A 72,089-nucleotide genomic window follows, 5' to 3' on the forward strand; every position below is an offset into this window, starting at 1 on the left:
GCCCTGAAGGAGGAATGCTGTGCATACGCTGATCATACTGGAGTTATTACAGACACCATGGCAGAATTAAGGAGAAGATTAGAGCAGAAAAAGAGGGAAAGAGAGGCACAGCAAAGTTGGTATGAATCATGGTTCACTCAATCTCCTTGGTTAACTACCTTGTTATCCACCCTTGCAGGACCTCTGATACTGATAATATTGGGACTGACCTTTGGGCCATGCATCTTCAATAAGGCAATAAAAATAGTGAAGGGACGCTTAGAGGCAGCACATTTAATGCTCATTAGGGCAAAATATGAACCCATACACGATGTAGATGAGACCCTAATACTAAGTCACCAAGAGTTACAAAGATTCAGTGAACAAAATAAAGATGAACAAGAAAAGGGGGGAATAGAGATAAGTGGAAGATCATTTTGTTCACTGTGATATGCTCGATTACCTTAGTTTGCATAAGAATGTACTGGTGTGTCTTTGAAATGCTTATTTGCTTACAAGGTGATAAGGAGGTTGAGATTAGAGTCCTGGGTATGTGTATCTGGTCTGCTTGCTGCATCTCAAAAGAAGAGACTTAGAAGCTATCACAATGACCAGACTCAAACTACATCTGGAGAGTCACGCCTGCAAGGAGAAGGGGGGGGATAAAAGGAAGGTTGGGACAGAACATTTTTGCGCGCCGTTGGTAGAGCAAGAGACTCCCCGGCCGCCCAGCGCTGTGCTTTGACTGCCTTACTCGCTTGCTATTTTCAATAAAATTGCTTTATTAGATTAAGACACTTCAAATTGCCGTGTCACAATTTATAACAGTAACCACAACTCCGGCCGTTGAGGGAAACTCTCTCTAGAAGAAGCACCTTCTGAGCGGGAGCAAAATTATGAGGAGGGGAGAAAGGTTATAGTGTGAGCAAAGATACTGTAAAAGAAACAGGAGAAAAAGGAAAGAGTTCACAGCTCCTGTCATTAAAAATGTGGTAATTGAGGGAGAAACTAGATTTTGGATGGGGGATGTCTTATTGGTCCCAGGGGCAGGTAGCAACTTATTGGGACGAGATTCACAAGTGAAATTAGGAATAGGGGTTATCCCAGAAGATGGGAAGATGACAGCTGGAGTTTTAAAATTAGGCCAAGAGGATGAAGAAAAAAAAATTAACAAGGAAGTTTGGGCTGGGGAAGGAAATAGGGGAGGATTAAATATTGACCCCATAAGTGAAATGAACAGGGTCTATGCCTTTATTAATGTTCAGCTCTTTGTTAAAAAGTGAGCTCGGCAGGGGGCTGTTATAGCTTTTCCGGTAGCCGAAGCGTGAGAAGGCGTGCAGAGTCTGTCCCTGGAGTCTCCATGGCATGCTGGTAGCTGAAGGTGAAGAGGTGTCCAGTCTGTATCTGAAGTCCCAATCAGCAGACCGTCCTCTCTCCTTTCCTCCTGGCACACTGGTAGCCGAAGGGTAGGGGGATGTGCAGAGCCTGCTGCCGAAGCCCAGCAGCAGCTATCCCTCTCCTTCCCTCCTGGTAACACCAGGAAGAGTGTCTGATTCCTTGTGCCTGCTTCCCACAGCCCAGTCCAGTCTGGTCCTCTGCAGGTTATGGTGACAGATCAAACACAGACTAAGGATGGGGTTCCCTTTTCCCCAACCAGCACACCCATCCAGCCCCCTCCACTGTGCCCATATTTTTCATTTTGGGGTGTTTTTCATCCCCAAAACCCCCTCCCATGATTCCACTGGCTTATTTTGCATCCCAGTCCTAGTTTGGGTGGGGGTGTAGGTGATTCCCAGGAGCGATTATCTAATTAACATTTCAATGTCAGTATTTAGTTCGAGCCCTGTCCCAGCCAGGCTGTTTTGTTCATAATAAATCCCTTCTCTATTTCTTTGATTGGGCTTAAGCCCACATCAACTTACAGTCTCTGGCTTTTGAAGGTTAGCTTCTTTGGGTAATTCTCTTAATTCTGTATATCTGCTTCTAGCAAGTCTTTTTTAAAGTTAATTTTAAGTCTTTTGGTTCTTTAATTATTGTCCATGCACAAGAGGAGGTGGGTGACCTTGTTGGGTCTGGTCTGGCATCTGGGGGTGGCACTGGTCCTTTTCCTCTGGGGATATGGATCCAGCCTTTTTTTTGGGTTCACACCACAGTGTGTGTGGTGAGTAACACCTGGAAAGGTCTTTCAAATTTGGGGGTTAGTGGAGTGGTGGTGTTCCAGGATGTTGTGGGCATTGGTATTCTGAGGGGAGGTCTGGGGAAGATACCCCTTCTTTCTGAGGCCTTCTAGAGATTTTCCTATGATTTTAAAATATTTTTGAGTTTCTGCCTCCCCTTCTAAATAATTTGCAGTACTGAAAGGGGTGATTAGAAAAGGGAATCCAAACATCATTTCATAAGGAGAAACCCCTATGTTGGACCGAGGTCTTGTTCTGATGTGCAAGAGAGCGAGAGGTAGACACTTGAGCCAATTCATTTTTGTCTCTTCAATTAATTTGGTTATTACATTTTTAAGAGTTTTATTCATCCTTTCTACCCTTCCCGAGCTTTGAGGATGCCATGGGGTGTGCTATCTCCACCTTATCCCCAGGGCTTTTGTTACTTGATGTAAAGTTCGAGCAACAAAATTTGGACCTCAGTCTGAGTCAGTGTTATTGACTAGCCCCTATCGAGGTATGATATTTTCTAAGATTATTCTTGCAATTTCTTGCACAGTTTCCTTTTTGGTTGGGAAAGCCTCCACCCAGTGAGTGAGATGATTTACGATCACTAGTAAATGCTTGTACCTTTGCATAGAAGGCATTTCAGTGAAATGTAGCAGATAGGGACAGGCGAACAGAAGATCTCGGGATGTGACGGAAAGAAAGACCCCCTTCCCCCTCTCCTCCTGCAGCACGTTATCCATTACCCCAAAGAATGTAACCACACCTAACCCAGTAGTTTTCCACTCCTGACTAACCCTAGAGACCCTACCAAACCGCCCTGACGTAGCAAAGTCACCCAAGTCTATTTAAACCCATGAGAAAAGATAATAAACGCTTTCGATTGTCCACCACACTGGTGTCAGCGTCTGTTGTTGGCCCAAGTAGCCCAGGCGAAACCGGGCTGCCGTGCTGTTCCTTGCAACCAGGTCGCCTTGCCTTCCCTGAAGGCAACAATGAAATCTACTTGTATGTTCTGGAAAGGTCTTAAAGCAAGTTTTCCTCCCCCATGTGCTGTTTTTCTCATTATATTTTGGTCAGTTTTCAGACAAATTGCACACCCTCTTGTGACTGCTTTTGCCAGATCATATACTCTAATACATAAATTTTCCCATAAAAAGTGGTCATACAAACCTTGGATTCCCCAGTGGGTCAATTCATGACTTGAACTACTATCTTTTTATCTCGTGGGATGATAGTTATCCTTTATTGGACTTGCAAGTCTCTTCTTAAGAGATTACTTTTTTAATTTGCCAGATAAAGTCTGCCAAAAACTGTCTAGAATTCTCCTTGATTTTTATATTTTTGGCTATAGATGCTTTAAATGGCCTTCCCTTCACTTCTAAAACCTCTGAGACCTTCTTTCCAATGGTGACTATTACTGGTAACTTGTGCTGGACTTATATGCCCCTGTGTTAAATAAGAACTCAAAATCTTTATAGTGGGGACTTACTTTAAAGTTTACCAAGGGCTCTTCTTGATGGTTGATTGGATATCTTCGCTTATAGAACCCCTGAAACCTCTAGTCATCCCCCCTTGAAATATTTTCTAAGACTTCTTGTTCTTTATGCATTGCTTTATCAAATTGAAATATAAGACACATCCCACTACAGTAATAGCACCTCCTATTGCTTTGTGAAGCTTCAGGTTTCCTAAACTCATTGAAGTTCTTATTTGTCTCATATGATGGTGCTGGTTGGTCTCTTTTTTTTTTTTTTTTTTTTTTTTTTTTTTTTGATAGCCCTGGTCTATTCCAACTTGACTTAGACATCAGTACTGGCGATTTCTCTACTTTTACACTTTCTTGAGCAACTGCAACCATAATTCTGGCTTTGGTTTTGGCCTTTTCTTCCTCCCTCCTTAAATATATTCTTAGGGTTTCTAGGTGTTGGTTTAGCTGATTATACATCTACTGATATTGGGTTCCATACCATGGCTACTCTCCCTGAAATTTTAACTCTGGCCATACTTCTGTACTCTTGTCTATACCCTTTGTGGTCTTCCAAGAATCCCATTGGTCTAACTATTGCCCTAATGTCCTGTTAGGGGGAATTCTCTTTGCTTTCTCTTTTGAAGGATCAGCTCCTTTGCTATGACCTGTTCCCATTTCCAGGCCTCAAAAAGAAAAGAAAAAAATACCTTAAATGGTGCCCCCATCTCAAATGGAATATACAGATATGCAACTATAGTTCATTGGCTCCTTCCCACAACTTAGTATTTTAAATCTCTTGACTGAACTTAATCTCTTTGAGCTAACCTCCCACTCTTCGCATTTATATCTGTCCCTTGCCTAGGATAACCACTAATCACACTCACATATATTGTTTTCTGCTTTCCTGTTCTTTTGGACTTCTTGATGGAATTTCTAGGCTTGGACCCCAGGTAGGACTCACCCTAAATCTTACTTGGCCTTTTGCCCAACCTCCTTACTAGGCCTAGGAAGCTTGGTCCCCCTGCCAAGGTAATGTTAAACGTCCTGAAAAGCCTTACACTTGAACTCCGGCTAAGTCCCTTTGCCTGACTCTCCTACTAGGCTTAGGAAGATTGGTCTCCTTGCCACAGTAAGGTCGAACATCCTGCCAAGCCATACACTGGAGCTCCGACCAAGCCCCTTCGCCTGACTCTCATACTAGGCTTAAAAAGACTGGTCTCCCTGCTGGGATAAGATCGAACGTCCTGCCAAGCATTACACTCGAACTCCGGCCAAGTGTCTTTGCCTGACTCCTATCAGGCTTAAGAACCCTGGTCTCCCTGCCAAGGTAAAGTTGAACGTCCTGCCAAGCCTTACACTCGAATTCCGGCCAAGTTCCTTCGCCTGGCACTCCTACTACTCTTAGGCAGATTGGTCTCCCTGCCAAGGTGAGGTCGAACATCCTGCCAACCCTTACACTCGAACTCCAGCCAAGTCCCATCACCTGACTCACCAATTAGGCTTAGATAGCTGGGGGTCCCTACCTAGGTAAGGTCGAACGCCCTGCCGAGCCTTACAGTTGAACTCCAGACAAGTCCTCTCGCTTGAGCCCTACAAGTCTTAGGAAGCTTGGTCTCCCTGCCGAGACGAGGTCGAACGTCCTGCCGAGCCTTACACTCGAACTCCGACCAACTCCTGTCGCCTGACTCCTACTAGGCTTAGGAAGCTTGGTCTCCCTGCCAAGGTAAGGTCGAACGTCCCGCTGAGCCTTTCACTCGAACTCTGGCCAAGTCCCTCTACTGACTCTTAGTAGGATTAGGAAGCTCGGTCTCCGTGCCGAGGTAAGGTTGAACGTCCTGCCGATCCTTGCACTCGAACTCCAGCCAAGTGTCTTTCCCTGACTGTTACTAGGCTTAGGAAGCTTTGTCTCCCTACCGAGGTGAGGTCGAACGTCCTGCCAAGCCTTACACTCGAAGTCTGGCCTAGTGTCTTTGCCTGACTCCTATGAGGCTTAGGAAGCTTGGTATCCTTGCCGAGGTAAGGTCGAAAGCCCTGCCGAGCCTTACACTTGAACTCCAGCCAAGCCCTGTCGTCTGACTCCTACTAGGCTTAGGAAGCTTGGTCTCTCTGCTGAGTTCAGGTGAAACGTCCTGCCGAGACTTAGACTCTAATTCTGGCCAGGTCTTCTCGCCTGATTCCTTTTAGGATTAGGAAGCTTGGTTTTCTGGCCGAGGTGAGGTCGAAAGTCATGCCGAGCTTTACACTCGAACTATGACAAAGTCCCTTCGCCTGGCTCCAACTAGGATTAGGAAGCTTGGTTTTCTGGCCGAGGTGAGGTCGAACGCCCTGCCGAGCCTTACACTTGAACTCCAGCCAAGTCCTTTTGCATGACTCCTACTAGGCTTAGGACGCTTGGTCTCCCCGCCGAGGTAAGGTCGAACGTCCTGCCGAGCCTTACACTCTAACTCCAGCCAAGTCCTGTCACCTAACTCCTACTATGCTTAGGAAGCTTGGTCTCCCTGCTGAGGTAAGGTCGAACGTCCTGCCGAACCTTACACTCAAACTTCAACAAAGTCCTTTTGAATGACTCCTACTAGGCTTAGGACGCTTGGTCGCCCCGCCGAGGTAAGGTCGAACGTCCTGCCGAGCCTTACACTCTAACTCCAGCCAAGTCCTGTCGCCTGACTCCTACTATGCTTAGGAAGCTTGGTCTCCCTGCCGAGGAGAGGTCGAAAGTCCTGCCGAGCTTTACACTCGAACTACGGCCAAGTCTCTTCGCCTGACTTTTAATGGGCTTCCGAAGCATGGTCTTCCTGCCGAGGTAAGGTCGAATGTTCTGCTGAGACTTACACGCAAAGTCTGGCCTAGTGTCTTCACCGGACTTTTTTACTAGGCTTAGGAAGTTTGGTCTCCCTGCCAAGGTAAGGTCGAATGTCCTGCCGAGCCTTACACTCTAACTGTGGCCACGTACCTCCACCTGACTCCTTCTAGTCTTAGGAAGCTTGGTCTCCCTGCCGAGTTAAAGTCGAACTTCCTGCCGAGCCTTACACTCAAACTCTTGTCAAGTCCCTTCGGCAGATTCATTCTAAGCGTAGGAAACCTGGTCTCCTTGCTGTGGTAAGGTCGAACTTCCTGCCGAGCCTTACACTCAAACTCCGGAAAAGTCCCTCTGTCAGACTCTCCCACTAGGCTTAGGAAGCTTGGTCTCCCTGCCGAGGTAAGGTCAAATATCTTGCCAAGCCTTACACTCGAACTCCGGCCAAGTCCCTTCTCCTGACTTCTACTAGGCTTAGGAAGCTTTGTCTCCCTGCCGAGGTAAGGTCGAACGTCCTGCCGAGCCTTACACTTGAACTCCAGACAAGTCCTGTCGCCTGACTCCTACTATGCTTAGGAAGCTTGGTCTCCCTGTCGAGGTGAGGTCGAACGACCTGCCGAGACTTACACTTGAACTCCAGCCAAGTCCTGTCGCCTTACTCCTACTATGCTTAGAAAGCTTGGTCTCCCTCTCGAGGTGAGGTCGAACGTCCTGCCGAGCCTTACACTCTAACTCGGCCCAAGTCTTCTCGCCTTACTCCTTTTAGGATTAGGAAGCTTGGTTTTCCTGCCGAGGAGAGGTCGAAAGTCCTGCCGAGCTTTACACTCGAACTACGGCCAAGTCTCTTTGCCTGACTTTTACTGGGCTTCCGAAGCATGGTGTTCATACTGAGGTAAGGTCGAATGTTCTGCTGAGACTTACACGCAAAGTCTGGCCTAGTGTCTTCACCTGACTCTCCTACTAGGCTTAGGAAGCTTGGTTTCCCTGCCAAGGTAAGGTCGAACTTCCGGCCGAGCCTTTCATTCGAATTCAAGCCTAGTCCCTTCGCCTGACTCCAAATAGGATTAGGAAGCTTGGTTTTCCTGCCGAGGTAAGGTCAAATATCCTGCCAAGCCTTACACTCGAACTCCGGCCAAGTCCCTTCTCCTGACTTCTACTAGGTTTAGGAATCTTTGTCTCCCTCCTGAGGTTAGGTCGAACGTCCTGCTGAGCCTTACACTCGAACTTCAACAAAGTCCCTTCGCATGACTCCTACTAGGCTTAGGACGCTTGGTCTCCCCGCCGAGGTTAGGTCAAATGTCTTGCCGAGCCTTACACTCGAACTCCGGCCAAGTCCCTTCTTCTGACTTCTACTAGGCTTAGGAAGCTTGGTCCCCCAGTCAAGGTGAGGTTGAACGTCCTGCCTAGCCTTACACTTGAACTCCAGCCAAGCCCTGCCACCTGACTCCTACTAGGCTTAGGAAGCTTGGTCTCCCTCCTGAGTTAAGGTCGAACGTCCTGCCGAACCTTACACTCGAACTTCAACAAAATCCCTTTGAATGACTCCTACTAGGCTTAGGACGTTTGGTCTCCCCGCCGAGGTAAGGTCGAATGTCTTGCCGAGCCTTACACTCAAATTCCCGCCCAGTCCCTTCGCATGACTCTTACTAGGCTTAGGAAGCTTTGTCTCCCTGCCGAGGAGAGGTCAAAAGTCCTGCCGAGCTTTACACTCGAACTACGGCCAAGTCTCTTTGCCTGACTTTTACTGGGCTTCCGAAGCATGGTCTTCCTGCATAGGTAAGGTCGAATGTTCTGCTGAGACTTACACGCAAAGTCTGGCCTAGTTTCTTCACCTGACTCTTTTACTAGGCTTAGGAAGTTTTGTCTCCCTGCCAAGGTAAGGTCGAACTTGCTGTCGAACCTTTCATTTGAATTAAAGCCAAGTCCCTTCCCCTGACTCCAACTAGGATTAGGAAGCTTGGTTTTCCTGCCGAGGTAAGGTTGAATGTCCTGCTGAGCCTTACAATTGCAATCCAGCCAAGTCCTGTAGCCTGACTTCTACGAGGCTTAGGAAGCTTGGTGTCCCCGCCGAGGTAAGGTCAAATGTCTTGACGAGCCTTACACTCCAACTCCGGCCGTGTCCCTTTGCCTGACTGTTACTAGGCTTAGGAAGCTTGGTCTCCCCGCCGAGGTAAGGTCAAACACCCTGCCTGTGGGAACTCAAAATGTCTCTCAGACATTTTTAGAGGTTCCAGGCCGTGGTCAGACGCAGTCTGGACCCCAGCAGGCAGCTGGATTTAGCTGTGATTTTGAGTTTGAACCATGGAATGAATTACCAACTTTGAAGGTGGAACAAGCGGTCACAAAATGCTTGATAGTATAGTAAATGCAGTCACAAAGTAGAGGGAAAAATTTTTTGGTAGTGTACAGGGGGGTTTTAGTGCATGTACAGGGGGGTTTTTACTTTGTACATGGGGGTCAGAAGTTCTAAGATGGAGGAAAGTGGGCTGAACCCATCCTTCTTCTTTTTTCTTCCTTACCTCCATGTTCTTGGTGATGTTGGCACTCACAGATTGGTTTAGAATAGAAAAACACTTGGCAACGTAGGTAATAGGTATTGGGGAATAATTGTAAACATGTTATACGTAATATATCTTATAAAAGATAGCAGTAGCCCTGGGCGGGGAGAGAGAAGAAGAAGAACACCAGACAGTCAGGGTGTCAGGAGTGTGTGCCTCTCTGCCTGGGCCGCTGACCAAAGGGCCGCAGGCCGAGAACCTAATCTGTTAGATAACTAGCAATAAATCATCTTGAGACCGAACAAGAAGAGGCTGCAGAGTTTTTCTTTGGGAACACGGGTTGGAGGAGAAGCTTTACCACCACACGAGACCCCAAACCAAACCCGGGGTTCTCACATCTGGCGTCCCTGGGTGGGCATCAACAAGAAGATTGAAAAGAAATATCAAAAAACCTCCAACCTGCATCCGCGGAGAAGAAAAAAAAAAAGAGAAGAGCAGAGCACACATTCGCCGTAAATTCCAAGAACAGAGGGAGCGGACAGGTCGAGATAAGAACCTGACCTTCACCGAAACAACTTGTCTCGGGGACTTTCCATGGATTAGACGACCCAGAAGCGCGCCTGGGATCTCTCACCTGTGACCTGCTGGACGGTGATCATTGCCATCTCCGGACTGACCTCGAGCCGACACAGCTTTTGGTGAGAACGGTCAAAATTAAGAACATGGGGGGGGAATTCTCCCAAGAGGAAAAAGAAATAGTATCTGCCTTCCAGGCCATCATCTCTGCCCATCCGGTGGAGATTGCTCAAAAGGAGCTGAAAGATTTATTATTATTGGTGAGGTGTAACTTCCCACACTCAGATCCAGATTTATTGTATGAGCCAAATTTTTGGCAGGAAATTAATAAGCAATTATATTATCAGGCTATAAAAAATAATAAGCTTGCCGGAAAACTTTTATCTTCAGCAAGAACAGTTTTAGAGTCACTCTCACAACGCGGCAGCTCAAGACAGGCAGCTACGGCTCCTGGTGACAAACGGGGGGGGGGGGGGGGCAGTCCGGCCAGCAGCTTGGGACAGCCCCTCTCAACACAGACACAGGGCAGGCAGGATTGCTTCCTGTGGAACATCAGGGAGATGATACCCCATTGCGTCCCATGTCCCCGGGTTCTTACTGTTCCTCAGTTTCCCAAGAGTCCCTAAGCTCCTCCGACACAGAAATTCCCCAGACGGAGGCAAGCGAGCCAGGCACAGCCGCGACCCTCAGTGGGAGGAAGGCATTGCCCAAGTCCAAACCCACGGTGGGGGGGGCAGCGGCGGCGGCAGCAGCCCCAGTGGGGGAGGGTGCGAACGTGAGTGCAGAGCAGGGGGAGGAGGGAGAGGAAAGTGCTTTCGCATCTGCTCAGGCTGGGAGTTCAAAACAGCCCGCGCAGAAAGCGAGGCCGGGGAGAGCGGAGGGGGCAGGACGGATCGGGGCGAAAGCGGGGGGTGCGAGTGCGACGGTGGTACGCTCGGAGTGCCTGGTGACACGTTCAATGTCGAGAATCCGTGAGGCCGCAGAAGCGGCCACCCAAAGGGCGAGGGAACTTAGCTCCCTGACCGCGGCAGCCAGGGCTGCTGAGGAAGCGGCAGAGGGACAGCGGGAGGCGTTCCTCGCTGCAGCTCAGGCGGTGGGCATGCGTGCGAAGGTTGAGCAGAACCCGACAGCCACGGGTGCAGGGGATCTCTCACATTTTGAACGCGCGGGACAGGCACACAGGGGGCTGAGCCAGCGCGCACAGGCTGTGGGTGCTGGCACGGAGCCAGGAGACAGGCAAAGTGAGACGGAAACATCGGGGCTGGAATGGGAACAGGAGGGTGATTGCGTCAGCCTTGGGGGGGATGGCAGTGGCTCTGATTCGGAGGCGGTGCGGGGCGGAGCGAGGCCAAAGCATAGCCTGGGTCGGAGCAGGAGTGTTCACTCCCCTGAGATGACGCAGGCAGGGATGGGGTGTGGCCAGGAGGTAAACATTCCTCAGGGCACCGTTCTGTCACAGTTCCCATGGCAACAGACAGCCCAAGCCCACGGCCAATCCCTGTCAGCTTCTGACATGACCAAATTAGAACAGTTGTTACAACAAGAGTCAATTTCACCAACTGCAGGGATTGCAAACGTGAATCAGTTATTAGGATAAATGCTCAAAGGTTTATCGGGAATTAGTGCGGGATTTGCAAATGTAAATCAGTTGACAGAAGAGATGCTAAAATGTTTGTCAGAAGTGCAAATTGAAGAGCAAGGTGCGGTTCCGACCTCAGCTGGTCAGGCGGCAGCGCCATCTAGCGGCGGAACCACAACATTGCAACAGGCTTCGCAGAACTTGTCGAGTCGAGGCACTGCGCCACCCAGTGGTGGGACTGTAACATTGCAGGACTTTTTTCCAGTTTCTTATAAGAAAAAATCCAGGGTGAATAAAGTCACATCTGCACGGCAGCAGGAACCTCCACTGACACCGGAACAGTGCGGGACTCAGGACACTTCTGCTGAGGCGCAGCAACAAGAGGAAACGATACGCATCACTGCTTTGGAGGGTGTCCCAGCTTGGACAATTCCAAAATCAAGGTCTGCCAAACTTTCGGGGCAGGGAGAGTCAATTTTAATATCAAAGGGGGTTGTTGAATTTTTTTTACGATATTTAAGCACAGCCTTGGAGTCACAGCCAGAACTGTTGGTTCATCTTCCAAAAATTTTCCAAATAATGCAGGGCAGTCGTGTGTTCTCCTCCACAGCAGATGCTTCACTTTTCTCCAGAGACTCCCAGCCTTCATCTTCGCAGATGCTGCAGACACCGTTGGTATCGGTGAGTGCTGATGCACCAGAACTGCAGCCACAGCAGATGACTCCACTCTACAGGCAAGTACCCACTGAATTTACAGCTTTGCAGAGCGCAAAAGTGGACTGGCAGGACATTCGAGCAGAGTTGGAGAAAGAGAAAGGTTTATTGCAGGGCTCGGGAAATATAATGATGCCGGTGAACTATGACGCTCAGGGCCAAAACCCGAGATGGGAACGCCTGGACCGTGGAGCAATCAAAGATTTAGCTAAGGCCATTCGGGACAATGGGTTGTCATCACCATATTTCAAGCAGATATTAAAAAGTATTTTTGGAATGTATGACTTAACACCGTATGATCTTAAGTATCTTGCGACATCAGTTCTTACAGACACCCAAGCTCTCGTGTGGCAGAAGGCATGGAGGAGATCCCTGGAGGAGCTGAGAGCCAGATACCAGGGCGGTCCAAATGCGAACCTCACCATGGTGCAGCTTGCTGGTGATCCTCCTGAGGACGATCCAACTCAACAGGCGGTGAGGCTCCCGCGTCACGTGCTCAGCGACATCAAAGAGGCAGCACGGAGGGCGATTCTTCAAATTGCTCCAGCGGGGGTCCAGGACACAATCTACACCGAGATCAAACAGGGTCCTGCAGAGCCGTTTTCTTCATTTGTGGATCGTCTTTCTCAGGCGGTGGAGCGGCAGGTGAGCGAGGAGGGAGCGAAACCACATTTGGTCAAAAGCCTCGTGTTCTCCAATGCCAATCCGGAGTGCAGATGGATCATCAGCATGATGCCGCACCAGGCCACGTTGGCAGACATGATCGAGGCGTGCAGCAAGGTGGGGACACCACAACATGTTGCTTCCATCATGGAGGAACACTTGGGAGATCGAATTGAAAAACGTGTTAGGGAAGCTCTTGCAAATTATACAAAGGGCAACCCTAATGCAGAAAGACGGTGCTTTGGGTGTGGGGCACAAGGACATATTAAAAGGAACTGCCCACAACTTGCAAAGCCCAACAAACCGCCAGACCTTTGCCCTAGATGCAGGAGAGGGAAACATCTCGCAAGTGAGTGTCACTCGCAGACAGATGTGGATGGGAAACTTCTTCCTATTCCGGGAAATGGGAAAAAGAGCGCGAATCAACGCCAGCGCGCTCAGACACAAATCCTGGCAGTGACACAGAACCAGCAGGAACAATCCTCGGGGAGCAACAAACAGAACCCCTCAGCAGAGCAATCTCCAAAATCCCCAGCGACCCAGACTTGGTACCACCCGAATTCCAATGCGTCTTGGCAACCTCCAAATTGACGTGTCTTTTGGACAATAGCCATGCAGTGATACCTACAGGTGTCACAGGGACTTCTTGGAAAAGGCAGGACTTTTTAATAATGGCCAGGGACAGGAGCAGTATCCTTGGACTTGTTGTTTATCCATCTTTGATTTCAGCAAACCATAATGAGGAGTTGATGGTCACGGCAAAAGCCTTGCGACCACCTCTGACAATTCCACAAAACACACCGATTGCTCGAGCTATGGCTTTGCCATCTCATCCAGAAAGGCAAGCCATGCCGGTGTTCAACAAACGGGACTCTTTTCCTGGTGATCAAGCAGAGGTGCATGCATCTTGGGTGAAACATTTGAGCCGGGATCGGCCCATTGTTACTTGTCGGTTGACTTGTAACGAAAAGACAATTGCTATTACAGGGATGCTTGACACAGGAGCAGATGTTACAGTTATTTCATACATTTTTTGGCCTTGGGAATGGGACTTGGTTGCACCTTTGGGTTCTCTCACAGGCATAGGGGGGAGTTCCCTGTGCATGCAAAGTGAGAACGCAATTGTTGTCACAGGTCCGGGAAAAAAGACAGCAGTTATCCGTCCTTTCATCGTGCAAAAGCCCATCACAGTATGGAGAAGGGACCTTTTGGCACAATGGGGACTGAAATTAGAATTGGATTTTTAACAGGGGTCACTGTGGCACTCGCCACTTTGAAACTGACCTGGAAAACAAATGATCCTGTTTAGGTGGATCAGTGGCCCCTGGAGCGGAAAAAATTGAGTGCATTGAAAAAGTTGGTCCAAGAACAGCTGCAGAAGGGACACATCAAACCAACAAACAGCCCATGGAATTCCCCAGTGTTTGTCATTCGCAAGAAAACTTCAGGGTCTTGGAGACTGCTTCATGATCTCAGGAAAATCAATGAGGTCATCGAGGACATGGGGCCACTGCAGATTGGGCTTCCATCTCTCTCGATGATCCCAAGGGACTGGTCGCTTGTGATCATTGATCTCAAGGACTGTTTTTTCAGCATTCCACCTCATCCAGATGATGCTCCACGCTTTGCATTTTCTGTCCCAAGCATCAACAGGGAAGAACCTTTGCAGAGATACCACTGGACGGTTCTTCCTCAGGGATTCAAAAATTCTCCAAGCATTTGCCAATGGTACGTGGCCCAAGCTTTGCATCCAGCACGAGAAAAACATCCAAAACCAAAAAATATCCATTATATGGATGATTTGCTCATTGCAGCACCAACAAAACAGGAGGTGCAAGAGGTTCGTGACTGTGTGATTGCGCAGGTGCAAAAAGCAGGACTGGAAATTAGTACACCAATCAGACATAAAAATGGTACAAGGTTCACCACAAATTGTGGAATTGGCAGCAGTTGTCAGGGTTTTTAAATTGTTTCAGGAACCTCTCAATCTGGTCACATATTCAGCATATGTTGCAAATGTGGTCAAACGGTTAGAGGGGTCACTTTTGAAACACACTGACAATGAAATTTTATATTCATATTTGTCATGCATGAGGACAATTCTGGAAAATAGAGAACACGAATATTTTGTTACACATATCAGGGCACACTCATCACTCCCAGGGTTCTTAGCAGAGGGAAATGCTCAAGCAGATAGACTTACAATGACCATATCTCAGACATTGCCGGATATTTTTGAGCAGGCAAAATTGAGCCATGCTTTTTTCCATCAGAATGCACAGGCATTGATGGAATCCTTTCGCCTCTCCAAAAGTCAGGCGAGGGAGATCATCAATGCTTGTCCAGACTGTCAGCTTGTGCAGCCTCCTGCGTCTACAGGAGCTGTCAATCCAAGGGGATTGCAGAGTCTTCAGCTCTGGCAAGCTGATGTCACAAAATACCCATCTTTTGGGAGGCTCAAAAATATCCATGTCTCAGTTGACACATTTTCAGGGGCGATTTTTGCATCATTACATACAGGGGAAACCACAGAACATGCCTGCAGACACTTTTTGCAAGCATTTGCATCACTCGGGGTGCCACAAGAAATAAAAACAGATAATGGTCCAACTTATACAGGCAAAGTGCTTGACAAATTTCTGAAAAAATGAGGAGTGAAGCACATTTTTGGTATTCCTTATTCTCCCTCAGGTCAAGCAATCATTGAAAGTACACATCACACCCTGAAATCCCTTTTGGATAAACATAAAAGGGGAGAGGTAGGCTCAACACCTTATATGCGGCTGAACAAAGCTCTGTAAGTATTGAATTTTTTAAATGGTTCTTTCTCAGAGCCCACACCACCAATTGTCAGGCATTTTACAAACAGTACACAAGCAAAGTTAAGGGAAAATCCTTTGGATTTGATCAGAAATCCGGAATCAGGACAAATTGAAGGTCCATTTACATTAATAACTTGGGGCAAGGGTTTTGCTTGTGTTTCCACAGAGCGAGGACCGAAGTGGTTGCTGGCGAGGCATGTGAAACCTTTCCGGGTGCAGACGCATGTGGACGCAGACCCGAGGAGCAAAGAAGAGAGCACGCAGACGGAGGCAGACAAGGACGCTGCAGACGTCTCATCAGACAACAATTGATTATTCAGAGACTTGGGTTTTTTTGGGGAAATTAAGTGTCACTTGAACATTGCTGCACTGCAGGGTTTTTCACAGAGGTTGGGGACATGGACATGGAGTTTAGACAGGTAGTGTTCATGTGTCTCATTCTCTTGTCTGTTGCTTTGGACAATGAGACAGACTTTCCCATGAAACAACCGAGGGAAAATGTGTGGGAAACTTTGGCAAAGGCAGCGGGTCTGGACAGTATTTGTCTGACTCATTCAAAGCCAGGGAAACCATTTTCAACATGTTTGGTAGGTGTGCCAGTGAAGGAATGACCAATTCCAAGGAACATCCCTCCAAAGGTTTTAATAACCTTTTCGGATCCTATGGAAGGGTGGCATGTTTGGACACAATACCTTCCTGTGGCTCACCTGGGACCCCCAAAGATAGATATTTTTGGGTCAACAAAAATGAAATACTGCATCAAATTTAATCCAGTGGGAGTGGCAAAGACAGATAATCATACAATAGATGTCACTCCAAATCAGTCTTTTTATAAAAATGCATCATCCTGGTGCAATTACACCAAGGTGACAAGCAAAGCATCCCTTCAACACCCAGTCACTTTACCGAAGGGAGTGTTTTTGATTTGCGGGGACAGAGTTTGGCCTCCTATCCCTGCAAAAGTCAAGGGCGGTCCATGAAGCATTGGGGAGCTCTCATTGATAACACCTGATTTGAAAACTTTAAAAGAACAGACACGCAGGGAAAAAAGATCCCTTGATCAATATAGTCCGAATTGTGATGATGATGTTTATACCTGGGACAAGGCTTGGAGAATTGCAGTTGCAATTTTCTCGCCCCAAACAGCATCGGGGGTGGCCTTGACACAATTGGACCACATAGCTTGCTGGTTGAGTAAACACAGTCGTGCCATTTCATCTGCACTGAGTGACATGTTAACAGACATCAGCAGTGCAAGACAGGCAGTGCTTCAAAACAGGACGGCAATTGATTATTTGCTGCTGTCACATGGGCACGGATGTGAAGAATTTGAGGGGATGTGCTGCATGAATTTGTCCGATCATTCAAAATCCATTCATGAAAATATAAAACAAATAGAAAGTAGTATCACCAAGCTGAAAAAAGTAACAGGGTCTTGGTGGGATGATTTCTTTAACCTTTTTGATCTCTCACCAGTGTGGAAAGAAATTTTGAAAGTAATATCTTATATTCTTATAGGGCTTGTAGTTATTCTGCTTGTCATGCCATGCATTTTCATGTGTATTCGAAGGGCCTTGAACAAAGTGGCAAAGCAGGTGTTTTTGGTTCAAACAGGGAGGGGAGATGTGGGAACTCAAAATGTCTCTCAGACATTTTTAGAGGTTCCAGGCCGTGGTCAGACGCAGTCTGGACCCCAGCAGGCAGCTGGATTTAGCTGTGATTTTGAGTTTGAACCATGGAATGAATTACCAACTTTGAAGGTGGAACAAGCAGTCACAAAATGCTTGATAGTATAGTAAATGCAGTCACAAAGTAGAGGGAAAAATTTTTTGGTAGTGTACAGGGGGGTTTTAGTGCATGTACAGGGGGGTTTTTACTTTGTACATGGGGGTCAGAAGTTCTAAGATGGAGGAAAGTGGGCTGAACCCATCCTTCTTCTTTTTTCTTCCTTACCTCCATGTTCTTGGTGATGTTGGCACTCACAGATTGGTTTAGAATAGAAAAACACTTGGCAACGTAGGTAATAGGTATTGGGGAATAATTGTAAACATGTTATACGTAATATATCTTATAAAAGATAGCAGTAGCCCTGGGCGGGGAGAGAGAAGAAGAAGAACACCAGACAGTCAGGGTGTCAGGAGTGTGTGCCTCTCTGCCTGGGCCGCTGACCAAAGGGCCGCAGGCCGAGAACCTAATCTGTTAGATAACTAGCAATAAATCATCTTGAGACCGAACAAGAAGAGGCTGCGGAGTTTTTCTTTGAGAAGACGGGTTGGAGGAGAAGCTTTACCACCACACGAGAACCCAAACCAAACCCGAGGTTCTCACACCTGCCGAGCCTTACACTTGAACTCCAGCCAAGTCCTGTCGCATGAAACCTACTAGGCTTCGGACGCTTGGTTTCCCTGCTGAGGTAGGGTCGAACGTCCTGCCCAGCCTTACACTCGGACTCTGTCCGAGTCCCTTTGTCTGACTCCTATGAGGCTTAGGAAGCTTTGTCTCCCTGCCGAGGTAAGGTCGAATGTCTTGCCGAGCCTTACACTTGATCTCTGGCCAAGTCCCTTCTCCTGACTCTTTCTAGGCTTAGGATGCTCGGTCTCCCTGACGAGGTAAGGTTGAACGTCCTGCCGATCCTCATACTTGAACTCCGGCCAAGTGTCTTTGCCTGACTGTTAATAGGCGTAGCAATCTTGGTCTCCCTACCGAGGTGAGGACGAAAGTCCTGCCGAGCCATACACTCGAACTATGACCAAGTCCCTTCTCCTGACTCTTACTAGGCATAGGAAGCTTGGTCTTCCTGCCAAGGTAAGGTCGAACGTCCTGCTGAGACTGAAACACGAACTCTGGCCTAGTGTCTTTGCCTGACTCCTATGAGGCCTAGGAAGCTCGCTATCCCTGCCGAGATAAGGTCAAACGTCCTGCCGAGCCTTACACTTCAACTCCAGCCAAGTCCTGTCGCGTGACTATTACTAGGCTTAGGAAGCTTGGTCTCCCTGTCGTGGTTAGGTCGAACGTCCTGCCGAGCCTTTCACTCAAAGTCCGGCCAAGTCCCTTCGCCTGACTCCTACTAGGCTTAGGAAGCTTGGTCTCTCTGCTGAGTTAAGGTCGAAAGTCCTGCCGAGCCTTACACTTTAACTCCAGCCAAGTCCTGTCGCCTGACTGTTACTAGGTATAGGAAGCTTGGTCTCCCTACCAAGGTAAGGTCGAAAGTCATGCCGGGCCTTACACTCGAACTTTAGCCAAGTCCCTTTGCCTGACTCTCCTACTAGTCTTAGGAAGCTTGGTCTCCCTGCCAAGCTAAGGTCGAACTTCCTGCCGAGCCTTTCATTCGAATTCAAGCCAAGTCCCTTCGCCTGACTCCAGCTAGGATCAGGAAGCTTGGTTTTCCTGCCGAGGTAAGGTTGAACGTCCATCCGAGCCTTAAACTCGGAGTCCGGCCAATTCCCTTCTCCTGACTCCTACTAGGCTTAGGAAGCTTGGTCTCCCTGCCGAGGTTAGGTCGAACGTCCTGCCGAGCCTTTCACTCAAACTCTGGACAAGTCCCTTTGCCTGACTTTTACTGGGTTTCGGAAGCTTGGTCTTCTTGCCGAGGTAAGGTCGAATGTTCTGCCGAGACTTACACGCAAAGTCTGGCCATGTCCCTTCACCTGACTCTCCTACTAGGCTTAGGAAGCTTGGTCTCACTTCCAAGGTAAGGTCGAACTTCCTGCCGAGCCTTTCATTCAAATTCAAGCCAAGTCCCTTCGCCTGACTCCAACTAGGACCAGGAAGCTTGGTTTTCCTACCGAGGTAAGGTCGAACGCCCTGCCGAGATTTAAACTTGAAGTCCGGCCAAGTCCCTTCGCCTGACTCCAATTAGACTTAGGAAGCTTGGTAACCCTGCCAAGGCAAGGTCGAACGTCCTGACGAGCCTTACACTCGAACACCGGCCAAGTCCCTTTTCCTGAATCCTACTAGACTTTACAAGCTTGGTCTCCTTGCTGAGGTAAGTTTGAACATCCTGCCGAGCCTTACTCTCGAACTCTGGCCGAGTCGCATTTCCTGACTCCTACTAGGCTTAGGACGCTTGGTCTCCCTGCCGAGGTGAGGTCGAACGTTTTTTTGATCCTTACAGTCGAACTCCGGCCAAGTCTCTTCACCTGACTCACCAACTAGGCTTAGATAGCTGGGGCTCCCTGCCTAGGTAAGGTCGAACGTCCTGCCGAGATTTACACTTGAACTCCGGCCAAGTCCCTTCGCCTGACTCTTTCTACGCTCAGCAATCCTGGTCTCCCTGCCAAGGTATGGTCAAACATTATGCCGAGCGTTACACTCGAACTCCGGCCAAGTCCCTTCGCCTGAATTTTACTGGGCTTCGGAAGCATGATCTTCCTGCCGAGGTAAGGTCGACTGTTCTGCTGAGAGGTACACGCAAAGTCCGGCCCCGTCCCTTCACCTGACTCCTACTACGCTTAGTAAGCTTGGTCTCCCTGCCAAGGTAAGGTCGAAAGTCCTGCGGGGCCTTACACTCGAACTTCGTCCAAGCCCCTTCGCATGACTCCTGCTAGGATTAGGAGCTTGGTGTCCCTCCTGATGTAAGGTCGAACGCCCTGCAGATCCTTTCACTCGAACTCCGCCAAGTCCCATCGCCTGACTTTTACTGGGCTTCGGAAGCATGGTCTTCTTGCCTAGGTAAGGTCGAATATTCTGCCGAGACTTACACTCGAACTTCAACAAAGTCCCTTCGCATGACTCATACTAGGCTTAGGAAGCTTGGTCTGTCCGCCGAGGTAAGGTCGAATTTCTTGCTGAGCCTTACACTCGAACCCTGGCAAAGTCCCTTTGCCTGACTCCTACTAGGCTTAGGAAGCTTGGTATCCCTGCCGAGGCAAGGTCGAACGTCCTGCCGAGCATTACACTGGAACTCTGGCAAAGTCCCTACTCCTGACTCCTACTAGGCTTAGGAATCTCGGTCTCCCTGCCGAGGTAAGGTCGAACGTCCTGCTGGGCCCTACACTCGAACTTCGGCCAAGTCCTTTTGCATGACTCTTCTAGGATTAGGATCATGGTCTCCCTGTCGAGGAATGGTCAAATGTTCTGCAGAAAATTACACGCAATGTCTGGCCATGTCCCTTCACCTGACTCTCCTACAAGCCTTAGAAAGCTCGGTATCCCTGCTGAGGTAAGGTCGAACATCTTGCAAAGATTTACACTCAAACTCTGGCCAATATCTTTGCCTGACTCCTACGAGGCTTCGAAGGTTGGTCTCCTTGCCGAGGTAAGGTTGATCGTCCTGCCGAGCCTTACACTCGAACTCCGGCCAAGTCCCTTGTCCAGACTCCTACTGGATTTTAGAAGCTTGGCTTCCTTGCTGAGTTCAGGTTGAACATCCTTCCCAGCCTTACACTCAAAGTCCGGCCAAGTCCCTTCTCCTGACTTTTCCTGGGCTTCGGAAGCATTTTCTTTTTCCCGAGGTAAGGTCGAACTTCCTGCCGAGCCTTTCATTCGAATTCAAGCCAAGTGCCTTCGCCTGACTCCAACTAGGATTAGGAAGCTTGGTTTTCCTGCCGAGGTGAGGTCGAATGTCCTTCCAAGCCTTACTGTCAAAGTCCGGCCAAGTCCCTTCTCCTGACTTTTACTTGGCTTAGGAAGCTTTGTCTCCCTGCCAGGGTAAGGTCTATTTGTCCTGCCGAGCGTTATATTCGAGCACCGGCCAAGTCCTTTCGCCTGACTCTCCTACTTGGCGTAGGACGCTTGTTCTCCTGGTCAAGGTGAGGTCAAACGTCCTGCAAAGCCTTACATTCAAACTACGGCCAAGTCCCTTGTCTAGACTCCTTCTGGGCTTAGGACGCTTGGTCTCCCGGCCGAGCTATGGTCGAACGTCCTTCCGAGATTTACACTTGAACTCCTGCCAAGTCCCTTCGCCTGACTCTTTCTAGTCTTAGGAAGCTTGGCCTACCTGTCGAGGTGAGGACAAACGTCCTGCCTTGCCTTACACTCGAATTCCGTCTAAGTCCCGTCGCCTGACTTTCCTACTAGGCTTAGGAAGCTTGTTCTCTGTGACGAGGTAAGGTCGAATGTCTTGCCGGGCCTTGCACTGGAACTCTGGCCAAGTTCCTTTGTCTGACTCTCCTAGTAGGCTTAGGAAGCTTGGTCTCCCTGCCGAGGTAAGGTCAAACGTCTTGCCAAGCCTTACACTCGAACTTCGGCCAAGTTTCTTGTCCAGACTCCTACCGGGCTTAGGAAGCTTGGTCCCCTTGCTGAGGTAAGGTTGAACGTCTTGCCGAGCCTTACACTCGAACTGCGGCCAAGTCCCTTTGCCTGACTCACCTACTAGGCTTAGGAAGCTTGGTCTCCTTGCTGTGGTAAGATCGAACTTCCTGATGAGATTTACACTTGAACTCCGGCCAAGTCCCTTCGCCTGACTCTTTCTAGTCTTAGGAATCTTGGCCTACCTGTCGAGGTGAGGACAAAGGTCTTGCCGAGCCTTACATTCGAACTCTGGCCAAGTCCCTTTGTATGACTATCCTATTTGGCTTAGGAAGCTTGGTCTCCCTGCCGAGGTAAGGTTGAATGTCCTGCCGAGCCTTACACTCGAACTCCGTCCCAGTCCCGTCGCCTGACTTTCCTACAAGGCTTAGGAAGCTTGTTCACCCTGACGAGGTAAAGTCGAATGTCTTGCTGAGCCTTGCACTGGAACTCCGGGCAAGTCCCTTTGCCTGACTCCTACTAGGCTTAGGAAGCTCTGTCTCCCGGCCAAGGTAAGGTCGAACGTCCTGCTGTGCCTTACACTCAAACTTTGACGAAGTCCCTTTGCATGACTCCTACTAGGCTTAGGAAGCATGTCTCCCTGCCGACGTTACGTCGAACATCCTGACAAGCCTTACTCTGGAATTCCGGGCAAGTCCTTTGCCTGGCTCTCCGACTTGGCTTAGGAAGCTTGGTCTCCCTGTCGAGTTGAGGTCAAAGCTCCTTCTGAGACTTACACACAAACTCCAGCCAAGTCCCTTCACGTGACCCTCTCTAGGCTTAGGAAGCTTGGTGTCCCTGCCAAGGTAATGTCGAACGTCTTACTGAGTCTTACACTTGAACTCCGGCCAAGTCCCTTAGCCTGACTTTTAATGGCCTTCGGTAGCATGGTTTTCCTGCTGAGGTTAGGTCGAACGTTCTGCCGAGACTTACACGCAGAGTCCGGCCAAGTCCCTTCACCTGCCTCTCCTACTAGGATTAGGAAGCTTGATTTTCCTGCCGAGCTAAGGTCGAACATCCTGCCTAGACTTACATTCGAACTTCGGCCAAGTCCCTTCTCCTGACTCCTACTAGGCTTAGGAAGCTTCGTGTCCCTGCCGAGGTAAGGTCGAACGTCCTGCTGAGCCTTACGCTAGAATTCCGGCCAAGTCCCTTCGCCCGACTCTCCTACTAGTTATAGGAAGATTGGTCTCCCTTCCAAGGTAAGGTTTAACTTCCTGCTGAGCCTTTCACTTGAATTCAAGCCAAGTCCCTTCGCCTGACTCCTACTAGGCTTAGGAAGCATGTCTCTCTGCTGAGGTAAGGTCGAACGTTCTGCCGAGCCTTACACTCGAACTCTGGCCAAGTCCTTTGTTTGGCTCTCTGACTAGGCTTAGGAAGCTTGGTCTCCCTGTCGAGGTAAGGTCGAACGTCCTGCCGAGATTTAAACTCGAACTCTGGTCAAGTCCTTTTGCCTGACTCTCGTACTAGGCTTTGGGAGCTTGGTCTCCCTTCTGAGGTGAATTCGAACCTTCTGCCGAGCTTTCACTCGAACTCCTGCAAATCCCCTTGCCTAAGTCTCTTACTAGGCTTAGCCTGCTTGCCTTTTTACTTGCTTCTTTACTTGCTTGCTTACTCTGCTTTCTAGGACATGGCCCCTGTGTGCCAGGACATAACCTTGCCTGCCAGTACATGCCCCTGCCTGTTAGGACGTTCCCTTTATCTGCTCTGCAAGGGCATTCTGCCCTGTCTTCCAGGGACATCTCACATTCCCTTTTATCCTGTCCTGCTAGGCAGAACATGCTCCCTGCCTGCCAGGACATGCCCTCTGCCTCCCAGGACGTCTTTCTCCACTTGCCAGGGACATCCCACTTGCCTGGCTGTGGGCAACCCCCTTGCCCTGATTGCCAGGAACATATTTTATCCCTATAGAATCTCCACATGCCCAGAGGAGGGCCTTTACCTCTAAGGAGACGCCTCAGTCACTCCTCTGTTCCAATCGCTTCCCCCCCTTCCCAGCCGGCCCCTTCGCAGGAGTCTGGAAACGCGGTACTAGCGGGTCCCTCTCACTTCGTGCGTCGGACCTGCTAGCCCCTGCCTCACTCACTCACTCAGTTGCTCATGTCCCGGTTTTTCTCACCAATCCGTCGTCCCTTTGCGTTGCTCCTCCGCGTGGCTTATCCGCGTCGTTCCTCTGCGTGTCTCGTTTCATGCTGATCCTAGTGTCCGGTAGCCAGCAAATCCTGAGGGTCCCTTGAATCAGGTGGTTGAGCTGTCCAGCTGTCCAGGGTTCCTCTTTGGGCGTGGCTATCTCGGACCGAGCCTCTAAATTTAAATGAACAGGGTCTATGCCTTTATTAATGTTCAGCTCTTTGTTAAAACGTCAGCTCGGCAGGGGGCTGTTGTAGCTTTTCCGGTAGCCGAAGGGTGAGAAGGCGTGCAGAGTCTGTCCCTGGCGTCTCCATGGCACGCTAGTAGCTGAAGGTGAAGACGTGTGCAGTCTGTATCTGAAGTCCCAGCAGACCGTCCTCTCTCCTTTCCTCCTGGCACACTGGTAGCCGAAGGGTGGGGGGATGTGCAGAGCCTGCTGCCGAAGCCCAGCAGCAGCTATCCCTCTCCTTCCCTCCTGGTAACACCAGGAAGAGTGTCTGTTTTCCTTGTGCCTTCTTCCCACAGCCCAGTCCAGTCTGGTCCTCTGCAGGTTATGGTGACAGATCAAACTCAGACTAGGGATGGGGTTCCCTTTTGCCCAACCAGCACACCCATCCAGCCCCCTCCACTGTGCCCATATTTTTCATTTAGGGGTGTTTTTCATCCCCAAAACCCCCTCCCACGATTCCACTGGATTATTTTGCATCCTGGTCCTAGTGTGGGTGGAGTTGTAGGTAATTCCCAGGAGCAATTGGCTAATTAACATTTCAGTGTCAGTACGTAGTTCGAGCCAAGTGTCCCAGCCAGGCTGTCTTGTTCATTACAATAAGGGTTACAATTGAGAGAGAAAATTGTTCTATACGCATACATCAGTACCCTATATCCTTAGAAGGACGGGAAGGTTTGTGAAAAACACCAATCCCTTGGTTTTTAAAAATTTAAAAGTTTAATAATAATAAAATGGTTATAAAAATAATAATACAATTAGAGTAATAAAGTTTAGAGTTAGGACAATTACAAGACAATAACACACAAAGAATTACATACGTCGGCATGCTCTCGGACACTAAGTCACGAAAAGCATGACTTGTGAACAAAGGAATCACCCTTAAACCATTACACTTGTTCCATATTTATACATTCTTCATGGTTATGCATACATTCTATTCTAAACAAGAAACTCTGTTGTATGTCAACTGTTTCCTTTAATCCCCTGGCGTCTTCGAGTCTGAGCAAGGCCTGAAGAAATTAGCTTCTTCTGAAAAGTGTTGCCTTCAGGGGAAGGCAAGGCGACCTAGTTAAAAGGAACAGCACGGCAGCCTGGCCTCGCCCGGGCTGCTCGGACCAACAACACACACTAACACCAATGTGGTGGACAGTCGAAAGGCATTTATTATTTTATCTCATGGGTTTAAATAGTCTCGGGGGACTTCGCTATGTCAGGGGGGGTTGGTAGGGTCTCTAGGGTTAGTCAGGAGTGGAAAACTACTGGGTTAGGTGTGGTTACATGCTCCGGGGGTAATAGATAATGTGTTGCAGGGTGAGGGGGGAAGGGTCTTTCTTTCCGTCACATCCCGAAATCTTCCGTTTGCCTGTCCCTATCTACTACATCTCCCCCCTCCTTTTCATAAATAAAATGAGGTAGTTGTAGATATAGGCACTGGAGTGAGGCACAAATTTGTAACTTGGAAAGGAAAAAGGGGTTTGGTAAACCTGAGTAATTCTTGCAAGGTGAGTTTCGAAGGCTTTTGCATCTGGCAGTGTTCACCGTTTTTGGTTTATCGCATTTGTTGCTGGCCTACGAACAGAATGTTTGCCCGTTCTAGACGGGCCTGAACAAACGAGACTAAATTGTTCAGCAGGCATGGTCCTATGGTTACAGCTAAAAGCAGTATGGCCAGTGGACTTACCAGGGCGGAAATTAAAGTGGTAAGCCAAAGCGATTGATTGAACCAGGATTCAAAACAGCTCTGTTGGGTTTCCTTGTCTTTCTTTCTCTGAGCGAGCTTATCTCGGAGTTCTGCCATGGAGTCTTTAACGATTTCTGTATGATCTGCATAAAAGCAGCATTCTTCTTTTAAGGCTGCACACAGTCCTCCTTGTTGCATGAACAAGAGGTCCAGTCCTCACCTATTCTGTAAAACTACTTCCGAAAGCAAAGAGACTGATTTCTCTAGATAGGAGATGGATTTCTCGATCTTCTGTAGGTCTTCGTCGATGGTCCTTTGCAGCTGAGAGAGTCCGTGCTGTTGGGTTGTGATGGCTGAGACACCCGTGGCTGTGCCAGCTGCTCCCAGGCCGAGCAGTATTGCGATAGTTATACCTGTGATTATTTCTCTTTTGTGGAGTCTGTCGGGTTCCTCGAAAAGGTGGTATACCTCTTCCTCCGAGTGGTACAGGACCCTAGGAACAATCAGAACTTGGACACAGAAGTCGATAGAGTCGTTAAATTTGGCAAGGAACACACAAGGACTCACTCCTGATCGTTGCCAAACCCACATCCTAGATGCGGATGGGACCACCCACTTATTGGTCTTTCTGTTGGGCTTGACAACTTTAGTGAAGAAGTTGCCTTTCTGCTTTGCTAAAGTTTCATTGCCAAAACATCTGCCCCGTCCTGTGATTTGACTCAGGGTGATTCCTCTGCGATGAGTGTCCCATCTGCACCTGTGAGGGGCACTGACTGTGGAGTAACTGAAGGGGGTGTCTAAAGCAATGACTTCGTAGAAAGGGGGTTCAATACCATAGCAAAGCTAGCAGGAGTTAGTTAGGTTCGGTTTGGTTTCATTTATGGTTAGAAAGGTAGCTTCTAGCATGTGAAAGATCAGGTTTGTGTCTGACTCGGCTACGTGGCCTATCTGGAAGGCATCTGCATGGCCGGTCGGGGTATTGGTGACTTTTGGGGGCAAGGTTTTGGGGAGGGTTGTGTTTTTCCCTTTTAGCACGTTCTTATTAATATTAAAGGGAAGCAAGTTGTCATTACTAAAGAGACTATCGACACGGGTGGAGACCATGGCTGAATTAATCTCTTTTTTGCAATGGCTTTGACAACTGACTGTACATCTTTTCAGTTTACCGGAGAATATACCTTCTGCTGGTTCCTTTCCGGGCTGGTGATCCTCACCGGAAAGTCTTGGATGGCAGCTGCTGAAGACCATTCAGCACAGGCTATTTTTATTTTTCCCCAGTCGGTAAACTGGGCTGGTTTGTATTGTGGTTGCTTTTTGGTGTGGCTTAAAGCTTTACTCGGTTTTGTTTTAAATCGCGTTGACCCTGTTCCCTCTGTCTTAGAGTCCCAGCCAGCTTCCGTCAGCTCAGAAGAGCTGCCGGAGCTGGTTCTGGACTCAGAGTTGGAAGTCGAATGCCAGCGCACTTCCGGGGTTCGGTGCCTTTTTGTGCGACTCCGATGCCACTCCTCCCTCCGGGGGTGGCGCCACTCCCGCCCCCCGGGCTTGCCCTGCCTCCTGCAGGGGGAGGTCTCTCCCTTTAATGGTAGCAGCGTCCGGCACTGCTGCCAATTGGCTCCATGCCCTCTGCCACCCTCCTCCTTTTTCTCCTGCATACATGCATTCGTAAAACCCTGCGCCTCCGGGCTTTTCCAGCCGAGACCGCCCGCGCCCCGCCCCTCTCCTTGGCTGCCAGCGCCATTTTCGGCGTGGTAGGGGGGTGGTGCAGGTTGGATCTCTTCCTGAGCCGTGGTTTCTGCCTTTCTGGCTTCCCTCGCCAGCCCCTGCCAAAAGGATTCTGCGTGCTGCTGCACCTCCGGCAACGGGTCGCTGACCGGTGGCGGCGGGACGGATGGGGAAACGGCAGATTTTTGAGAAGTTTCCGTGGGGGGGTTTGGGCTCTGGCCCGGGGTTGGGGGTGACGCGTCGGGCCCCCCCAGATCTCCGCTCCCAGGCAGATCACCCTCAGGGGCGGTTTGTGTTTCCGCTCCTACCCCTAGCTTGGGTGTAACCAATAAACACGTACACACCACGCTCCATGCCTCCTGCTCTTCTAATGCTCCGTGTAGGGCTTTCTTGACTTTGCCCCACACCTTAAGGCTTCTGCCACTGCCTGAGGATTTCGTGTCCTCGGCTAACATGGCTGTGCATTTCTCCCATATCTCCGGATGCAAAACATCCACGGGGCGGTCAATTGCCCCAAGCTCAAGGAGCCTTGCTATAGCAAGATAAAAGTCTTTGAGCCTGCACTCAATACCCCACTGCTTCTGAATCGCACTTACAACACGTGTGACGGCGTCCATGATGGTCACTGGTCTGGGGACGTCTCCCCCGCCGAGATACGGTCTCACCGCTCCGGCCGCTGCCCCTCGTCCAGGAGACACCCGCTACCCAAGTGAATCTTCCCGGGTTTCAGCATCAGATATGTTGCCTTCAGGGGAAGGCAAGGCGACCTGGTTGCAAGGAACAGCACAGCAGTCCGGCCTCGCCCGGGCTACTCGGGCCAACAACACACGCTGACGCCAATGTGGTGGACGATCAAAAGGCATTTATTATTTTATCTCATGGGTTTAAATAGTCTATGGGGACTTTGCTATGTCAGGGGGGGTTGGTAGGGTCTCTAGGGTTAGTCAGGAGTGGAAAACTACTGCGTTAGGTGTGGTTACATGCTCTGGGGGTAATAGATAACGTGTTGCAGGGTGAGGGGGGAAGGGTCTTTCTTTCCGTCACATCCCGAAATCTTCCGTTTGCCTGTCCCTATCTACTACAGATAAGAAGCCATAAATTCCTCTCCTTTGAAGATTTAGGTGTTCCTCAAAGAGAATATTTCATTCCTAAAAAGAAAACTCCCCCCACATACATATTCTCTATTTTAACATTATGTTGTAACCTAAAACTACACTTAACACAATATGAAAAAGAATTAATACAGCATAACTTTCTAACATTACATTTATAATATTCATTGTAACATTTGCGAAAAGCCAATCATAAATATGCATTTTTCACAGTTTAAAGTCAGTATTAGAAGGGCTAATAAAGGTTGGGACATTGGAACCTTGTATGTCTCCCCATAATACCCCTATTCTCCCAGTAAAGAAGCCTGATGGGAGTTATAGATTGGACAAGATTTAAGGGAGGTTAACAAAAGAACTCGGACTCACTACCACTGGTAGCAAATCCTTATACTCTTTTAAGTAAAGTCCCTCCCCAGAATCAGTGGTTTAGTGTAGTGGACCTTAAAGATGCTTTTTTGCTTGCCTATTAGCTCAGGAGAGCCGAGATATCTTTGTCTTTGAATGGGAGGATCCACAAACTGGGAGAAAACAGCAATTAAGATGGACAAAATTATCACAGGGGTTTACTGAATCTCCAAACTTATTTGGACAAACTTTAGAAACAATCCTACAAACTTTCCCCACTCCTCCTGGAATACAAATTATCCAATATGTGAATGATCTTTTACTATCTGGGGAAGCTGAAGCTGAAGTTAGAGAGGCTACAAAAAAACTTTTGAATTTTCTTGGGGGAAAAGGATTAAGGGTATCAAAAGGGAAACTGAAATTTATAGAACCAGAGGTAAAATATCTTGAACACTTAATAAGTACAGGTAGCTGGAAACTCAACTATGAGAGAATTTTAGGAATTTTATCTCTTCTCCCTCTCTCTTCAAAGAGGGAAATCAGAAGACTACTCGGATTATTAGGATATTGCAGATTATGGATTAATGGGTACACACAAACAATATTTTTTTTTAATATGGAAAATTAACAAAGGAAAATTATGCTATATTAGAAGAGCTGAAATTAAAACTGGCCTAAGTACCAGCTTTAAGCTTGCCCTTGTTAGAAAAACCCCTTTTATTTGCACATAAATATAGAAAATGGAGTAGCTCATATAATTTTAATTCAGGAGTAGGGAAGAGTAAAGAGACCAGTAACTTATTTTTCAAATGTGCTAGACCAAAGAAGCCACTGCTGGCTAATATGTATTCAAGCTATAGCAGCTACTGTGATCGTAGTAAAAGAAAGTTGCAAGTTACTTTTAGAAGTAAACTAGTTGTGTGTACACCTCATGCGGTCCAAGGTGTGTGGAATCAGAGAAGGGAAGTGTTATGTGTAGTAGATATAATTCACCCCATTTCTAGTATGATATATGTGATATTGAATATTTGTTGGAGTATACACATTTGTATTAGGAGTCCCCCCCACCCTCGCAGGCGAACCCTGGTGTATGTTGAAACCTGATTTACACGTAAAAGGATGTGGCTCGGCCAGGAGATGGGCCATGTCTGGAGAGATATGGGGACACCCAGGTGCTGATCATCATGTGAAAGACCCAAGATGGATATCATGGAAATCCTCGGGCAGATACATGTGAATGCAGCGTTCCTGTAAATTTCATCAAGGGATTCCATAACTCCTGGACACTGAATTGTTCTTCCTCATCACCAAAAAAGAAAATCTTATTAACCTATGGAATCTGAATGGAAGAAAAGACTGACTGCGGAAATCTTGGCCTCAGGAGGAATTTTTCCTATAAAAACCACTTGTGCCAGGATGGAGGTGGGTGGGCATACAGGAAAACCTCTGCTGAGGCTGACTACTTTGTTGCACACCCAGTGCTGACCCCGGGCTTGGCACTGTTCTTTCCTTATGGCTGGCTAGATAGAATTTGATTGCAACATAAATATTTTATTTTTGCATTTTAATTTGGGTGGACAAATTTTCATTTATAACAGAAGGAAGAAAGAAGTTGAAAAAGGGGGGAGGGGTGATTGGCAGACTCACCTCTCTGAGATGTTGGAATGTGGAGTGATGATGTCTTGGTGCTAGAATAGGACAAGGGCTTGAATGCAGTCTCTGCATAAAGGGCAGAGAAGTGTATTAACAAATGGTTGTTAGGAAGTTGTTCAATGAAGAACTGGGGTCCAGAAAAAGTTTAGCAGAACAGGCCCTCCTTAAAGGGAAAAGAAGATATGTAGACTAAGGAAATAGAATGTCAAAAGCACCTGGGGATACCAGGTTTAGATTTGTCAAAGTTGGGAAGTGTTTGGCTGCTCTGGTATGAGCAGCAGGGTTTTAGGGGCTGCAGTAGGAGCTGATTCACGGGGGTGACCCAGTGCAGCAACTCCCAGTGTTCCATCCACCCTGTGCAAGTGGCACACGGTGAGGTGCCACTGGGGTTTGGGACTTGCTGGGTTGTGCCAGTGTCCTGGAGAGGGAGGGGTTGCTGGAGGTGCTTGCCGGCCTAGTAGCGGGGCTGGGCACAGATTGCACGGGTTTGCCGCCCAGGGGTGGGCTTGCTGTAGTAGATAGGGACAGGCGAACGGAAGATTTCAGGATGTGACGGAAAGAAAGACCTCTTCCCCCTCTCCTCCTGCAGCACGTTATCTATTACCCCAAAGAATGTAACCACACCTAACCCAGTAGTTTTCCACTCCTGACTAACCCTAGAGACCCTACCAACCCCCCCTGACATAGCAAAGTCACCATAGACTATTTAAGCCCATGAGATAAGATAATAAACACTTTTCAACCGTCGACCACATTGGTGCCAGCATCTGTTGTTGGCCCGAGTAGCCCAGGCTAGGCCGGGCTGCCGTGCTGTTCCTTGCAACCAGGTCGCCTTGCCTTCCCCTGAAGGTAACATATCTGGTGCTGAAACCCGGGAAAGATTCGCTCGGGTAGCGGGTATCGCCTAGAAAAGAGCAGCGGCCGGAGCGGTAAAACCATATCCTCGGCGAGGGAGACGTCCCGGGACCCGTGGTTCGTCATAGACGCCATTGCAAGGGTCGTAAGTAAAATTCATAAGCAGTGGAGTATTGATTGTAGGCTCAAAGACTTTTATCTTGCTATAGCAAGGCTCCTTGAGCTTGGGGCAATTAACCGGCCCGTGGATGTTTTGCATATGGAAATATAGAAAAAATGCACAGCCATGTTAGCCGAGGACACGAAATCCTCAGGCAGTGGCAAAAGCCTTAAGGCGTGGGGCAAAGTAGAAAAAGCCCTACGCAGAGCAATAGAAGAGCAGGAGGCATGGAGCGTGGTGTGTACGTGTTTATTGGTTACACCCAAGCTAGGGGTAGGAGCAGCAACGCAAACTGCCCCTGAGGGTGATCCGCCCAGGAGCGGGGATCCGGGGGGGCCCAGCGCATCACCCCCAACCCCGGGCCAGAGCCCAAACCCCCCCAGAGAAACCTCCCAAAAATCCGCGGCTTCCCCATCCGTCTCGCCGCCGCCGGTCAGCGACCCGTTGCCGGAGGTGCAGCAGCGCGCGGAGTCCTTTTGGCAGGGACTGGCAAGAGAAGCCAGAAATGCAAAAACCGCGGCTCAGGAAAAAATCCTAATCACGCTGCCACCCTACTCCGTTAAAAATGGCGCTGGCAGCCAAGGAGAGGGGTGGGGTGCGGGCAGTCTCGGCGCGAAAAGTCAGGAGGTGCGGGGTTTTACGAATGCGCGTATGCGGGAGAAAGAGGAGAAGAGCGGCAGAGGGCACGGAGCCAATTGGCAGCCGTGCCGGATGCCGCTACCATTTAAGGGAGAGACCTCCCCCTGCGGGAGGCAGGGCAAGCCCGAGGTGCGGAAGCGGTGCCACCCCCGGGGCGAGGAGAGGGCTCAGAGCCAGGCAGAAAGGCACCGAGCCCCAGAAATGCGCTGGCATTCGACTTCCGACTCTGAGTTCAGCAACATCTTCGGCAGCTCGGAAGAGCTGACGGAAGCCAGCTGGGACTCTGAAATGGAGGAAACGGAGCCAACGCGATTTAAAACAAAACCGAGTAAAGCTTTAAGCCGCACCGAAAAGCAGCCACAATACGAACCAGGCCAGTTTACCGACTGGGGAAAAATAAAAATAGCCTGTGCTGAATGGTCTCCAGTGGCTGCCATTCAAGCCTTCCCGGTGAGGATCACCGGACCAGAAGGGAACCAACAGAAGGTATATACCCCGGTAAACCCCAAAAATGTACAGTCAATTGTCAAAGCCATTGCAGAAAAAGGAATCAATTTGGTCATAGTCTCCACTTTAAACAATGGTCTTTTTGGTAATGACGACCTGCTTCCCTTTGATATTGAATGAATAGGTCGCATGATACTTGATGGTGCAGGAATAATTGTGTTTAGACAAGAATGGGAGGATAATTGTACAAAGCTATTAGCCCAAGCATCTGGCGCGAGGCAACCACTGCATGGCTCGAGATTATCCAGGCTGATGGGAAAGCACGATGATATGATCACGCCTCGGCAACAAGCCACGCAGATGCGGGCTGAGGAGGTCAGGGCGACCACTCGGGCTGCTAGGGAGGCTATTCGTGCAGCCTCTCGGGTCGTGGCCAAGCTGTCGCTGTGGTCCACTGTGAGGCAGGCAGAAACGAAAGCTTCACCCAGTTAGTGGATCGCCTGCAGGAAGCGATAGACTCCTCTACCCTGCCGGCAGAGGCAAAGGGCGCCGTGGTAGCTGACTGCTTGCGCCAGCAGTGCAACTCTGTCACCAAAGATATCTTACGTTCCCTGCCAGCCGGATCCAGCCTGGCTGACATGATCAGACATGTAGTAATGGAAGAGCACCTGACACCCATTCAGGCAGCCGTCCACACCCTGAGCAGTGCCATGGCGTGTTTCAAGTGTGGTGAGGCAGGTCACATTGCAGTGAGCTGTCCCCAGCCAGCACGGCAGCCCGCTGCAGCGCCTGCACCCCAAGCACGCCCGAGAGGAGCCTGTTGGGGCTGCGAGAAGAAGGGGCATCTCTCCAAGGAATGTAGGTCCCAGCCCCAGAAAAACGGGAAAGGGAGGGGGCGCGTGGGCTGCACTCAGCCTCCTCCCGCCGCGAATGCAAGGCGGCCCATCTATGCCAACCCCCAGTGAGGCGGGGCGCCCTTATACCCCATACCCCCATGGGAAGCATCCAGCTTCATACCCCCATCAGCGACACAATTGCAGATTTTTGCAACACAGCCTGCAGTACCTTCGTACCCACTACCACCACCAGCAGCGCCTGTGCTGCAGGGTCAGCAGAAGATGCCCCAGAACGGGACCTCTGGGTAGCCCTGGCCATGAAAATAGGGAAGGAGCCCCCGAAGGTGTGGGGGACATGCTGCCTTTATAGCAGTCAGGACCCCCACATAATAGTTCTTCAGTTTTGGGCAGACACAGGAGCAGACTGCTCGATTTTTCCCCAAGCACTGTGGCCCCAACACTGGCAATGCAAAGAAGTCCCCGCAGTGAACGGAGTGGGAGGGCTGTCCCGAGCTTGGAAAAGCACCCAATTAGTAGCTATAACGCTTCATACAAAAAAGGGACCAGAACAAACAGTAGCAATCCACCCCTACATTTTTCAAAACTCTCCACCCCTGATAGGAAGGGACATCTTTGCTTTGTTAGGAGTCAGGATTACAAATTTATAATGAGGGCCATTGCCGTACACCCACTGCTGCCAATCAAACTGACTTGGAAATCACCAGACCCCATATGAGTCGAGCAGTGGCCCCTGTCAAAGCCTCGAATGGCAGCCTTGCTAGAACTGGTCAACCGCGAGCTGCAAAAGGGTCACATAGAACCCTCCACCAGCCCATGGAACACCCCCGTATTTATAATCCCCAAGAGATCTGGAGAAGGTTATCATGTCATCCATGACCTGAGGGAGGTGAACAAGACAATCCAGCCCATGGGTCCAGTTCAGACACCGCTGCCCGCGAACTCAGCCATCCCTTAAGGGCAGCCATGCGCGGTGCTGGACATCAAAGACTGTTTCTTTTTGATACCCCTGCATGCTAAGGACAAAGAACTATTCGCCTTTTCCGTCGTGTTCCCAAATGGCGAGCGACCTAACCTCCGCTTCCAATGGAAGGTGTTACCACAAGGTCTTGTGGACAGCCCGACCATATGCCAGATCACTGTAGACAGGGCACTGATGCCAGTCCGACACTCCCACCCCACTGCAGCCATCATTCAGTACATGGACGACATCCTCGTTGCCGCACCATCAGCAAGCCAAGTGGATCACTTGGTGTCCACAATCACGGAAACTCTCCAGGCCAACGGCTTTGAGATCGCGAACACGAAGATCAAGAGAGGACCGTGCGTGACCTTCCTTGGAGTGGGGATCACAAACTCCTACGTGACCCCACCCAGGGTGAAGGTCCAACGAGACATCAAGACCCTCCATGACATGCAGCGCCTTGTGGGATCTCTGCAGTGGCTCCGCAACATCATCCTAGTTCCTCCAGAGGTCATGGACCCCTTGTATGACCTCCTGAAAGGAAAACACCCCTGGGACCCCAAGGAGCTGACACCACAAGCAACGGACTCCCTTGACTTCATTGAACATCAGATGTCCACTGGCACACTTGCCATGTGGAAGTCAAGCATACCACTGGATGTATACGTCCACTTCACGCAGAAGGGAGGAGTGGGAGCACTGGCCCAAGGACCTTCTGAAAAATCCCAGCCGATCCAATAGGTAGTCCTTGGAAGACCAACTCGTGCATTTTCACCAAGAATTGAATGTACTGCTAACCTCATTGTGAAAGGCAAGAAACTCACCCTGAGACACCTGGGGACCGAGCCAGCAAGGATCCACCTCCCCTTCTGCAAGCGACCGACCAGGAAGTCAACTGCGATATTAGAGCACCTGGCCCTTGCTCTCACTGGCTTCAGAGGAGAAATCTCCTAAGCCACCAGACCACCTTAGACCCAGCTACTAACCATTGTCAACATAGACGTGCCACCAAAGGTCATGGACTGACCGCAGACAGGACCGACAGTCTTTACAGACGCCTCCTCCACAACTTCTACTGCAGCAGCAGTGTGTCAGGCAGGAGAAACATGGCATTGCGTCAAAACATGTGACCCCACACTGTCGGTGCAACAGCTAGAAGCAGCAGCGGTAGTCTTAACGTGCGGACTCTTCCAAGATGAACACCTCAAAATCGTGACAGACTCTATATTCGTGGCAAAGCTTTGCCTAGCCATGTGGAGACCAGGTGTGTCAACATCTACAGCAGCCTCAATGCTTGAAGAGGCACTCTCCTCACAACGGGGCACCGTATCTGTCATTCACATCAACAGCCACAGCCCAGTCAAAGGCTTCTTCCAGATTGGCAATGACAAAGCAGATGCCACAGCAAAGGGTGTGTGGACATTGCAAGAAGCTCGTCAACTGCATGAGTCACTCCACATCAGAGCCAAAGCACTGGTGAAGAGATGCAAGATCTCGACAGCAGACACAAGACACGTGGTAGCCACTTGCCCTCACTGCCAGAAGTCACCCCTATGGACCAGTGGGGTCAACCCGAGAGGTCTCAAGGCCTCAGAAATCTGGCAGTCAGACTTCACTTTCTGCGAACTGCTGAAGCCCCAAGCATGGCTTGCAGTGACAGTAGACACTTAAAGCAGAGTGATCCTGGCAACACAGCACCTCAAATCCAACTCTAAAGCCAAAATCCAGTACTGGCTGACAGTTATGGCATGGCTTAGTATCCCCAAGCAAATTAAAACTGATAATGCTTCCAATTTTATCTCCAAATCAGTGCAGGAATCCACCTCGATGTGGGGCATCACCTTAGTAGAGGGGATCCCATATAACGGCACCAGACAGGCCATTATTGAGCGAGCAAATCAGACCCTAAAAACAAAGTTAGAAGTATTGGCAAAGGCAGAGGGCTTTGCCAATTGCATTCCCTCAGGAGACCAAACGCGCATGCTGGCAACTGCGTTGCTAGCACTGAACCAATTCCCTAGGGGAGATGAGACAAACAGTCCCATTCGAAAGCACTGGGCCACCCAGACACTAGAGGAGGGCCCGCAGGTCATGACCAAAAACGAACTAGGCGAATGAGAACGGGGCTGGAGACTGGTGCTTACGGGACGAGGGTACGCAGCAGTCAAAAAAGAGGACAGAATCAGGTGGTGTCCACTCAGGTCAATCAAACCTGACCTTCAGAATGAGACTAATGAAAAACTGTGAGTTTCTGATTGCAGGACATGCTCGTGGACCATCCCCGTGACGCGTACACCCCTGTTCCAGAGGAAGATGACGAACCACCGAGCCGCCAGACAAAACCCAAGAGTCCCACACCAGTGAGACCCAGACACGCAGTGTCTTTGTGCGATTTTGCTGTTGGGGCTTGTGGCCGGGGGGCAAGCCGACCCAGGCCACTACCCTCATCAGCCATTCAGGTGGGTCATGCAACATCTTTCAAGTGACAAGGTGTTCAAAGAGGTCACCACAGCAAACACCCCATCCTTCATGTTCCATGTAGCCGATCTGTTTCCAGGACAACCAAAACTACAGCCCATAAACCCACGTATCGTACTCATGTACATATCCTACCGGTGCCCAGTGTCCAACCCAGGGAAAAGGTACTGCGACTACCCGGGGTGGGGACATTGTGGATATTGGGGCTGCGAAACCATTGTTACAGATGCCAGACCATGGGGAGATGGGTGGCAACCGCAGGAGCCCGACAAATTCTTACAGTTCACCTGGGTACCCTTTGGCTGTGGAGACCACAATGCACATCCTAGATATCAGGGATGCACAAGTTATAACATTACCGTTCTACAGCCAGATCACCCTAGTTGGGCCACGGGTAGAACGTGGACAGTGGTCCTCAGAGGACCGAGAAGGTGGGTGAATGTACGAATTATCAGGCTCCCACCACCAGCACCTCGACCAGTAAGACCCAGTAAAGTTATCAAAAACATGCTAAAAGGGAAAAACACAACCCACCCCAAAACCTTGCCCCCAAAAGTCACCGATACCCCGACCGGCCATGCAGATGCCCTCCAGATAGGCCACGTAGCCGAGTCAGACCCAAACCTGATCTTTCGCATGCTAGAAGCTACCTTTCTAACCATGAACGAAACCAAACCGAACCTAACTAATTCCTGTTGGCTTTGCTATGATGTTAAACCCCCTTTCTACGAAGTCATTGCTTTAGACACCCCCTTCAGTTACTCCACAGCCAGTGCCCCTCACCAGTGCAGATGGGACACTCCCCGCAGAGGAATCACCCTGAGTCAAATCACAGGACAGGGCAGATATTTCAGCAATGCAACTTTAGCAAAGCAGAAATGCAACTTCTGCACCGAAGTTGTCAAGCCCAACAGAAAGACCAATAAGTGGGTGGTCCCATCTGCATCTAGGGTGTGGGTTTGGCAACGATCAGGAGTGAGTCCTTGTGTGTTCCTTGCCAAATTTAATGACTCTATCAGCTTCTGTGTCCAAGTTCTGATTGTTCCTAGGGTCCTGTACCACTCAGACAAAGAGGGGTACCACCTTTTTGAGGAACCCGACAGACTCCACAAAAGAGAAATAATCACGGGTATAACTATCGCAATGCTGCTCGGCCTGGGAGCAGCTGGCACAGCCACGGGTGTCTCAGCCATCGCAACCCAACAGCACGGACTCTCTCAGCTGCAAATGACCATCGACGAAGACCTGCAGAGGATCAAGAAATCCATCTCCTATCTAAAGAAATCAGTCTCTTTGCTTTTGGAAGTAGTTTTACAGAATAGGCGAGGACTGGACCTCTTGTTCATGCAACAAGGAGGACTGTGTTCAGCCTTGAAAGAGGAATGCTGCTTTTATGCAGATCATACGGGAGTCGTTAAAGACTCCATGGCAGAACTCCGAGATAGACTGGCTCAGAGAAAGAAAGACAGGGAAACCCAACAGAGCTGGTTCGAATCCTGGTTCAATCAATCACCTGGACTCACCACTTTAATTCCTGCCCTGGTAGGTCCACTGGCAATACTGCTTTTAGCTGTTACCATAGGACCATGCCTGCTGAACAAACTAGTCTCGTTTGTTCAGGCCCGTCTAGAACAGGCAAACATTCTGTTCATAAGCCAGCAACAAATGCTATAAACCAAAAACTGCAAACACAGTCAGTCACAAAAGCCTTCGAAACTCACCTTGCAAGAATTACTCAGGTTTACCAAACCCCTTTTTCCTTACCAAGTTACAAATTTATGCCTCACTCAAGTGCCTATATCTATGACTACCTCATTTTATTTATGAAAAGGAGGGGGGAGATGTAGTAGATAGGGACAGGCAAACGGAAGATTTCAGTATGTGACAGAAAGAAAGACCCCTTCCCCCTCTCCTCCTGCAGCACGTTATCTATTACCCCAGAGCATGTAACCACACCTAACCCAGTAGTTTTCCATTCCTGACTAACCCTAGAGTCTTTTCCAAACCCCCCTGATGTAGCAAAATCCCCCAAAATTATTTAAACCCATGAGATAAGGTAATAAATACTTTTTGACCGTCCACCACATTAGTGTCAGCGTCTGTTGTTGGCCCGAATAGCCCGGGCTAGGCCGGGCTGCCGTGCTGTTCCTTGCAACCAGGTCTCCTTTCCTTCCCCTGAAGGCAACAGCTCGCTGAGTGGCTGAGCTGCCAGGGGCTGATCTCAGCCTGCCAGGGTCTCGAGTCCAGGATGGCAGCCTCTGCCCTGGCAGGTAGGTCGAGAAAGAGAGAGAAAGAGTGAAGGGGAGAGCAAAATAAGCCCCCAGGGTCGCCATGTCCGTGTGTGTCTGTAAGTTCTCCCCCCGTTCCCAGGAGGAAGAGTGATGGAGGGGGGGGGGGGGTCGGGTCAAGAACAGAGTTAAATGCAAAGATGAGATAAGGATCAAAGCAAAAATAGCTGGCACTCCAAAACCTCACAAAGTAGGGTTTTTTTGGGAAGATTTCTTTTTTTTTTTTTTCTGGGTTTTTTTTTTTGTTGTTGTTGTTGTTAAGAAGAGGAGGCTTTTGTTCTGAAGAATGTATCTGTAAGGCTAAAACAGTTAAATGTTGCCCAAAAAGTAAAAAGCAAGAGATGTGATACATCTCGTGTTAAAATTGGCCTGGTCTTTTTTTGTTTATTTAACTAATTATAGCTCACAGGAAGAAGAATTTGCCTCTGCAGCTATTAACACAGCTAGATACAAGAAGAAGAAGCTGCTGTAGAAAAAGCTTTTAGTTAAAACCAGAAAGTTTTGAAGAAAACTAATGGTAAAAGTTAATGCGGTATTGTTTTTCTTTTAACACTGTGTTATTAAGAAGTCCTTTCCAAGTACTACTAAAGCAGCAATCCGAACCACCGAAAAGAGGGTCAATCCATGCCAGTAAAATCAAAGAACTTGTGAAGAAACTTGAGGAATGGACTATCACATCTAAACCAGGTGATACCAAATTGACTTTCAACTGGGACTGGGTGGTAATGATTTGGGAAGACACAAATGATCCTAGGAAGATACAAAGAATAACACCTAACTGAGAAATAAGGCAAGGCTTACATCACTGCTTTTAAGCACTGCCTGAATAAGCCCGGAGACGCCTCCAACACCTCCTTGGGAGAGGAATACTGCCACTTCAAACAGGACAATCGGAACTGTTTTAGTCAAAGAGTTCTTATATTCTGGCCTTAGCCTGTGACTGGTACAGGGAAGAAGGGAAATTGCCATTAATACTATACTGTATACTTTATTTGATTCATCCCAATACTGGACTGCCGCGCTCCCGCCCCGGTTCCCTTTGTCTCAGCCCCGGCTAGCTCTCATCCTGGGGCGAGGGCGGGCGATGGAGGCACCCTCCGCCGCTCCCAGCTGGGGTTTGGAGAGTGCCTTTGTGGGTCCCGAGCAGCGCTAGCAAGCCTCGCGGTGGTAAATGAAGAGCGGATCTTGCTGGGGGCTAAGTCCGAGTTTATTGTAGCCCAACGGGGCCAAATATCCTAGAACGATGCCAGCCAACAGGAACAAGCACAAGGTGCTTGCACTGGCTTATAAACTGTAAGGGAGGGGTATCCAACGACCAATGGGGATAGGGATAGGGGGTGGCTCCGGGATGGGGGGATATGGTGGGGTCCAATGGGGGAAGGATATGGGGGGAGCCCCAGGTCCTCGCCCAATCACCCGGTGCCCTGAGTAGAAGCTTCTGGATGGATGGGAAGGGGCACCGAGTGATAGACAAGGCACCCGGGGGGGGTAAAATGCCTCTTTCAGGGTGATGGATAGATACTGGGAAGGCGGGAAGGGCGGACAAGGCGGGAAAACTGGGGATAAACCAAGTTGCACACGGGGGTACAAAGGAATAATACAGGGATAATAAAACATATACATAACGCAACTCCACATCTCCTCCTTTTTTTGTTTAAAAAGAAAGAAAGGTGAAGAGGATAAAGTAAGTCTTTAAACGGGGGCTTCACAGTCACTGGGCTCATTTTGAAACTAGATGTTTCCTTTTTTTGGAAATTCTTCTTCTTGAAACCCTTCTTTGTTCAAGGGTTTCAGTTCATCACTATGTTAAAGCTTGTAATAAACACAATGAGTCCCAGCAGCAGCAAAAGTCCTGTTTCTTTAGAAAGCAACTGAAATTAATAGTCGAGGTAGGGGAGGTCTAACTCAAAGGGGAACAGAGAATCCCAGGAGCCAGGGAGGGAAGAGGGGGGACCAGGTGAGGGGGACCTTTTCCGCCGTCGGAGGGCGGCGTACCCAACTTGAGGACTGTCCGGTTTTCTCTTCTGGGTCTTAGGGACATATGGTCTGACGAATTTGGAAGGGACCCATCTCAGGCCTGAGGGCGTGGATACGCAAGCGTACCCCCGTCCCCAGGTGACCAAGTCATAGGGTCCTTCCTGCCGCCAGGTCTCAGGGTTTTTAATGAGAACTGGCGGCTTTTCCCTGACCTTGCTCTGCTCGTAGGAATTAAAGTGCCTCGCGATGGGGGGGGTTGAGGCACTCGAAGGAACAGTTTAAGAAATTGATGGTAAAAAGGGCCCGCGCTAACTGAACCTGGGGGGACTCATTTTTAGCTGACGACTGTTGTTGTTTAAGCATCCTTTTGATGCTTTGATGAGTCCTCTCTACCACGGCTTGACCTGTCGGGGAATAGGCGATGCCAGTTTTATGTTCTATTCCCCATTGCTGCAGGAAGCCTGCGAATTCCTTGGATGTGTACCCGGGGGCATTGTCTGTTTTTATCTGTTTTGGGACGCCTAGCATGGAGAAGGCTTGTATCAGGTGTTTCTCTACTTCCTTGGCCTTCTCCCCTGTGTGGGCAGAGGCGAAAACTGCTCCAGAGAAGGTGTCCACGGAGACATGGACGTACTTCATCCTCCCGAAGGAGGGGATATGAGTAACGTCCATCTGCCACACCTCACAGGACTTCAGACCCCTAGGGTTAGCCCCTGCGCTCACCGATGGTAGTGGGAGCGACTTACAGGACGGGCATGTGGCCACAATGGCCTTGGCCTGGTCTCGGGTTAGATGGAACTGCCGGACCAGACCAGGCGTATTTTGATGGTAAAGCTGGTGGCTTATTTTGGCTTGCTGGAACTTGTCCGGGAGCGGCGCCAGCTGTGCGGGGGCGGCAGCGAGGGAATCGGCACGGCGATTGGCCTCGGCCAAGAACCCCGGCAGGTCGGTGTGTGACCTGATATGCATCACATAAAACGGTTGCTCTCGGTGGGAGACTAGCCTTATCAGCTTAGAGAGCAACCTGTTAAGGGCATCGTTGGAGACACCTTGCAGGATTGCATCCTGTGCTCTAGACACTACACCTGCTACATAGGCCGAATCAGTTACCAAATTAAAAGGTTCAGAGAACCGCTCAAAAGCTCTAACGACTGCGGCCAACTCAGCTACTTGAGGGGATCCTTCTACTTCAACAACATCTGCCTCCCACTGCTGAGTTTGAGGATCTTTCCAAGTCACTACTGACTTGTGGGACCCTCCGGACGCGTCCGTAAAAACTGTTAGAGCCTTTAAGGGTTTTTTGCTCTGAATTTGTTTTGTTGACAGAGTGAATTGGATTTCGGAATTGAAAATTTTGTGGGCCGGTCTCAAAACAGAAATTTTTCCGGTGTAGCTGTCCAGTGCAAACTGCAATGATTCATTCTCTTGCAGCAGGTGTTCTAACATTGCCTTTGTGAATTGGCCCAATTCTAATTTCAAAGGAATGTGGATGTGATCAAAGTCACACCCCGCCAGCTCCCGAATCCGCGTTCTCGCTTTGCGGATTAGCTCTGCCACCAGCTCTTGTGGCCGTGTCAACCTTTTGGATCGTGAATGACTCAGGAATACCCACTCTATGATGGAGAGTGGGTCCCTTTTGTCCTGATCCTTGCCCTTTCCTAGGGTGTCTGCCCATTGGAAGATGACACCGTGGAGGTGTGGCAGTCTGCCCAATATGATGAATCTGAAGGGCAGGCCCGGATCGTACCTGTGGGCCTGCCTGGCAGACATTGCCTCCTGAACCTTCTGCAAAGCAGCTTTGGCCTCTGGAGTGAGTTCCCTGGGAGAACTAGGCTCTTCCCCCCCTTTCAATAAATTGAAAAGAGGGGCTAGGTCTTCGTTGTTAATACCTAACCAGGGTCTCACCCAGTTTAAAGACCCACACAGCTGCTGCACGTCGGCTAGAGTCCGAATTGAATTTTTTATGGCCAATTTCTGCGGAACAATGGTCCGCTTGTTTATCTCCAAACCCAGGTACTTCCAAGGTGGCATTCTTTGAATCTTATCCTCTCGCAGCTCGAACCCTACAGCAACCAACGCACTGGTTGTCAGTTCAAGCGCGTGTGTAAGTAAATCGTTGTTGGGGGCACAAATAAGAATATCATCCATATAGTGCTGGATGATCACACCCTCGGTGGCTGCACGCACAGGGGACAGCAATGAAGAGACGTACCACTGGCAAATGCTTGGGCTGACTTTCATGCCTTGGGGAAGAACTTTCCAGTGGTATCTCTCCATTGGGGCTTCTCGGTTGATGGAAGGAACCGAGAAGGCAAACCGTGGCGCATCATCAGGGTGTAGGGGAATTTGGAAAAAACAATTTTTGATGTCAATGACAGCCAATTCCCAATTTTCTGGTAACATCGTGGGGGACGGCATCTCTGGCTGGAGAGGACCCATGTCTTCTATTACATTGTTGATGGCGCAAAGGTCATGAAGGAGGCACCACTCGTCTTTGCCAGGTTTTTTCAGGACAAAGACAGGGGAATTCCAGGGGGATGTTGTTTCCTGGATATTCCCTTTGGCGAGTTGCTCCTTCACGAGCTCCTGAAGCGCTTTTAATTTCTGTTTATTGAGCGGCCACTGCTCTACCCACACTGGTGTATCTGTGAGCCAATTAAGTTTCCGGGTGGGACGCTCCTCAGTGACTGTTGCCCGAAAAACCTGGGGCGTCGGGATGTTAATTGTGACCCCCCACTGGGCCATCAGGTCTCTCCCCCATAAGGGTTCTGTGTAATCTAATACGAACGGGCGTAAATAGGCCGATTGTCCGTTCGGCCCCTCAAATTTTACGATGTTTTTTGATTGCTTTGCCAATTGAGAACCCCCTACACCTTGAATTTTCCCCGCCACGTTTTGCAATTCCCAGCGTGACGGCCAATCCCGTGCGGGAATGACTGTCACGTCTGCTCCTGTATCTAGGAGACCGCTTAGGTGTTTGTACTCCCCATCCTTCCGCATATAGCAGGAGAGCTTTGGTCTTTCCTTCCCTATGACCTGGGCCTGGCACACCTGGTAGCTCTTCTTCGCTGACTTCTTCCATAGATCCTCAGGGTGTGCCGGAGGCCCAGATGCTGGAATGGCTTGGGCGATGATTTGGCCCTTGGGAAGGAAGACTGGAGGATGGGGGCAGTGCAGCCACACCACTAATCGCTCGGTGTTCCTGGATGTCAGGGATGGTGCAATAGTGACTTCGAGAGGCGTGAATTTTGTGTCCCCAAGAACGATGTACTTACTGTGGAGGTTCCTCCAGGTTCCTGGGTCCTCTGTGTCGACAGCGATGGAGTGCCAGTCGCTGTCCCTTAGGTGCAGAGCCTCAGTCAGGGCCAACCTATATGGGGAGAAACCAGATACGATGTTAAGTATCGGCTTGGGCTGGTTCGGGCCTCGACCCAGCCAAGCAGTGGGAATGAAATCCACATCTTCTCTCATATAGGCTGGTTTGTCAGCCATAATCTGGTGTGTCAAGTCCAGTGAAATGTCCTCAGGTGGGCATTGCAGGTAGTCGTCTCTCCCCTCCTCTGATGTTATAGAACCCACCATATTTATGTCCTCGCGCAGGGAGGGACTGCGCTGATGACTCAGTTTTTTTGTTTTCCCCCCGAGTTGGGGGCACTCTTTTCTTGTCGCTGCTGTTTAAACCTAAAAAACTCGTCCCTCAGCGGGCATTGGGAAGCCCAATGTCCCTTCTGCCTACATAGATTGCAGGCCTGATGGTGCTGTTGTCCCCTCGGGGGTGCTCCTGTAGGGCGGCGATCTGGAGAAGGGGTGGCTGGCGGTGTCACGGCTTCAACGAAGGCTACTCTCTTTGTTGGTGGTTTAGGAGTCTCTGGAATGTCTTTAGCAGGAACTGTCACCTTCCTCGCACAGACTTGTAGCATGCTTTGAAGGGTAGGCTCAGGGTCCAGGGGCAGACTGAGGATTGCTTGCTGGCACGCGTCGTTAGCGTTCTGCCTCGTAACTGTGGCAAGCATCCCCTCTCGCAGCCTCTCATCCGGGACCTGAGCCTCCATCGCGTGATGCAAGCGATCCACGAACGCGACAAAAGGTTCTAGGGATTCCTGCTTTAGGGACAAGAAGTTAATAACCGTACTGCTGGGTCTTAACTTAAAAAACGCCTTTTCTGCTGCCCTAGTGCTGACTTGCAGCGCCTCTCTGGGGATTTTTTCCACCTGCTTGGTCCCCATTTTCCAATCCCCCTCCCCGCACAAGTGGTCTAGCGATATTACAGCCCCATCCTCATCCCTAGAGCTATCTGCATTGGCCCAGAGGTCAGGTAACACCTCTCTGATCTCCCGCTTCCACTCGGACTCCCAGATGAGGAATTCTCCGTGGGTAATTAAACAGGAGAAGAGAGTTTGCATGTCTGCTGGGACATATTCTTTGGAGGAGAGGGTTGCTTTTAATAAGCCTCGGAAGTATTCGCTTTCCATCCCGAACCCCTTCTTGGCCTTGCAGAGCTCTTTGATGGTCTGCTGGGGGATGGGGGACCACTGTGTAAGGGGCCTACCCCCCTGCCGCGGGGTACAGGTGACAGGTGCGGCCAAGAAGGCAGGTAGGGACTGGGGTGGATCGGGGTTCCCACGCTCCCCCCTCCCGGAACCGAAAGCGTGGGAACTGGAAGTGGGGTCGTGGGAACCAGGGGACGAGGCGTGGTCTGGAGCAGGAGGAGTGGTATGGTGGGGACTCCCCTCCCCGGGGGTGGAGCTGAGGGGTGGGGTGTTGAATAATTCAAGGGAGGGGGAGTTGACGGGGGGTGGAGGAGGGAGGTGGGCGGAGAAATCCGGGGAGCAGAAGGGGTTGGTCTGCCGGAAGGGATTATGGGAGGGGGGAGGACAGGGATCATGGGAAGAAGGAGCACGAGTGGCGGGAAAACCCACGCGGTCACCTCCATCTTGTGTCCTGGGGAAGGGGGAAGAAGGGGAGCCATTTCGTGGGGTTTGGGGATGGAGGATGGGGGATGAGGGATCTTCGGGGGTCTGGGATAACTGAAAACGAACGGAGTCTCTACGGGACGGGGCTGTACAGCGCGGGGAAGAAGGGGAACGGGTAGAAGCAGAGACAGTGCCTGCACCGCTCTGCGGGGTGTCTAGGGTATTCTCAGAGGGGCCAGAATCTGCCTGCGGGCAATGCCGGGATGCCTGTCTGATAATACCCGACTTCGGGAGAGAGGGAGAGTTTTGCCGCAGTTTTCCCGCAGCGCCCGCCGCAGCCGCAGCCTCGGGAGCAGCGACAGCAGCTGCCCTGCGCCCCGCTGCAGCGGCGAGCGCTGCATCGTACTGCAGCGACCGGGCTGAGGGACAGGGAAGCGGAGTAGGGTTATATGAACTACCCGCCGAACTGGGGATCGGTTTGTTTGCGGCTGGCTGTGGCAGACTTTCGTAGCGATATTTAATTATATCGCGAATTTGGAGAGCCAAATGGGTGAATATGGAGAGAGAGAGATCTGACTGTCGCAGGATCTTCCCCGCTACCTGTTCCCAAAAAGGGGCTTGGTATAATTTAGCTGGCGAAATGTCAGGGAAAGTTTGCGACAACCACTGAACGAACCGTTTTACTTCAGATTTTTTAACCTTAATTCCCCCCACTAAAAGGATACCCACAACTTGGGAATAAATGCTCTTCTGCGGCACGGACAGCCTTGCACCCATGGCTGTTAGATGTTAAATCGTGCTGCAGCGCCTACGATTGGGAAAACACGAACGAAAAACAAAAGACCACACTTCCGGCTTTGTCGCGGTCCTTAAGCTTCCCGCCCGGAAAGGGAAGCACCAAAAACAGGAATTTTTTCCCCGAACCCCGGGGAAAAAGAAACCCACCAAAAAGGGATCCTTCCCCTAAAACCTAGGGGAAAGGAACCAACCAAAAAAAAAAGGACCGGGAAAGCCCCAGGGGCCCCTATACTCACAAACTACAGGGGTCCGAGAGGGAAGGGTGGAAAAGAAAAACCAATCGCAGGGCTTCTCCGCGAGAGAATCGACTCCGGAGGTGCTTTCCAGAGCTGCCGATCCTGTCCCCAAGAGTGCCACCCACTAAAACGTGGGTCTGCTCTCGCCGGGGTAGCTGACGGCCAGGAGGACGATTCTTCAGGTCTGCGCGACCCTAAAATCCTCAAACGAGGGTCCAACGCCGCGAAAACGGGGCCGCTCGTTGGGCGCCAGCTGCCGCGCTCCCGCCCCGGTTCCCTTTGTCTCAGCCCCGGCTAGCTCTCATCCTGGGGCGAGGGCGGGCGATGGAGGCACCCTCCGCCGCTCCCAGCTGGGGTTTGGAGAGTGCCTTTGTGGGTTCCGGGCAGCGCTAGCAAGCCTCGCGGTGGTAAATGAAGAGCGGATCCTGCTGGGGGCTAAGTCCGAGTTTATTGTAGCCCAACGGGGCCAAATATCCTAGAACGATGCCAGCCAACAGGAACAAGCACAAGGTGCTTGCACTGGCTTATAAACTGTAAGGGAGGGGTATCCAACGACCAATGGGGATAGGGATAGGGGGTGGCTCCGGGATGGGGGGATATGGTGGGGTCCAATGGGGGAAGGATATGGGGGGAGCCCCAGGTCCTCGCCCAATCACCCGGTGCCCTGAGTAGAAGCTTCTGGATGGATGGGAAGGGGCACCGAGTGATAGACAAGGCACCCGGGGGGGGTAAAATGCCTCTTTCAGGGTGATGGATAGATACTGGGAAGGCGGGAAGGGAGGACAAGGCGGGAAAACTGGGGATAAACCAAGTTGCACACGGGGGTACAAAGGAATAATACAGGGATAATAAAACATATACATAACGCAACTCCACACTGGACATGCTAGCTGGGTTAAAAGTAAATGTTCAAATTATGGGAATAATTGGTATTGTAGTTCACAAAATCTAGGCTCTTGTTGCATGAAGTGTTGAGTACTAAATCTATCCCCTATCCAGATAGAACTCAAAGCAACTGAAGTAATAACCTGGTTTTGTGGATTGAAATTATTAGTCCCTGTTGACGGAGAGGTACCTGAGGAACAGTGGGAAACCACAGTTAAGTAGTGTTAAAAATTATTTGCTTTCAATGCCATCTCTTGTCCTTTCCCTGGTGCCACCACTGCACCACATCAACCCTGCCTTAGCGGCTTGCTCTGGGAGCCAGGGAACTCGCAGACAGCCACCTGTGTTGGGACTCTGGGGGTATGCCTTGCTCCCCTTTCGGCCCCTCCTTCTCCCACTGTTGCTGTTCGCTACCGACTCCGGGCGGACGCCGGTGGGACACAGCGGGAGGGGGAGAGAGGCGGCGCCGCTTTTTCCCCTTCGACTCTGCAAGGCTCAGTTCTAGCGCGGGAACAGATGAAATGGCAACACGGGACTCGGGTACAAACACGTGTTTATTGTGGGAGCATGTCCCTGAGACACCAGGGCAGCGACCGGGGGTCGGTTATACCCCGTGCCGGGGGCGGGGGGAAACCTGAGCTGCAGCCAATGGGACGGGAGGCAGGGGACAGGGGCAGGGAAACCGCGGGGACAGCGATGGGAAAGGCGGGGGGGGGGGGGGGGGGGCAGGGACAGACCGCGTGGTGAGGGGAAAGGCGGGGGGGGCAGGGACCGGACCACGTGGTGAGGGGAAAGGACAAGGGAACGCAGGAATGGGACAAGGTACCGCGGGAGGGAGGGTAAACACGCGGGAAGGGGGGAGGGGGAATGGGGGGAAGAAGGGAAAATTACAAACACCCGCATCCCACTTTCCTGTGACCCACTTGCCGGGGCCGAGGCTGCCATCCCAGACTTGGGACCCCAACAGGCTGGGAGCCAGTCCTGGCAGCTCCACCACTGAGCCAGCCAGCTCCTCAGTGTCAAACCACCGGGCTGGCGAGCACATCTGGCAACCCCAAACCCTCCGGGATCCTGGCACAACTAAGCCGGTCCCCAACCCCCAGTAGCGGCCCACACAAACCCCATCCTGCGCTGCCTCCACTGGGTGGGCAAACACTGGGAGTTGCTGCCCCGGGTTGCCCCCATAAATTAGCCCCTGGCGCAGCCCCTGAGACCTTGTTGCTCACACAAAAGTGGCCAAACACCTCCTAACCTTGACAACCCCTGACCCGGCATCCCCAGGTGCTCCTGACATTCTTTTTCTTTAGTAAGTGTTATAAATTGAGACACGACAATTTACTGTGTCTTTATCCAATTGGTAATTTATTAATTAGTTATAGCAAGCGGATAATAAGCGAAGCACAGCGCCGGGCGACAGGGGAGTCTCCGCTCCACCAACTGCCACGCCCAAGGTCTCTGTTTCCCATCTTTTATACAGTTTCTCCTCCGGGTACATGTCCCTAAAGTCCTTCTCTGTGCATGTGTGTCATGTTGATAGGGGGTCTTTCTTCTGCCTTCCGGTGGTCGTGGGATGAAGGCCCAAAGTCTTCCTCTTCTTGTCCTTTTGACCCGCAGCACTCTTGTGTCCTTCTAAGGCGTCTCTGTACGACTTCCTGGGAAAAACTGCTGAGACTGGGAAAACTGCTGAGACTGATAGCTGAGTTAATGTAAACCCTTTGTTCTTGCATAAGTGGTTTCACAATCCCTTGTACTCACATCCTGGTTTGCGAACAAACACATTTCTCACAATACTCCCTTTTTCTGTTTAGCACTTTGTTCGCTAAACCGTTTTAACTCCTTCCTGCTTAGTTCCAAATAGTCTTCGCCAGCTTCCCCATCTAAAACTTCATATTTGGTCCTAATCATCATGAGATGTGCTGCCTCTAATCGGCTTTTAACAATCTCAATGACTTTATTAAAAATGCAGGGTCCAAAAGTAAGTCCTAAAACTATTAGGATCAGTGGCCCTGCTATTGTTGATAAAAGAGTAGTTAACCAAGGGGAGTGATTGAACCGGGATTCATACCAATTTTGCTGGGCTTCCCTTTCTTTCCTTCTCTGTTCCAATTGTTTTCAAAGTTCTGTCATGGTGTCAATGACTATACCTGTATGATCTGCATAGGTACAGCATTCTTCTAGTAAGGCCACACACAACCCTCCTTGTTGTAGGAATAATAAATCTAATCCTCTCCTGTTCTGCAAAACTACTTCTGACAAGGACCTTACTGACTTCACAAGGCCATCTATGGTCTTTTCTATTCTGCTAAAGTCCTCATCCACAGAGATTCTAAGATCCTTAAATTCTTTTTGTTGGCTAACTAGGGATGCCACTCCTGTGCCTATACCTGTTCCCCCAATGCCTAATAATATAGCTACTGTCAGAGCTGTGAGGGGCTCTCGCTTGACTAAATGATGTTCTGGTGTTATGTGTTGTGTATACACGTATTCCTGTGGGTGGTATATGATTCTGGGAATTATTATTACCTGTACACAGTATTTATGGCTCTTATTGAAAGCAGATATTGATAAACATGGGGTTACTCCTAGGGTGTTACAAACCCATTTAGTATTTGCCGCTGGGATCAACCATTTAGCTGGTTTCTCTTCACTCTCAATGCTCATCATTGTTCCACATAGATGTTGTTTATCTCCGGGGACCTTACCTACACATCTCCCTTTGCCGCTTACCTTAGCTAATGATATTCCAGGAGTGCTTTACTTCCCCCTTCTCCAAAGACATTGTGCGGGGTTCATCCCATTTATTCTCCTGGGTTTAGCTGTGGAACCAAAGGCCTCATAAAAGGGTGGATTAATGTTATAACACAACCAACATGCCCTCGTTAGATTAGGGTTAGTACTATTTAGTACCTCAAACGTGGCTTGCAGCACTTTCCACAGAGCCCCTTGTCCTTGATGACTTATACCTGTAGGTATTGGTTGAGGTACTCCATTCTCATTTCCTGCATCTGTTCCGTTTTGGGTTCCTCCTAAATCTCCTTCCAAGGTAATTACTGGATTTGGTCCTATAGGCTCAGGATCATGTGGTACGACTTCCTTCTTTATAAGTATCATCCCGCCTCTGTCTGTTCCTGGCTCCCAGAGTTGTATTCCCCATGTTCTGCCTAGTAACCACCCCACATCCTCCGGTTGGGTTATATTTAAATATATAAACTTACACCATTGCTCCTTTACCTTGCTGACTGTACCATCAGAGCTATAGCTAGGGCTGGCACAACCAGGGGGACCTCGGGACACCTGGAGAAACCGGTCCGGTCCTCCTCCAGGGACAAATCCTTCACACCCCCAATATCTACAATAGTTATATCCCGGATGGTTACAATATGATTTTCCCGGGTTGGAGGCCGGGCACATATAAAATGCTTTATACACCCTTCCGGGGCTTTCTGAATCGAATTGAAAGGCAAAAAGTTCAGGCAAGGCAACTTGAAATAAGGGGGAACCTGAAGCTGTAATATTTCTGACCACCTTTTGGTCTTCCCATCTTGTTAAGGACCATTTCCATGGTTCGTGACTAGCACTTTGACCCCAGACCCCATTTAGACAAAATAAAATACTAATAATTTGCCAGCAAGGGTGGGGTCCTAGCCTCATTCTCACTTTCTGACAACTTATTTCCCCTTTTTGGGTTTGCTGCTCTCCTGGTGCTTTGAAGGCACTGGGATTGGTCTTATGGGGGAGCCTAGTACTCGGCTGGCAATAATTGGAGCATTTCAGCATTGTTCCACTTGGAGGGGGCTTGGCTTTTTCCCCTCTGCCTCGCCCGCCGACCCGGGTGCTTTGAGCCGCTAGGTAAACCATCTTCTCGGCAGCAGCGGTACTCGCCTGAGCGTCCCCTTTTCCGCTCCTGCCTAGCCTTATACTGTTCCCAATTCTTATCTTTGACCAGAGGTGGATTACAAGGAATCCCCTTCAGGTCCCTTCGTCAGCACCCTTTTATTATCTGGGCAGCAAATGTGGTGGGTTCATTCGTATGAAAACAATAATGCTCAGGGTAAATTCCCTTAGTGTATATTCCCCACCATTCAGTTCCAAACTTATCCCACCGGTTTTCCAATTCCCCTATTCTTAAAATTACTTCTGTTAGTTTTCGTTGCCCCTTATAGCACTCAGTGCAGACCCCAATCGGTGGTCTCCCCCTTCGGCAATGGACCCACCACCGTTCTTGGCAAATTTTACATATAAAGCACACAAAAGGATAACCATCTCCACAGCCTCCCTTGTTACAAGCTACTGCGTAATCCTCAGCTAGTTTGTATTTATATCCCTTCTGCTCCCCCTTGTGGTTAACTTGGATAACATCCACAGAGTTCATCAGTTTTTCTTAAGAGTCACTTTCAAGTCTCCAGGAGGACTGGTCACTTCCCACTGTCCTTTGGCTGTTACTGGGCCCTTCACTCGGCTGGCGTGAGTGCACCCCTTCTCAGCGGTGCGGATGGCCGTCTCTGTAGTTAACAAAATGAGAAAAGGACCTTCCCAACATGGGGTCAGAGAATTTTCCTTCCATGATTTAACCAACACCCAATATCCTGGTTTTATTTTGTGTATTGCAATGTCCAGGGGCGGTCTCTGTGCTAACACCCCTTTCTTTCTTAGTTCTTGCCTCCTGTTCATAATTTGAGTAATGTAAAACTTGACATTAGTATCGGTTAAACAGGGGTGATCCATAGGTGCCTCCATGTCGTAGGGCATTCCGAATAACATTTCAAATGGGGAAATTCCTACGTCAGTTCGGGGCTGTGTGCGAATATTCAATAAAGTGAGGGGCAAGCACTTAACCCAGGACATTTTTGTTTCTAACATTAATTTGGTTAGTTGTTTTTTTATTTCCCCATTCATTCTTTCCACTCTTCCAGAGCTCTGCGGATGCCATGGAGTGTGGTATTTCCATTGTGTCCCAAAGGCTGTCAAAACATCTTTAGCAATTTTAGAAGTGAAGTGGGGCCCTCTATCAGAATCCAAGTACTCAATCAACTCGTACCGGGAGATAATTTGTTCTAATAATACCTTCACCACAGCATTCGAGGTAGCCCAAGAAGTTGGATATCCTTCCACATAATGAGTCAAATGGTCCACCAATACTAGCAAATATTTATACCTTCCTACTTTCGGTAGTTTGGTAAAATCTATTTGCACGTGTGAAAAGGGTCGTGGTGCCAATTCTCTTCCTCCCATTGGTCTTTCGCTAAGTTGTTGCTTGTTTATCCTTTGGCAGGTCAAACATTGCTGAGTTATTTGTTTTGCCAAATTATACACTCCTATGCACATATATTTGATTGCAAATTGATCTACCAGGGCTTGTGTTCCCCAGTGAGTCTTTTCATGGATTGCCCGCAAGACCCTGATTGCGGTTCCTTTTGGAAGGACTTCTCATCCGTCTGATAAGGTCCACCTGCCACCCTCTTTTTCTTGTACTCCCATTTGGTCCAATTTTTGTTTTTCTTGCACAGTAAAGGTTAACACATGACTAATAGGTCCATGTAAATAACAGTGTGTCTTCTGAGGGTTATTACAAGTGCACTGAACCGCATAAATTCCATCAGCCTCCCAGCATGATTGACACGGGAACTCATCCAAGTCCTGTCCACAAACAGGACAATCCTCTCTTCGATCTATTTCCCATGTACAGGTTGTTAATTCTAGTAGTGCAGCCTTTTTTGCCTCTTGATCTGCCAGGTTATTTCCTCTTACTATACTTCCTATCCCTTTCTGATGTCCTTTCACGTGGACCACAGCAATTTTCTCTGGACCTCTCAGGGCTCGCAGGACCTGACGGATCAATTCCTCATGTACCAGTCCTTTTCCCTGAGAGTTGATAAGGCCCCTCTGTTCCCAAATTTTCCCAAAGGTATGTACCACCCCATATGCATACTTTGAATCAGTGTAAATGGTTCCACTTTTTCCTTTTAGCTTCTGTAATGCTTTCAACACAGCATATAGTTCACAAGCCTGGGCTGACCAACTGGGGCTAAGGGGACCCGATTCCAATGTTTCAAATCTCTGGCCATCAATAATAGCATACCCCGATTTCCGCTTTCCCTCAATTACTCGAGAAGAACCGTCCACAAATAACCGTTCTCCCTCTCCTAATTCCTCTTCCTCTAAGTCTGGCCTTATTTTTGTTTGACTCTCTATGGTTGTAAAACAATCGTGCTTCAATTCTTCATTGCTTGGTTCCCCATACAGAAATTGAGCTGGGTTTTGAGTGGTCACTACTTCGAGTGATAGGTTTGGAGAGTCAACCAGAATTCCCTCATATTTTAAAAGTCTGGAGTCTGTGATCCATTTTTCTGCTTTTTGCTGTAATATTCCCCGGATGTTATGGGGAGATAACACTCTTAACTTCCCATTGAAAGTTATCTTGTGAGCCTCCTCCACAAAAAGAGTGGCCGCAACTATTACCTGTAGGCATGTAGGCCACCCTCTGCTCACTGGGTCTAATAATTTGGATAGGTACGCCACAGGTTTTTTCTTATCTGCCAATTCCTGTGTTAAAACCCCATAAGCTGTTCCTTCATCTGTGTTCAAAAACAAAAAAAAGGGTCTCCTTAAGTCAGGCAGACTAAGAACAGGTGCATTTGTTAAATCTTCTCTGAGCCTTTGAAGATATTGATCATCTTTAGGACTCCATTTCATAAGGCTATCCTGGGTCAATTTTTCATACAGAAATTTAACTTTACTACTATAATTTTCTATCCACTGTCTACAGTATCCAACCAAGCCCAGTAGCTGTCATACCTGCCTTTTATTTTTAGGGGGTGGGAGTGAAATAATTCCTTTCACCCTCTCAGGGTCTATTTTCTTCACTCCACCACTCAAGTAGTGCCCCAAGTATTTTACTTCTCTTTCCACAAATTGTAACTTGAATTTAGAGACTTTTAATCCTTTCAGACTCAAAAAGTTCAGCAACTTTATACTTTCTTGCCTTACTGTCTCCTCTGTTTTCCCCGCAATTAGTAAATCATCTACATATTGGATCAGTGTAACCTCTTTTCCCACTATATATTCCTGAAGAATTTGCTCTAAGGCCTGACCAAACAAATTTGGGGACTCTGTAAACCCCTGAGGCAGCACGGTCCACCTTAATTGTTGTCTCCGGAATGTCTCAGGATCCTCCCATTCAAAAGCAAAATAGTCTCTACTTTTCTCGTCCAGGGGACAGGTCCAAAAGGCATCTTTTAAGTCAATTAAGCTATACCACCGATTCTCGGGTCCTAGGCGGCTCAACAAAGTGTACAGGTTTTCCACCACAGGAAATCTAGCCAAGGTTCTTTTGTTTATTTCTCTCAAATCATGTACCAATCGGTAGGACCCATCCGATTTCTTTACAGGCAGTATAGGGGTATTCCAAGGGGACATACAGGGCTCTAAAAGCCCTTTTTCTAGTAACCTATCTACTTCAGGCTTAAGTCCCAATTTCCCTTTTTTAGGTATAGGGTATTGCTTTATTCTCACAGGGTTCCCAGGGTCACTAATATTTACAGAAAAGGGTTTAATTTGCAGTTTCCCAATCTTGTCTGGAGTATACCAGACTTTGAGATTAATTTTCTCTTCATCTTCTACCCTTAAGGGGCAAAGTTTTATTTGCAATTTTTCATTGACAACCTCTATATTAATTCCCAATTCAATTATTAAATCTCTCCCCAATAAGTTATATTCCGTCTCAGGTACCAACAACAATGATCCTACAGCAAATTTAGAGTTTGATTCTATCATTACATCTTTTATAACAGGTACCTCAAAAGGCTCCCCTTTTGCCCCTATAACATGTACAGTTTTTGATGACTGGGTACACCCTAACGGTAATACCCGAACCGTGGATTGTTCAGCTCCAGTGTCCACTAAAAATTCTACTTCTTGTTGTTGGGGTCCCACCTTAAGTTTTATCAAGGGCTCTTTCTGATGTTTCTTCCCCAACAAGTAGAGCCCCTGACACCTCTAATCCTCCTTAAAAGTTTTCTCATCCTTCATCCGTTGTCTGCATTCTCTTTTCATATGCCCTTTCTTTCCACAATAGAAACAAACAACTTCCTGGTCTTTTTCTCTACCTCCTTTCGGCGCGAAACTTGGTCTCTGATCCTCTCTCCTTTCTTTTCTCTCACCCCGAACATTGGGCCCCTCACATACTACAGCAGCCATGATCCTTGCCTGCCTTTTAAAGCTCTCATCGTCTCTTCGTACATAAACCTTCTGTGCCTCTCTTAAAAGTTCATCCAACCCCCGTGTCTGCCAACCCTCCGTCTTTTCCAACTTCTTTCTAATATCTACCCATGAATTTACCACAAACTGCAGTTTCAACAAGGCCTCTCCTTCCGGGGTCTCGGGGTCTATTCCCGAATACAACCGGAAAGCCTTCCTCAGCCTTTCCAACCACTCAGTAGGATCCTCGTCCTTCCTTTGTTGCAATCCAAAAGCCTTCTTCGCATTTTGCCCCCGCGGGACTGACTGTCTTATTCCCTGAATAATATTTCTCAAGTTATTCATATGCGTGCAGTGTTGGGGGTCTTGATTGTTCCATTGAGGATTATGCAAAGGCCATTTCGTATCTGCTAACGGCCCCGCTTGATGTTCATCATCCCATATCCTCATCCCCGTTTCTCTAATCATCTGCCTTTCCTCTGCAGTAAACAAAATCCTCAATATAGATTGCAATTCCTCCCAAGTGTATACGCTCGGGCGCAAGAACTGGTCTAACCTTTCAGTGACCCCAAGCGGATCTTCCAGCAAATGTCCCATTTCCTTCTTAAAGTCTCTGACCCGACCCGAATCTAGCGGGACCATGATGTAAGCCACTCCCGCTATCTGAGCGGGTTGTCCCCCTTGTCCAGCCTGGGGATTCGGAATCAACCCAATGCCTTGTTCCCTTAAGGGGAACATTTTTAATTTCCGCTCCCTTTTCGTCTGGCTTCTTGTTACTTTGCGGTTTGGGATTTGAGCCTCATCGTCTTCCGAATCTGAGGGGGCCGAGAAATTCACATGTTCTGTAGGGTCAGCGGGTATTTGCGGGTGTATGTTCTGACCCACAGGAGCTTGCGGCGGGGGAACATAAGGAGGGGGAACATACAGGGGCAAATTCTCCTCCTCCCACCCTAGCCGCCTCTTTTCTCTAGCTGAAAGTGCAAACACTTTAGTCCTTGTTTCACTTATTATCCATAAGGAGGCATATTCACTCTCCTCCAGGTTAAAGGGTTCCTTTGAATTAACATATATATTTAAGGCTTGACAGATCCAATCTTCAGATGACCCAAACACTGGCCAATATAAGTGATCTCCTCTAATTTGTTTGCCTCCCCACACTTCCATGCAGTAATGAATCATCTTAGTTTTACTTTTCCCTTTCCTGGATGGGAAAGCATACCAATTACTAATCATCAACCCCAAGGGACTATCCTCAGAGATCGGGGGAAGTTTAGCCTGGGCCCCCCAACCCATGGGATCAGAGTGCTTGCTCTTTCTCTGTCCCATCTTCCGGAGTGCACTCAGACTCTCACTCACACGCTCCCCTGGTTCGTGGTCCAGTCCCTCGCGGGAGATGGAAACCGCACTACTAAGGGTCCACACTTGCCTGGTCTCCATGAGACCTCTCACACACAGCACTCCAGGATAACCACCCCAAACCGAGCGATCACCCAATTTATACTTACACGTCCTGCGTCTTGCTCGGGTGTTCGTGCACGAAATTTACAGGGGTCCCCGCCCTCCTCAGTATTCTGAGGGGCAATCAACCGATTGTCCCTTTGCTTATTATCCAATTTAGGTTAGTCGGTAGAGAGGGATCCGGGAGTCGAGAACAAGTGGGCTGCCTAGTAGGCGGGGGCGCCCCCCGGGTGTTCCCACAACAACTGATCCTCTTCTCTATCCGAGGCACAGCACCAAAATTTGTTATAAATTGAGACACGACAATTTACTGTGTCTTTATCCAATTGGTAATTTATTAATTAGGTATAGCAAGTGGATAATAAGTGAAGCACAGCGCCAGGCGACAGGGGAGTCTCCGCTCCACCAACTGCCGCGCCCAAGGTCTCTGTTTCCCATCTTTTATACAGTTTCTCCTCTGGGTACGTGTCCCTAAAGTCCTTCTCTGCGCATGTGTGTCGTGTTGATAGGGGGTCTTTCTTCTGCCTCCCGGTGGTCGTGGGATGAAGGCCCAAAGTCTTCCTCTTGTCCTTTTGACCCACAGCACTCTTGTGTCCTTCTAAGGTGTCTCTGTACGACTTCCTGGGAAAAACTGCTGAGACTGGGAAAACTGCTGAGACTGATAGCTGAGTTAATGTAAACCCTTTGTGCTTGTGTAAGTGGTTTCACAATCCCTTGTACTCACATCCTGGTTTGCGAACAAACACATTTCTCACAGTAAGCATCTAGAGAAACCATCAACATATTTTCATATCCCTTCAAGAAAGGCTTGTTCTGCTAAACCTTCCCAAACCCCAGCTTGGCATTGAACAACCTCCAAACAACCATGTGTTAAGGCATTTCCCTACCCTTAATACAGAAATTGTATTCAAACTCCTGTCCTCTTCCAGTACCAAGATATCATTATTCCACATTCCAACATCCTGAAGTCCATTAACAACCCTTCCTCTTTTTCAACCTCTCATTTTCTTCTTTTATCATTTTTTCCCTATTTTTTTCCTCTTTTTTCCTCTGGTTTAGCACACTTTGGACTGCACGAGGTGTACACCCAACTAGTTTATCTCTAAAAGTAAGTCCACAGCTCTCTCCTCTTCTGGTACAACCCCCACTTCCAGTTGCATCTGCAAGTCTCTCCCCAACAAAATGATGCCTGCCCCAGGAACCAACAAGACATCTCCTATTCCCATGCCAGTCTCTCTCCTAATTACTCCATCTTCAATGACAAGGATTTTAAACCTTTCTCCTTCTGCCCCTGCCACTTCCACCGTGTCACCACCCATATCACATCTCCCTGGAATCTCCACCACACAAGTTCTCTCCGCCCCAGAATCAACCACAAATTCCAATACTTCCTCTTGCGGGCTTGCTTCCCAAGTTATCAAAGTCTCCAGACGGCATTCATTCCCCATGATCTTTCCACTCCTTCACTGGGCACTTCCCCTGAAGTACCTCCAAGTCTCCCTCTAAGTGCAGGTGCCCTCCCCCACTGCAGCAGAAACAGGCATTCCTAGTCCCTCCCTGGCACCCCGACCACACTGGTGCTCTGTCCCCCTCCTAAACCCCCTCTCATAGATACAGTGGGAGCTGGAATCACCGAGGGAACAGAGACAAGATTGGGGGTCTATAGGAAAGACATTTCTGTGCTGTTCTTGTGAGCCAGCCAGGAGGCTTCCTGAAGATAAGGAAAGCCTCATATCTCTCTCGAGGAAGTCGCCAAGGTTATCACCGTGACAAGATGAAGAGAGAAAGTAAAAAGATCTGGACTTTGGTTGGCTCACACAGTGACGTGGCTCCTTTTACCCACAAAAAGTTTTGTTTCTTCTTTATAACTAATGGGTAGTGTATGTTTTCATTAAGTAAATGTAAGCATTTTGTAAGAACATAAAAGCAACATGTTGCTTAAATAAAGAGGTCTATACAGCCTTCTGACTGAGTCCTGGTGCTTTGCGCTGTCTGTGGGTCTATAGCGACAGGGGTCGGCAGTGAGGCTGGAACCAATAAAGGGACAGAGTTAGGAGCAGAAGTCAGCAGGAAAGCCAGAAACAACAAAGAAATAGAAATAGAGATAGGAGCAGGCGGCTCCAGAGTCATGGCAGGGACAGGAGTGATCACGGTCAGTATGGGCGGGAAGGGCTGAAACTCCTGACACAGGCAGGGAAGCTGATATGGGTAGGGAGATGGAGCTCCTGGCATGAGCAGAGAAACTGGAGACAGGGAGAGGCAACATTTTCAGGGGGTCCCAGTCCCTTTCTCTGGCTCCCCGTCTCATTTCCCTGTGAGAAATCCATTCCCCTGACATCCAATCCATTACCCTGATAACTTGAACACCTCCCACTCTTCACAGCACAAATAAATACAATCCACTTTCTTCCAGAAAAGTTACACTTTAAATCAACAATCCATATCACATATACTTTTATTCATTCAAACTCACTTGCTTTTATTTCTTTAATATGTCTTACTCACTCCCACTCACAACAGGACAACACAAAAATAAGGTACCTTTGTTCTCAAGTCACTTGTTAATATCCACCCACAGGTATTATAAATCTAAAAATGTTATTGGCCAACCCTAGATGCACTTGGGCATCTTTATCCCTGTCATGGTTTGACACTGGCACAATGCCAGTGCCCCCATGAAAATGCAACCTCTCAACTGAATGCTGTGAAATGCAATCTAGAACAGAGCAGGCCCAAGCTTAATAACAAAGAAAAAAAACTTTATTAAGCTACTACTACTATACTACTATAAAAGAGAAAAGAAAGAAAAACACACACAAAATACAAAATGAAAACCTTTCAAAACATTCCTCCTCCCACCACCCAACTCCAACAAACCAGAGTGAGACACCTGTGTCTGGACTCTCAAGAGGAGGGTCACGAGTTAGATATGGTAGTTAGAAAAAGTAGGTTTGTAATTTTAGTATCTCCTTTAAATAGTATATTAATATATTATAGTATAGTTATAATAAATAAATCATTCAGCCTTCTGAACTGGAGTCAGACATCATCATTTCTTCCCACTGGGTTTGCCTGCATTTACAATAACGGAGTAAACCTGGGAAGGCACCCATGGAGGGTAGCACAGGTAAAACAGGGCACCCATGGAGGGTAGCAAAGGTAAAGCTGGGAAGGGGCCCTGGCAAAAGGGATGACGATTCCAAAATATCTTCAAAGAATCCCTTGGAAGAATGCTGCATTAGTTTACACATTCTCCCAGAGGTAATTAAGAACATAGATGCACAAAGGGGGCAATAAGGAGAGTCAGCAAAGAATCTTGACAACAGGAGATAGATAAATAGTGTTGATATGTTGAGAAAAGATTAGTTGAAGGGGAGTGTGGAGAGATATGGCTGAGGCAAGGAGGGCAGGACTGGGTGCAGAAGTGCGGGAGCCAGCGCATGGCCTGTGGGGGTTGTGGGGCATCCAGGGCTCAGCCGGGCAGTGCCTGACCCCGCCACCCCCTGGCAAGGGTGGCAGTGTCCCCTGGCCCCCATGAGGCTGTGGGATGCCCAGGCCACCTGTGATGCTGCCAGCCCTGCCTGACAGAAGAGCCGGGGGTGGTGGTGGGGGGTGGGAGGGCACATAAGTCCCTGCATGAAGTGGTTAGAAAGATACATGTTAAAAAAGAGGATGCAATATGATATTGGCTTTTGCATTTATATATATTAGTTTTTGCATTGATCATAATTATTCAGATATAATATCATGTATACCTTTATTTAGCTGTTTGTTAGTATAACAAAATGTATAAGTATGTTTTGCATAGTTTATAGAAATAGTAGTGGGGTGAATATACTAGATTATAGGCCTTAGCTGAACACTAGGTGTTAAAATACCTATCTGTAACCAAACAAATGGTGTAAAGTGATCTTGTTGTTCCCCTTTCCATTGACTGAATCCTCCAATTGATAAGATAACAGTGACAAAAACCAGAGCACCAGAGGACAATTAGAGAATACCATGTTAAATTTAAGGAGGACATACAAAATCCTTATCAGAGGATGTGAAACAGCAGGATGGAGACACAAGAAGAAATAAAATATATTGACCTGACACATGGGATGTCATGCAGATAAGCCAGAGTGTGAAGAAGCCAAACAAAGGAGTTCCCAAAACATCAGAAAGTTAGAAAGAATGTTTGAATAATATATGAAACACATGAATATGCATGTATCTCAGGGATGTAGAATATAAAGATAACACTGTCTGTATGTACTGGTGTGTTCTTTGGCTATTGGCCAGGAGCACCCCAGCGCTGGATTTTTGTCTCTTCTTTTATCCCTTATTAAACGTTACAAAAAATTCTTTATCTTGAACTCTTTTTCACAATACAGAAAGTGTATGTAAGAATGGATGATAAAAAGGCAAAGGCAAAGGTTATGAGAGTTTTTACAGCCCCAGAGGGATAAACTTCAGGACCCAAGGAGTCCCCCAGGATAGAAGGAACAGGGTCAGCCACAAGGAAGTGGGAGAAGCATTTTCTCCTCAGCAGGGGAGAGCCAACCCAAACAGTGTTTGGGGAGGAATCAGTGTGCTATCTGCAAGGCAGAGGGACACTGGAAGCAGGAATTTCCACAGAAACAGCTGGATCCTCAAGAGGAGGATGTCCAGAGGATAATGGAGATGGATTGCTAGGGGTGTCAGGGGCTCTCATTATACCAGGGACCCACCACACTGGAACCCTTGCTAACTTTTCAGGTGGGTCTGGATCCAGAATTGGTGTATTTCCTGGTAGACAGAGGAGCCTCTCAAGCCACTTGGAATTTTATCCCCAAGGGGGGAAAATTGTAAAAAAACTTTGATTTTTCAAGGGGTAAGTGGAAAGGATGAGCGGGTGCGTTTTATTCAACCACTATTAGAAGATGTGAGGAATAGGTTTGAAATGCAAGAATGTCTCTTTGTTCCTTATTGTGATTGTAATTTACTGGGAAAGAATTTGATGGCTAAAGTGGGAATGCAAACTAGTATTGTGAAAAATGATACAGAGGATAACACTGTGGTAACTTTGTGTAAAATGTCTGAGAAGGCTTATGTTGCTGTTGAGGCAGGGACGTAATGAAAATACTTGGTTCAGAAGGCAATAAAAGAATAATAATCTTTATTACAGGAAGTAGTGTTCCTTTTATAACCAGGATCACTAAGGGGAAATTATGATTGGTCTCAAAGTGAAAACCTTTCACACCATTGGTGCACTATGAATAGTACACGGTGGTAGAACATATCTATAAACAACATGAACAGAAAGAGAGATAATAATTGTTTTCATTCCTTCTCCTAACTTTCCCAGGCTATGCCTGGGAGAATTCTCTCTTTTCTCTCTGACTGAACTGAGAATATCTACAGGCTTATGCTGAAATAAACCCAGAAGTGTGGGCAGCCCCAGGGAAATATGGAAAATTAGATATAAAGCCTCTCCAAATTACTCTGAGGCAACCAGGACAAGTGGTGTTTAAAAAGCAATATCCTATTTCAAGGGAAGGAAAGAAGGGATGACAGCCTGTGGGAAAGACATTTCTGTGCTGTTTTTGTGAGCCAGCGAAGGCTTCCTGAAGATGAGGAAAGCCACATATCTCTCTCAAGGAAGTTACCAAAGCGTAACCATAACAACATGAAGAAAGAGAGAAAAAAAAGTGTAAGCAAAAAATCTGGACTTTGGTTGGCTTACACAGTGGCATGGCTCCTTTCACCTATTGAAAGCTTTGTTTCTTCTTAATGACCAATGGGCAGTGTATGTGTTTGTTAAGTAAATGTAAATATCTTGTAAAACTATAAAAGCAACATGTTGTTTCAATAAATAAGTCTAAACAGCTTTTTGAGAGTCCTAATGCTTTGAGCTGTGTGGGGCTTAGTGACAGCAGCCTGTCATTGAGTCCCTGCTAAAGGCAGGTCTTTTGGAGCCATGTGTGTGTCATTATAACACTCCTATCCTGCTGGTTAAGAAACCAGACAGAACCTTCAGAATTGTGCAGGATCTAAGAATGATAAATGAAATTGTCAAACCAAGGCATCCCGCAGTTCCGGATACCTATACCATCCTGAATCAGATCTCTTCTTCACATCAGTATTATTCAGTCCTGGATTTGGAGGATGCTTTCTAGGGGTGTGTCCTGGGGTGACTTAATGATGCTGAATTGTATCCCCATCTGTCTGTTTAGCCCAAAAATAAGTTCTGCACCTTTAAGACTGGTTCTGAGAGTGAAGGGAAGGGGAGAAGAAGCACACTGTTTGCAGAAACTGCACTTGCTCCCCCGCATTTTTTTCTCACACAGACTGTGTTGTCTGCAGCACAGACAGTGAAAGAGATAAAGGGAGTTTTTCTTTGTTTTTTCGCCGGTTTTCCTCCTTAACTACAGCAAGGAATGTTTTCTTAAGACTGTGTCTTTTTTCTCGGAAATTATTGGCCCTGCTTTGGACTGAAAACTCAGAAAAACACCGGGAGCTCACACCTGTGGCCCACCAGGGCCCAGGACGTGGCATTTTCCAGCATAGGAGGGACTGATAAGAGACTGAGCAAGCCAAGCTACACCCCACAAAAAGGATTCTCTCTGAATTTGCCAGCTCATCAGAACAACGAGAGGTCCCATTGTTTAATATTACTCATTTTTTTATGTTTGTGACTACTTTGCTTATTAAATAAAGTTTTTTTCACTTTTCTCCAAGGAGATTTATGTCTTCTGAAACAGTGGGGGGAGGGGCTGCTTGCTTTTGCTTTCTAGAGGGACCTCTTCAGAGGTTTCCTCCCAAATTTGCCCTAAACTAGGACAGGGTGTTTGATTACCGAGGACAGTAAACGGTATTTTGCCTTTGAGTGGGAACAGGAATGTGGGAAGGGTCACGCTCCAGCACGGTGTGGGTGGAGGGAGGCAGAGATCTCTGAAGCTTGCTCTTGGGGAAAGAGGTTTATTGGGGGTCCAGGAAGGCCCGAGCGTCATGCTCTTAGGTGTAGCACATGGCCAGGCTTAAGAGGACAGGGGAGGGGAGAGACAAAAAGGGGGGTTTAGGAGAGGAGAAGCCCCAGGAGGGGAGGAAGTCCAAGAGAGGGGGAGAGGTCCAAGAGACCGCATGGCCCCTCGGAGCCCCTTTATCAGGGGCTCCCAGATGGACCAGGACAAGGCATGGGCCAAAGGGGTTACAGACACTGATGTTTTAGGGGCAGGTATAGAGATGTGGGATGAGCCACACATCTTTTGGGGGGTGGGATGGAACAGTCCATTTCGCTCCAGGATTCATCTAGGGGCAGTAGTGACAGCCGGCTAGCTGAGAGAACAATCATATCTATCTATCATCTGCAACAATTGCCCTTTTTTGTTAAACTTTTTAAAAGGTAAATACTGACTTAATTACTATTTTTGCACAATTTGAGGTATATAACATATTGCTACTGAAACTACACTTATTACTCCTAAAACAATCAAGCTTACTTTAAGGAGTTCCTTCAGCCAAGATGCAGAGCTCAAACCTTCAGGTAAACTGTTTAGCTAGATTACTAATTATAATTGAGGTGGCGTTTATTTCTTTACTGATTGAGCATTTTAACCTTTTGACTGCTTTAGTCTAATGGAAGAATTTAACTGAGGTATCGTTATCAAAACTTTCTGGGGAAGATTCTATAATTAACCAGGTTGAAAAAGTCTACTAGGGCTTTGTATCAGCTAGAGATATGGTACCAGAGCTTGCAGTCTTGGCTAGAGCAACCCAGGCATTTGTCTTTGGTTAACCTATAGGTGAAACTTCAATACAAAATTTGAAACAAGAGAACAAATGTAACAACAAGGGAACAAAAGCAACATGCATGTGTAAACAAATGTCCATAGTCTTGAGTTGTTTCTGGCGGGCAGTTTTCTTCTTGGCTTTGCACAGTTCAGGTCTGAGTACTCGCCTCTTGGTCTGCACCTGCAGAGTCACTGTTATCTGTGAGGATACTGTGAGGGTTAGATTTCGGTGCGTGGTATGGCTTTACATTCTTTGCCGGGACCCATCTGAGTCCTTCGCCTATAGAAACACAAGCAAACCCTCTCCCCCATGTTACAAGGTTGTATGGCCCCTCTATTCGTCCTGAGTCTAGGTTTTTTATTAAAACTGGGGGGTGCTCCTTTATTTTTGCTTTTTTGTTGTTTAGAAAATGTCTGTAAATGGGGGGATCAGGCTCATTTGCAGAACTATTTAAAAAATTGTATACATATAGGGCTTTGCTTAACCTCTTTTGGGGTGTGGCTTGCTCTACTCCCTCTTTTTGTTGATTTAGAATGCGTTTTAGGGTTTGGTGTGCTCTTTCTATCATTCCTTGGCTTGGAGTGGGGGATGCCAAATGTATGGCGAATGCCCCAATCATTTAGGAATGTGGCTAATTCCTGGGAGGTATATGAGGGACCATTATCAGTTTTAATCTCTTGGGGGACGCCTAAATAGGAGAAAGCTTGTGAGAAATGCTGGCAGACATGTTTAGCTCTTTCCCCTGTGTGTACAGAGGCAAAAATTGCATTTGAGAATGTATCAATAGAGACATGGATGTTCTTAAGTTTCCCAAAAGAGGGATACTTAGTGACATCTGTTTGCCATTTCTGTAAGCTCTCCAACCCTCGTGGGTTGGTGGCTGCTGAAATGGGGAGGGGTTGCGCCTGTTGACAGTTTGGGCAAGCCCGTACAATATTTTGTGCTTGCTCTAGGGAGATGCGGAAGTCTCGTTTGATGGCCTGTGCATTTTGGTGAAAGAATGCATGGCTTAATTTGGCTTGTTCAATCGTGTTAGGCAAGGTGGTTGCAGCAAGCACTGAGGTGGAATTTTCAAAGCCTGCTGTACTTTCCCCATCAGACGTTGCTGATGCCAAAGCATCGGCTCGTGCATTTCCCTCTGCCATGAACCCTGGAAGACCAGAGTGGGCCCTGATGTGAGAGACAAAATAGGGATTAGTTCTGTGTGATAAAATTCGGTATAGACAGGTGAGCCAAAGGCACAACTTGTCATTGTTCACATCCTTTAAAACAGATCCCTCAATTCTCTTAATAACATTAGCAACGTATGCCGAGTCAGTGATCAGGTTGAAAGGTTCTGGGAAGAGCTGAAATGCTCTTACAACTGCTGCCAATTCAACAATTTGAGGAGAGCCTTCAACTTTTTGAACATCCTGTTCCCAGGTTTTGGTGTTTGTATTTTGGCATGTAACAACTGAATTGTGTGTTCGCCCTGACCCATCAGTGAAGATAGTGACTGCGTTTAGAGGCTCTTCACTGATCATGGGTTTTTCTTTGTAACATAGTTTAGCTTTGATTATTTTGTGCGCTGGGTAGTGAATTGAACAAGCGCCTGGGAAATCAAGCAAGGCATACAGCAGGTCCTCTGACTTTTGCATTGCCCAATAGAAATAGGTTTTTTTCATAGGCAAATAGATAATGGCAAACTTGCAGCCCACTATTGAGAGGAGCCTTGCTCTGCCTTTGATGATGATCTGTGACATCATTTCTAAAGGTGTGAGGATTGTCTTTGGTGACCTGTAGGAAATAAAAACCCATTCAATTATTAACAATGGATCTTTGAGAGAGGGGTCCCACTGGAAGATGAGACCGCACAGTCTCAACTTTTCCCCGAGGATTGCAAGAGAAAAGGGTTGACCAGGAACATAACAATGTGACTGCCTGTTCTGCAGAGCTTCAGTAATGTGTTCCAAGGCTTTATGAGCCTCCAGAGTGAGAGATCTAGGGGATCTGAGGTCATTGTCCCCTTTTAACAACTCAAAAAGTGGAGCGAGCTCATCAGCAGTTATTCCTAGGACAGGTCTAACCCAATTAATTTCCCCTAAAATCTGTTGTAAGTCCTGCAGAGTGCAAACATCAGTTCGGATTTGTATCTTTTGGGGAGTAATTGATTGATCTGTCAGTCTCCAACCCAAATATTTCCAGGGGGCAGTTTCTTGTATTTTTTATTCAGAGATCACTAGTGTGGCCTTTTTTATTTCAGCAACAGCATAGTTGCAAGTCTCTCTCGTTTGTTTTTGCATTGGAGCCACAATGAGCAGATCGTCCATGTAATGGAGGATAACAGAATGCGGGAATTTTTACGGACTGGAGACAGCGTGCGGGCTACAACGTGTTGGCAGATAGTAGCAGAATTTTTTAGGCCTTGTGGGAGAAAAAGCCAATGGTATCTTTGGAGTGGTTCTTGTAAGTTTGTACTTGGGACAGAGAAGGTGAAACGAGGGGCATCATCTGGATGCAGTGGGATGTGGAAAAAACAGTCTTTCAGATCTATAACTATGGGAGGCCAATCTCTAGGGATCATGGACAGGTTGGGTAAGCCAGGCTGGAGAGGGCCCATGTTCTCAATCACTGCGTTGATCTTTCTGAGATCGTGTAACAATAGCCAAGTGTCAGAGGTCTTCTTATGGATTACGAACACAGGTGAATTCCAGGGGCTGTTAGTGGGCTTAATGTGTCCCTTTTTCAGTTGTTCAGCTACTAGGTTCTTAAGGGCACTCAGCTTGTTGTCCGGCAGGGGCCACTGGTCGACCCAGACAGGGGTGTCGGTCTTCCAGGTCAATTTTAGAGTGCTGAGTGCTTTAGTGGCCCCTACTGAAAACCCAGTTCAATTTTGGCTCCCCATGCAGAAAGCAAGTCACTTCCCCATACTATGATGGGTTTCTGCACTACATAGGGACAGATCAACGCTTTCATCCTCTCAGGCCCTTCTATACTGATCATCGATTCACTTTGCAAGCATGGAGTGACACCTCCGATGCCTGTGAGAGTTCCTGGGGGGGGTATCAACCTCCAATCAGTTGGCCAATAGTAGGAAGAGACTACCGAAACATCTGCCCCTGTGTCAATCATCCCCTTGATGTTGACTCGGACCCCACCATGTGATAGTTCACAAGTTAGCATCGGTCTGTGTTCGCCTATGTGTTGAATCCATAGGACCTCAGGGTTTTCAGAAGCGACTGGGAACTAGCGCGGTGGCATTCGGTCCATAGTTCCCACAGGCAGTGCTATGGCGATGGCTATAGGGGTTCTGGGTGGAATATGCAATGGGGGGTAGTAAGCTCTGGCTAGCACTAACAATTCTTCATTGCAGTTAACAGACATCACACAAGGCAAAACAAGTAGTCCCAGGATGCTATTCCTTTCTTTACCGACAATTAAAAAGTCTTGCCTGAGTTGCGAGGGCCCGGTGATCCCTGTTGAGATATAGTCATAGCCATCATCCTTTAAGAAGGTTGTTGGCTTGGAGGTTTCCAGGGTGCACCAGGTCCCTGGGGATAATAGGCTTGGGGCATTAGCTGGGATTGTACTGGTGACGAAACGAAGGGCATTGGGGTCGGGGTATTCACAAATTTTACCTCGGGAGTCTGGGGGGCCATTATTTGTTTCGTGACACAATGGCGCGGTGCGTTCGCAGTGGAGTTTTTTGGATTGGGTCTCTTACCCGCATCCTGTCAAGATTGGCACTGCCAGGCCCGGTGCTTTCCTCTTTTGCAGATGGGGCAGAAATCTGGCGTTTGTGGGCTCTTGTTGATTTCTGGGCAAGTCTTCACCATGTGGCCAGGTTTTTTGCAGAAGTAGCAGGGTCCCAAAGGCACAGCAGCTTGCATAACTGCCATAGTGTTGTATTGCTGCTGGGAGTTTAGGTGCAGGGCAGTCATAAGCTCAGTAAGTCTCCGGTCTCGTGCTTCTGCCTGTTCTGCCAGAGTTTTAACCTGTGCAGCCTGCGCGTCTGCTTGTGCTGTAAGGGCCCTTTCAAATTTTTCTTCCAGAGCCTTTTCAAGTTCACTCACTTGAGCTACTGCCACATCATGTGGACTCTCAACGTAGTTACAGGCTTCAGTCATGTCGGGCACTGTGGGTCTTTCGTTCCCTAAGGCCTTGATGACTCTTTTGCATTGTGCATTGGCATTATTCTCGAGGATGTCCTGTATCACCATTGGACGGCGTAGATCCTCACCACATTGCCTTTCTGTAGCTTGTATCACCCGGTCTACAAATGCGGTGAATGGCTCAGATGGCTCTTGGATAACCAGATTGTATGCTTTTTCAAAAGTTCCTGTGGGCGGAATTTGCAGAAAGGCTCTGCAGGCCATTGTCTTTATGTCATCAAGCACCATTGTGGGTAAATTCACTTGATGTTCAATCTGATCATCAGGTGAGTCGCCCGTTAACCTGGACAAGGTGAGGGCACGAAGGTCTGCATCAGTACTCTGCCCATATGTGGTTAATAGCCACGCAAGCATTCTCTTCCATTTGCAGTCCCACAGTATATATTGTGAGTCAGTAAGGAAGGTAGAGGCAAGCTGTTTGCAGTCATGCGGTATGATCATGTGCCTTTCCAGGGTGCTTTTTAACACGTGTTTAAAATATGAGGAGGAGATACCGCCATCATTGAAAGCTTTTCATAGTTCTTTTAAGTCCTAGGAGGGGATAGCTGTCCATGTCTTGGGATTACTAGATGTCTGTTTGGGTGCGGGAGCTGCTGACAGCTGGGGTGGAGGGGCAGGAGGAGAGGTGTCTGTAAGCAAAGCCACCAGGGAGGAACCGGCTGGTGTGGAAGGACCTATCGAGGATGAGGCTGCAGCTGTTGAGTGTGGATACAGCGTAGGAAAGGAAGCGGAGGCATCCAGGGGCTGCGGGGGCGGCGGCGGTGTGAAGGGAACTATTTCTTGCGTGGATGCAGGGAGGTCCGGGCATGTATCCGGCAGGGAGGAATCCGGTGGTGAACCCGGAAGTGACGCAGGAGTCCCCGGCCCCAGCAGCGGCGGTGGAACTCCACCTGTGAGCTCTGGGGGTCCCGCCGCCGCCATCGCTGGGCTCAGGGGTTCTGGCTGGGTGCAGACCGCGGCACGGGGCGCGTGGGGAGCGGCAGGCTCCATCGGTGGTGCGGCAGAGGCAGCAGGAACCGGCCAGACCGGGGGCACTGCGAACTGCGCATGCACGGGGCGCACCACGTGGTCCGCCGGCCGAGCCAAGATGGCGACCGCGTCTGCCGCGCCACCGAAGCCCTCTGATGTTGGGCCCGCGCTGCGAGGGGGTTGCTTGTGGGCGGGGGGTGGCGGGGTCGCGGCACAGGGCCCTGGGGCATCCCCCCGCGGCCGGGGCTCGGGCTGGGGGAGGGGCGGCGGGCTTCCTGGTGGGTCCTGCCGCGTGGCCGGGATTGGGGGCGTGGCCACACGCTCTTGCGGTGCAGGTGGCGGCGGCAAGGCGGCTGCGGCTGGCCCCGGCTCCCCCATTTGCAAGAATGGGACCAAATGGTTTTGCAGCAGGCCAGCGAAAGCGGTGATTGCCGCTGTGAGGGACGTAGGCAAGGGAGCGGGCATGGCCGCGGGCCCCACGGGGTGCGGGTGGATCAGGGCAGCCATGGCCGCCGGGCCCGCGGCCACCGAGCCAACGCGGGCTGGCACAAAACGACGCGGGGCGGGGATTGGGGGGGGTGCAGGGGGGGGCCGCGGGGGCGGGGGGGGCGGCGACCGCAGGGGATGGGGGTGCGTGGCGCGGGACAGGGGATGCGGCGGGTCCGGGGCCGGCCGCAGCAGTTGGGGGGGGGTCGCAACGGAGGCGGGAGGGGCAGGGGCGGCCGCGGTGGTTGGGAGGGGGTCGCGGTCGCGGCAGGTGGGGGGGGATCACGGCGGAGGCGGGAGGGGCGGGGCCAGGGGGGACCGCGGCGGGGGCGGGACCATCAGCAACCGCGCGGGCCAGCCACATGGCTGGGACTGGCTTTCGCGGAACGAACAGTTTGGCCACAGCTCTAAAAGCTGGGAGCAAATCTTAAGCTTTTGGGTCTCTTCTACAAATGTCAATAAAAAGCCTATCTCCTACAGAATCCCAGAATTCTCTGGTGAAGGCGGCTGACAGCTCAGCATGAGGGAAGTGGGGCAAAGTCCACTCCAGGAGGTTTTTTAACTTTTTCTTAGACAAAGTACTGTTATGACTACGTAAAAGATGGTTAAGTTGCTTTTAGAGATCTCTATCAAGGGCAGAGTGGGATTGTCCCATATTTTAGACCTGTGTAGCTCACCTCGAGTTCGCAAAAGCAAAGACCCTCTCCTCAGGGTTCTGGAGAGCTCTGGGCGTCTCTCTGGATGGCTTTTCCGTGCTCAGGACCTTCAGACCTCCCCCTTGGGGTTTCCAGCGCGGGCAGTGCTACGCAGTACTCAGTGTGCTCTCTTAATGTGGCAATGTGCCACCAGCTCACAGCTCGGGTTTGCTGCAGCTCCGCAGCGGTTCCTTGCTCAGGGCAGTTCCAAGAGCTCCAAAAGCTCGCTAGTCACGGGCTATGGTGCTCGAGGGTAGATTGCCTTGGCAAATCCTTAAAGAGCTCGGCTTTACGTTGCCTAGCAACGACAGCCTGTGCTCACAGCGAAGAGGGGGCTATCACAGGTAATTACTATGCATGGAGAGGTGTTGAGATGTGTGGATTCCTTTTCCAAGTCGGGCGCCAGTTGTGGGAAGGGTCACGCTTCAGCACGGTGTGGGTGGAGGGAGGCAGAGATCTCTGAAGCTTGCTCTTGGGGAAAGAGGTTTATTGGGGGTCCAGGAAGGCCCGAGCGTCATGCTCTTAGG

The sequence above is a fragment of the Lonchura striata genome, chromosome W (assembly GCF_050655825.1).
Source record: "Lonchura striata isolate lonStrDom1 chromosome W, ASM5065582v1, whole genome shotgun sequence".
Lineage (NCBI taxonomy): Eukaryota > Metazoa > Chordata > Aves > Passeriformes > Estrildidae > Lonchura > Lonchura striata.